Genomic DNA, 72,089 nt, shown 5'->3' with positions numbered 1-72,089 from the left:
GTTTCCAGATTTTCCTCAGTTTGGGTTGTCTTTATTAATACTATTTCTACTTTCATGTCTTGATCTATTTTATTCACTTTCTTCCATTGTTTGTTTCTGTTTTCACAGATTGCTTTAATGGATTTATTAATTTCCTCTTTAAGTGCATCTACATATTCGTAAAGGCTATTTTAAGGTTCTTGTCTTGTGCTTCACCTAGGTTGCAATACTCAGGGTCTACTGTGGTAAGGTTGTTGGGCTTTAGTGGAAACATTTGGGGGTCCTGGCAAATGCCACAGCCAGCAGAGTAACAACCCCTGTGAGTCAAGAAGGAAATTCAGTTTAGCACAGCTCAGTAGCCAGTCTTGATTCAAACTTCTGGATTCTGACACTGGACAGTTTATTTTAGGCATATTTAAATACAGTACAATTTGGAAAAGAACTTTCCTGGTATAACACAATCATGTGTTCACAGTGAAGCATAATTACATCAAAACTCTTCTCAACGTACACATCACTTCTCCCATGAAGATGGATTCTAAATATAGGCTACATGTGTTACCTTTGGGTAGGATCTGGTATGGTCTGATCATACAGCTGGCATAGAAGTCACCTATGCTATTAACCACCTGCACTCCTAGCCTCCTGGGTGGAAAATAGGTTATACAGCTCTTCCTTTGAAGAAACAACCCTACATGTTTAACATTCCTGGTTTTCCTAGTGCTGTCTATGAGCCCAAGGGTCTTTGTGCCACTGGCAGAGACATACTGTTCTGGCTATTCTTATGGTTTTCCACTGGTATCTAGACACCTGGGTTTGGGAAAATTATAATTCTAGGTGCTGCTATCTAGCCTTGTCTTTGTTGGGTAGGTGTTTCGTGTCTTGGTTTCTGTTGCCCTCTTTGGTTCTTAGGAGGGTGCTGTGACTGTGTGTTGCTTAGTAGGGAGTGCTTCTGGAATCCTGCCAGATGTGGCCCCTGGGGGTGGGGTCGATCCCACTACAGTGTTTCTAGGTGTTGGAAGCTGACACTTAGAAATGGATTGAATGGGCTGAAGGGGTCCACAGAGGGAAGAACTCAGGGTATTCTATCAGAATAGGCTTAGTCCCCTGGGAATGGGGGCAGAGATTGAGGAGGAGCCACAGCAGGTAGTCTGATAAAAAACTGGGAATGAGGCTAGGGATTGGATTTGGAAGAGAGGAGGGAGTGTAAAACCTAAAGCTCTCCTTCTTGCTTCTCTGGCATGCCTCCTTTTCTGGCAAGCTTGGCTGATGGTTTCCCAGCAAATACCTGCTGGCCGTGGGAACTGAGATAAAAGGATGAGTGAGGAAAAAGCTTGGAGGGGAAGATCTCTGTGACTCTTTGGAGAAGAGGGCACAAAGGAATGGGGTCCACAGCAGGTGGTCTGGTACAGAACTGTTATTGTGTAACAGTTTCCTATGAGATTGAAATGTTTTACTGCAGGGAAACTCCTTAAACAGAAAACTAAACAACTCAAAATAGCTCAGGAAGTCCCTGAAACTCACCATATTTACTAGGCCCCCCCCTCTGCCAGAGTAAGCAGAGCCAAACTGCAAAGACTGTCATATAAGCCAAACTGCCAAAAAAGATTCTCAGAGAAAAAAAAAAATCTGCAAAGAAGACTCTGACCAGACTGTCTTTCTGGAAGAAACAGAAGCCATCTGATTGTGTGGGAAAGATTTAGACCAGAGTCACTTGGAAAGTAAACTGTCCAACCTGTTGAACTGCCTGCAGGCTATGCACCCATACTGAGGTGGTCTTTGGTTATGCAGCGGTCTTTGAGTCATTTATGCTTCTGTAAGTAATCCCTCTCCCATATTCCTGTAAGTGACCTCAATAAAACTCATGGTGCACCAGCTTGGACTTTGGTGGTTTCTATACTTTGATCTGTCGTGGATTCTGTATCTGGGGTGAGTAGATGTGTGTGTGTTATATCTTCCCAGGAAATTTTTCAGGTAATAGTTGGGGATGAGATTTGGAAGGAATGTTTCCATTCAGAGGAAACAGATACATAGCAGGAGATGAAAAAGGAGGGTTCTCTTTTTCCAGCTGGAATGGAAGACATTCCAGTCTGATTGGCCTCTTAAACTACAGCCTGGTGAGGGAAAACAGAGCTAAAACAGAGCTTCCTGGGAACAGGGTGTAGGTGGACCCTCAGAAAAATCAGTGATGGTTTGAATGAGAATCCCACCCCCCACCCCACCAGTGCCATTGGCTCAAATGCTTAGTTCCCAACTGATGAACTGTTTGGGAAGGATTATAGGTATGGTCTTGTTGCAGGAAGTTTATAGCTGGGACTGAGCTTGAGGTTTCAAAAGCCTAGCTCAGGCTGGCACTCTCTGTCTCTCTGTGTGTGTGTGTGTGTGTGTGTGTGTGTGTGTGTGTGTGTTGCTCTCTCTCTCTCTCTCTCTCCCTCTCTGTCCCTTTCTCTCAGTCTCTCTCTGTGTCTTTGTCTGTCTCTCTCTCTCCCTTCTTCTTTCTTTCCTCCTTCCCTTTCTCTGCCTGCTGATTAGGATGTTAAGCTCTTAGCTACTTCTCTAGCACCACACTTACCTGCCTGCGGCCACCATGCTCCTACCATAATGATAATGGGCTAACCTTCTGAAACTATAAGGAAGTTCCCAATTAAATGACTTCCTTTATAATAGTTGCCTTGGTCATGGTATCTCTTTTCAGCAATAGAAGGATGACTAAAATGGGGGAAGGAAAGGTTTTTCTGGAAAGGAGGCAAGAAGAGACTTGGGTACTATATAGACTACAGTCCTCAGTCCAACTGGCAAGATACTGAACTGAGTCTTATAGGGTAAAAAGCCTAAGCTCAGTTCTGTGGCTTGAAATCCCACCAATCCCTGAGCTCAAAAACACACTAATCCCCTCACCCCAAACTCAGGACTTGAAATCCCACTAATCTCCACCATGAAAAACTCCACCACCACCACCCAAAAAAAACCTTATATAAAAACTGCCTCTCACCCAGTTCTTTGCTGCTTCTCTCCTGAGCAGAACCAGCATGTAAGGTTTGTTTTACAGTGTGACTCTGTGGTATTCCTTGGATCCCAATTGCCAGGACACCTTTCCCCTCAGAGCTGTAACACTTACAAGAAGTTTGACTGTTGTGTCAACCCCACAGAAGACTCTAGTTGGGAGATGACACTGTCCGGTATCCACACTGTTCTGTCATTTGATAGCAGCTGCTATTACCATCACTTCCACTGGGAGTGTAACTTCTGAACCACCCAAGAACTGCATCACTTGCTTAAATACAGGGGCCTTGGTTGCAACATCCAATGGGCTGACCCATCATCATGCTCCCCACCAGAAGAGGGGGAAGTGGTAGATCCAAATCCTTTGTCTTTCCATTGAGAGGTAAGGTCTTCATTCACTGAGGCTCACACAACTGAACAGGTGCTCAAAAGTATCTGTGTGTGTTAACTAAAAATAAGAAATAGCTACTTCAGCACTAAATTCTTTAGCAACTATTTAATTCAGACCAGATAAATGGACAGAAATAAAGAGATATATATGTATTTCTGTAAACACAATAAACACAATAGAAGTGATTTAATTTCAATGTGCCACTGGATTGAACCTCTTTAGGCCTCAGTTTTCTACAAAATGGGGACACTGAAAGGACCTATGTCATAAGAATATTTTAAGAGCTAACTGAGTTAATATTTCAGCATGTTTAACACATTATTTAAGAAACGGTAATTGCATTCCAAGTGCTAACTATTGACAAGCTATCAGAGCAATGAAAAAAGATCATTGAAACAGCGGACAGCATTTGATCGTAAGTTGTTTCTCTACCCTCCAAGGCTTGTTGGGTATCCAAGGGAGGGAGCTGCTGGCATCCTGCCTGGCACACTTCCAGGAGGCAGTAAATGAGGTGCAGAATTGGACTCCTTAGGTAATGAGGTCTAGACCAACTTTAAATCAGAACAGGAACAGCCAGTGACTATTACCCACTTCTTCCCATTGCTATGAAGAAACACCATGGCCAAGGCCACCCTTTAAGACAAAGCATTCAATTGGAGTCTTGCTTACAGTTTCAGAGGCTTAGTCCATTATTATCATCATCATGGCAAGGGGCATGGCAGCAGGCAGGCAGGCATGGTGCCAGAAAGGCAGCTGAGAGTTTTATTTTACATCCTGATCCTCAAGCAGTAGGGAGAGAGAGAGAAAAGGAGGGAGAGAGAGCCTGAGCCTGAAGTAGAAAACATCAAAACCCAAACACAGCAACATACCTCCTCCAACAAGGACACACCTCTTAATCCTTCCAAACAGTTCACCAACTGGTGACAAAGCATATGAGCTTATAGGGGCCATTCTCACTAAAACCACCACAGCAGGTGTGGGCAAGAGGATCAAGAGTCCCTTTCTCCCACAAGAAAAACCACAGAATCAACTCTCCAGAGCTCATAGGGGCTCAGAGAGACTGAACCAACAATCAGGGAGCCAGCAGGCATCTAACCTAGGTCTTCTGCATATATGTTATGGTTGTCTATCTTGATGTTCTTGTGGGACTCTTAACAGAGAGAGGAAGGGCTGTCTCTGACTCTATTGCCTGCTTTTGGGACCCTTTTCCTGGGTTGCCTTGCCCAGCATTAATATGAAGGGATGTGCCTAATCTTACTGCAACTTGACATGCCATGTTTGGTTGATAGCCCTGGGAGGCCTGCCCTTTTCTGAACAGAAACAATTGAGGAAAGGATCTGAGGGTAGAGGACTAGAAGGAGAAGAGGGAGGGGAAACTGTGATCAGGGATGTAATATATACAAGAAGAATAATTTAAAAAAGAGCCCCTGTCTCAAAAAGGGGGGAAAAAAAAAAGAAGGAAGAGAGGAAAATTAAAAGGAGTTTGATGAGAGAAAAAAAAAAAAAAAGTGATGAGAGCCAGCAGGCAAGAGAGTTCAGCAGAGAAAAGTGCTTACTACACCTAAGTTCTATTCCCAGAACCCGAATAAAGGTGGAAGAAGGCTTCACCTTTATAATTCCATAGTTATCCTATGACCGCTATACAAATGCTATGGCGCATGCGCGTGCACACACACACACACACACACACACACACACACACACACACACACACATGCACACACACATAGACACACAAATAAATTTTTAATTAGTGATGAGGTGGGGGAGAACGGACTGCCCTCCATTTCCAGAGAAGAATGAGTCACATCTCAGAACTTACCAGAGCTGAAGCACAGGACACAGATGGGAGGGTGGGGCCCGCCCTTGCCTATGATCTCCTGGTCTGAGGAGCCGACAGGGTACCAGCTGCAGCTCATTTTACTCCCTGCTAGCAACGAGAGGATTATCATATGATATTCATGTCGGTTTTTATAAATAATTCATCTTTTTCTTCACTAAAGTAAAATAGCCTAAAGCTAGAATGTTTAAGAGAAATGTCAGTGCCTTATTCATAAAATAATAACGTGCCCGTTTGCAGTTTGTGAAAGTCCTATATTGAAAATTTGCCTGGTTCCAGGGCTATTTTTACCTTGGAAGAGGCTTCAAATCTCCTTCTCCCCTTACCACCTGATAAGGCTGTCTTGCATTCTCTCCAAAACAGGGCTTTCCCAAACCAGTTACCTTTGCACATGGAAGTCTTGAAGGTGATGGCAAAGAGGCATATTTATGGAAGCTAAGCCCAAAATACAAAAATGGCTTTTTTTTTAGCTCCATGCAAATAAATTATAAATAAAAGATAACAGCGTCTCTGGTCCACCACAGCCAAGGGAAATGAGGCCACGGGGTGTTGATGTTCCCTTGAGTCTGTTTCCCAAGCCTTTCCTGGATCGTACTCCTGCACAGGAAGAACAACTCTGGGGACCGGAAGTTACCATGATATTCATGGGTTTTCTTTTCCCAGCCAGTAACAGGCACTGGCTTTTAAATAGGAAACATCTTCATAGGCTTCCCCATGATGATTTGTAAAATACCGAGATGTGTTTGTCAAAATATATCAAGATATATATTGGTGATTTTTCCCAGGACAAGGAGCTTTCCGTAGAAAATCAGAAAGCCTCAGGCAAACCAGGACCTTCTTGTCACCCTACAAAGCAGAGGGAACGAGGGCTCCTGGGACAAGGATAGGAAAGAGAATGGTAACATCACTGTTCTATACAATGGAAACATTTCAGAAAATTGGGTTTGGGCCAGGTATGTTAGCACCATCCGTAATATCAGCACTGGGGAAAGAGAGTAGAAGCAGGAAGCTTCTGTTTGAAGCTAGCCTCAGCCAGTCTGGGCATACAAGCATGACCGTGTCTCAAAACAAAGAACAGAGCTAAGCTCAGTGAGAGAGTGCTTGTCTAATGTACCTAGTGGCCTGGCTTCTATCCACACCACCTTGAAAAAGAAACACCAGGTTATACTGCTCAATCCTACCAGCAAATACATGACGATTTTGCATTATTATTTGTCCACCGTGTACATTCAGAAGCTCCTGCCTGCAGAAGCCAGAAGAGGGCATGGCTCTCTTGACACTGGAATCATAGACAATTGTGGGCCACCATATGGGTGCTGGGAATCAAACCCAGGACCTGTGAATGAGCAGCCTGTGTTCTTAAGCGCTGAGCCATCTCTCCGTCCTCAGGACTGTTTAAAACCAACAGTTCTCTCAGAGCCGTCAAACAGCTTGTTAGACCCATACAAAATCAGTATTGTTGTATTTTAAATTGCTTTATTATTTAATATTTTATTCCTAAAATATGTCTTCTAAAGGATTATAGTAAAAATTAAAAAAAAACTGAGCTGATTGATGGCACATGCCTGTAATCACAGCATGTGGGAGACTGAGGCAGGAGGATCATGCAGTTAAGCCAGCTCAGGCTGCAAAACCATGTTTCAAAACAAAGCCAAACAAAAGGGAACTAAAATTTGTGCACTGCCCTTTGTCACTCAGCCTTACAACCCTAGAAGGTCATCATCAAGTCACATTTTTGTTCCATTTTTAAGGACTAGCATACAAGGGCCCAACCAGGTAGGGTTGGGCAGGAGTTTGCTATGGAGCCCTCTGCCCCCATTCCCCTGCCTGTTTTCTACTGGCCCACGTTACATCTGGTTAGTATTGTCAAACTATGGAAACAGCCAGCTGTGGCCAAAGAAAAATATTTCTTTCAGTTTCTCAAGTGTCTCCTAGGAGAGCTGCAGACAGCTGGTGATGACATAAGTTGGCTGACAAGAGTCCTCTTGGCCAATGGAGCCACAGCAATGGCTGCCACCCACAGGGCCACTCTTTAGGGGACTTCAGCAGGGCACAAAGTCCTGAGGTTCACAACACAGGGTGAGCCTGACCTCTGAGCGGGGGGCACACCATCTGTCCGCAGCTCCTTTCACAGCTCTGCACTTTTCTCATACACATCAAAGTTGTTTCCAAGTGAGAGGCGAGGACCAGCTGGGCAGAATTAGGCTGCAGCCTGCTTTCTCCCAGAAAGGCTGAGGGTGAGGAGCAGGTCAGTTCATCCTCCAGATGGCTTGGTGTTTAATTAACATTGACAGCCGCCGGGACCCCAACCCACCCAAGTAAATGCACCAGCTGTTGCCTGTGCCCCGGCTTCCAAGTGGGAGTCACCCCAGGTACAGAAACATCTCCATCCCTGTTTCAGCTGTGGCTCCCACACAGCATCACCAGCCTTGCAGCCAAGACCCAGACTACACTACACGACTGCACGGATTCATGCTTTGGTCCTGGAAAGGATGGAGGGAACGTGTAAAACATAAGACTATGAGATAGCAGGTAAGTAGCTTTTCCCCGTTGCCCACTGTATGGCTCTCGTGGCTGGACCCCACTGCTGGTGCCTTCTGTCCCGCAGGTGGTTTTGCCACTCACTACCCAAAAAGCACTGCTTGGCATTCCTGCAATTTTTTTCTTACTCCCTTCTGTCCTTGGGAGCATGCACCCTGCTAAAGACTAGTACCCCACTCAAACCTTCACTCTACATCTGTCCACCTCCTCCCCTTATCTGCTTTATTCCATAAATGACCTCACCTTTCTCTCCACTGTCAGATGAATTTGATTGTTTTAAGAAAAAAAAAATCCCCATCCCAACTTTGCATGTCTTCTACCTTGCTGTCAACAGTTCTGTCAACTCCTTCTCTGAACCTCTAGGGAGCATCTGAAGATACTGTGGCTTGTTGCCAGGAGCCTTCCTGCCCTGTTACCCACCCTCCCACTCTCCGACCCCACCCCCTACCCCCGATAGCTAGAACACCTGTCTCTGGACTTTCCACCTTCTCCTATGACCTCTGTCTGGGCTCTGAAATAACTTTATCTCAGTCCCCAGGAGTTCCTGCCTAGACTCTCTTACTCTGCCCTGCTCCCTACATCTAGCACAGCAAAGTAGTGTGATGATACAAAAGGTATTGTTGTAGCACCAGAGGGTACTGTGCTGGTACAGTGTGGTATCATCACGTAACAATTCAACATTCTGGTGGACCAATGAAGAACTGAAACAGCGTAATGCAACATGGTGGTGTTACCATTCAATAGTGTGATGGTACAGTGGAGCGTTGATATGTCACAATTATTATTTCACAATGCAACATAGTGATCTCACAATACAACACTGTGACGTCACAATACCACACTGTGACGTCACACTTCAGCATTGTGATGACAAACAGAAGTACTATTCAGAATTTTGTGTCAGAGGTCATAGTAATGGCACAATGGTGATGACACAACTAAATTTTGTGATGTCATAATGAGTATTGTGGTAGGACAGAGAGCATTTTTGACAGCACAATAAGGCATGGTGATGGTATATTACCTCATTTTGATGTCATAGTTCAGAACTGAGAAGACACAGTGGAGCATTATGACTTCACAGTGCCAACACAGTGATGTAATATTGTACTAAATACCTCATTATGATGTCACGATGAAACACTGTGACATCATAATTCAGCATTGTGATTACATAATGGTATATTATGAAGTCTTGAGGGAAGATTGTGTTGTCACAGCTCAGCATTGTGATGTCAATGGAGCATTGTGATGGCACAATGCAGTTTATGACACCTGGGAACCATGTGGTATCACAATTTATCACTGTGTTGTCACAATTGAACACTGTGATTGCATACTTTAACATTTTGAGGGTACCGTGAATCATTCAAATGTCACAATGAAGCATTATAATGAAACAAGAAAGCTTTGTGATATCATAATTCAACACTGGTGAAATAATGGAAAAGTGTAATATCATAATTCAGCATTGTGACATCACTTCTACAATATGACTACATAGAACTCGTGTGCTGAAAAATCAATCCCTAATGCCACAGAGTTGGGAGGTAGCATCTTTCAGAAGTGTTAGGTTACAAGGAAATGTCCTTATGAATGGATCTGCTGTTAGGAGCAGGCTCATAATCTCCCATCTTCTGCCATGAGAGGACCCAGGATTCAAACAATGTAGAGCTAGTCTCACCATATACCAGCACTTGATAGCTGCAAGAACTGTGAGGGGGAAGTGGGGATTGTAGCCAGTCTGCAATATTCTGTTATAGCAGCACAAAAAGTACTAAAACAATCTCTATCACGTCATCATAGCCAGAGTGATATTTTAAAATGCAAAATCAAACATAGTACCCCCTTGCTGAAAAGCCTATGAATTCAGAAGTCCTTGCCTACAGCTTCCAAATTTCTTAGTATGATCCCAGCTTTCTGTTCCCTCTACCCATGCACCCCAAACCCTAACATTAATGATAAGACTCTATTCTAAAGCACTGCATATGTGGAGGCATAGAACATTGAGAAACCAACCTGGATGCTTCACCACTTCTGCCCAGTTGAAGTTTTGCTGTTGTTGACATTTCGTGGTTGTTGTTGGAGTTTTGTTGTTTTGTTGTTGGTTTGGTTTGGTTGGTTTTCATTAATCATTTTTAATTAACAATATTCTTATTAAGTCTTCAAAAATTTCATACAATATATTTTGATTGTATTCTTTCCTCACCCCACACCCTCCCAGAAACTCCCCATCTCCCTACCCACCTAAATTCATATTCTCTCTCTCAAAAAATAAAGAAAAACTAAAATTAAAACAGACAAACTAAAAGCAAAAGAATAAAATCGGTTAGACAAATACCAAAACAAAACAAACAAACACACATACACAAAACCACCCATGGAGGTTGCCCAACTACTCTTGGGCATGTGGTCTACCCCCTGTGTGGTTGATATACCCAGTCATACCCAATGGAGAAGAGTGACTTTCCCTTCACAGAAGGAATCAACTGCAAATAGCTTCTTGGTTAAGGGCGGGACTTTGTGTTCACTTGCTCTTCTTAGTGCTGGGATTTTGTCTTATTTGAACCTGTTTAAGTTTTGTGCATACTCTCACAGTCTCCACTGCTGTGAAGAGATGCCATGACCATGGCAACCCTCATAAAAGAAAATGTTTATAATTGGGGCTTGCTCATATTCAGAGGTTTAGTCCATTGTTATCATGTCAGGAATCATGTTGCTGGACAGGTAGCTGAGAGCTCTACATCTGGATTGGCAGGCAGCAGGAAGAGAAAGAGACACTGGGCCTGGCTTGAGCAGTTAAAACCTCAACACCCACACACTTCTTCCAACAAGGCCACATCTCCGAATAGTGCCACTCCCTGGTGACCAAACCTTCAACTCTATGGCCTATGGGTGCCATTCCTATTCAAACCACCACAACATGTATTTCAGTCCTTTTGTGTCTGGAAGACAGTTTCCTTGGAATCACCCACCACCTCTGGCTCATACAATCTTTCTGTCTCCTATTCTGCATAGATTCTTGCGCCTTTCGGGCAGGATCTTGATAAAGACATCCCACTTAGGGCTAAATGCTTCAGAGGCTGTCACTCTCTGTACCTTGTCTGATTATAGATCTCTGTGTTAATTATCATCTAGTGTAAGCAGAAGCTTCTCTGATGAGAGTTGAGTGATGCTCTGCTATAGGGGTATAGCTGTATGTCATTAGGGGTCATTTTTTTTTAACTATGACTAATTTCATAGTGCTGAAAGGTGCTATGCTCACTACTGGGGAAGCAAAGTAATTATCAGCCTTACCCAGCTGGCAGCCCTATCGGCTACAGTAACAACCAGCCTTGTAAGATATACCCACTGGTACAATAATGAGTATATCAAACCCTGATGCCCAACCCAGACCAGTTAACCCAAATCTGCCTTGATGGAGTAATGCATCAGCACACTTAAATGCTGTGGGATTAACCACTCACTTTCTGATTGGCTCTCCCACAAAATGGAAGCCATGCCTTGTGCTGTTAATAAGGATGAAAAGCCATTATTAGGTAGATCATGGACCCTAGGGAAGAACCTACTACTCCTATGTCCTAAATGGACGTAGCATTAAACCAGCTCCTAATGACATCACAGATAAGCACATCTTCCAGTCCTCATCGGAGAAGCTACTTTTTGCAGTAAATGGTGATTAACACGGAGACCCACAACTGAGTCACAACATGTAGCGAATAAGAAGCTGTGGAATTCCAGCCCTGAAGTGGACATCTGTGTCAGACATAGTCACCCAAGGCTCAGAGGTCATCACAGAAGAAGAGTCAGAACATGAGAAGCAGAAGTAGACGATTACAGCGCCACAGTATTTCCTGAGCACAACAGGGCAATTGCCGTGTGGAGTCACAGCGGTTGTGTGCAAGCACACACGAGACTTGTGCGTGATCAAGTCAGACAAAATCCCAGCGTGGAAGGTGAAGGCGGACAAGGACGCCCCACGTGGAGCTGAAGAGCTATTGGCAATTAACGGCTGCTAGAAGCAGGTGAGTCAGCTTTCTTCAAGGTTGTTGCCCCCGGGAGGCTGTCCACACTGCGGTAGATCTTCCTACACTAACGTACATACTGACAGCACTAAGCGGACTCAGTGGGTTTAAGGAAAAAAAAACTCAAGGGAGAGCTCAGCGGTTAAGAGCACTGGCTACATTTCCAGAGGACCCAGGTTCAATTTCCAACACCCACCATGGCAGCTCACCACTTCTTTGAAACTCCAGTTTCAGGGTTTCTCACACCCTCACACAGACAAACATGCAGACAAAACATTAATGATCATAAGCTAAATTTTATATATATATGCATATATATGTACATATATGATTACTTTTAAAAAACATGGAAGTAGTTAGGGTAGGAGAGAAATTGGAGGAGAGGGAACGGGGGAATGAACTCGATCAAAATACATTATATACGCAAATTAAATTCTCAAACAATAAAAAAATCTTTAAAATGCCTTATTTCAGGCAAATGGGATAGTCTAATATTATCATCATGTTTCTTGAGAATTAGCATCTTCCTGATAAGACTGGCAAGCAAGAACTCTGCCTCGGGCATCCTTGCAGCTCTGATGCTGTGCGTTTGCACATCTATGCAGTGCGTACTCAGTAGGGATTTGCTGACTGTGAGGCTACAGAAGGGCTGGGGTCATGGTTCACCACCCCTCCCCCCAGCTCTGTGATCCTGGGCAATCTTCATTTATGCATTTGTTTATTTATTTATCATCAAAATAATTCAAGACAACCTTCCAAATGTCGGTAAGCCTCTGTTTCCTCCTTTATAAAATGGAAGTAAATCAGTAGAGAAGAGCCACGGCGGAGATCAAACACAGGTACAGCAGATAAGATAATGCTTGGCATCTAACAAGCTTTCAGTAAAATTTAGCTGTTGCTTCTATCCATTATACAGTTAGCACAGAACATTCAGTAAAGGTTGGGCCCCTTCCCTCCTCTCTCTTCCATAAATAAATTAATTTAGGTCTCTTAAATGTCATTATACCAGAAAAAAAAGGCGTCTCTTGGGCAGGAGTGGACCGACTAGGTTACACATTAGAATCCCCTGGGGGGCTTTTGCAAACCCCGGTGCCCAACCCTAGACCAATTAATTCAACTCGTGCTTGATGGAGCTGTGCATCAACACACTTAAATAACTCCCCTGCTGACTCTAATGGGCAACCAGGTTGAAAACGTCTGCCTCTGGGCACTGGGTTTGTTGCTCTTTACCTCTTAATTGTGGTCTTTCCAAGCAGTTATCCCAAATCTAGCTGTTGTCAACATTAAAAGTGTTTAAGTCTCTTCATCTCCCTCTGTTTATTTTCCAGGCAAGAACTGGAGAACTCTCAGTGCACATGAGAGAGAGAGCAAGAGTGCCTCTCCGCTTAACTATTCCTGCTCTAAACCTGCAGCTCCAGCAGCCCTAACCCCAAGCTCATTGATCCAGGCCATTCGGGAGTTTCAAGGTTTAAATGTAGAGAAATGTAAGAGGTCACTTCAGTGTATCTTAGTGAAATAGATGATTCTGTGTTCTAGTCAGTCCTTCTCAATTTAGGGTGCATGAGCACCTGCTGTTCTCAGGGATCCTTAGTTCCACACAAGAATTTATTTGTATGTTCACTTTGCTAGTAATCTATTTTTTAATATTTAAGCCCAGGTATGGTGGCTCATGCCTATAAATCCCAGCACTCATGAGGCTGAGGCAGAAGGATTAAGGCCAGCCTGGGCTACGAAGTGAGTTCCATGCCCCATGGAGGGGAGGGCACTAATTGTGGAAATAGCCGATGTACTAAGCTTCAGGAACTAATTGCTGTGCAAGCACACAGACCTGAGTTTGAATCCACAGTATCTATGTCAAAAGCTGAGCATGGCTACATGTGCCTATAATCCCAGGAGCACTGCAAGGTAGGGCCACGTAGATCCTATAAGCTTACTGGCCAAGCAGCCTAGCAAAAATGTCAAGCCTCCAGTCCAATGAGAGCTTCTCAAGGGATTAAAGATAGAGAACTATAGAAGAAGACACCCAATGTCCTCCTGGCCTCCGCATGTGCACACAAGGGCTTATAACCACCTGTGTACATAACACATATGGACATGTACTACTTACATAATGTGTGTTCCTGGAATTCTGTAGACCAGGCTGGCCTTGAACTCAGAGATACGTGTGCCTCTGCCTCCTGAATGCTGGAATTAATGGAGTGCACCACCATTGTCTGACAAAGGGAAAGTTTTCTGTTGCGGATATGAGAGAGAGAACACCCAGAGGCACCTGGAAGACTTCAGAGAGAGCAAATAGAAAAAGAAGTAGACTAAACACGGCCAGGAGACTGGACCCAGCTATCTATGAGAAAAGGGGGAAAGAGCAGGGAAAAATAGAAAATGGAGAAAACATGGTGAGAGAAGCAGGAGCAAAGAGAGAGAGAGCCAAAGGGAAACAGCAAGAATAGCAGGGTTATAAGGAGAATTAGCAGGTAGGGGGAGGGATGCTGGTGAGCTGGAAGGAGTTTAGGCAGAGAAGGGCTAGTATGCTAATGTAGACTTTGGAATATACAACAGATATTTGTGATACTGAGGAAGCCTGGAGGCCAGTAAGAGCTTTGATATGTTAATAGACACCACAGGTAGCCGTATGTCCCTTCTGTCAGAAGTAAGAGAAATGACTCCTTTGGGGAGATGGGAACCAATTTCACAGATTACTGAGGAATGCTGGCTTTTCTCTAACTACCAGAAATCCTCTTATAATCCAGGTTGTGTTTATTTCTGGATATTTGGATAGCCTTTGGGATTTGGGAAACTGGCATTTCCATTGGACCTGACAGTGGATGTCGTACACTTTCTGGCTATCCTTCAGCCCCTGTAAGATTTGATTGCTCATATCTGTTTCTGGAAAAGTGAGATGGTGTGTGCGTGTGTACAGATTCTAAAGTGTTACAAATAGGACCAAGAGGGGAGGAAGTCTCTCCCCACCAAGGCACAAGGGAAGGAAAGCAAAACACGCTTGAAATGACCAGTGAGTGGTAGTTAGTGTCAAATTAGCTGCAGATGCTGTGTGCATCCAATCTACACAGAACTATTTTTAGCAGCTCATTAAGGATGAGTAGTAAGTACACATTTAGGGAATTTTCCTTTCCCTGTTCCAGAAAGCAGAGTAACTCCATTTCAAGTAGATTTTTAATAAGGCTATAATGTGAGCAATATATTTAAGGGAATGTGAGCACTCTACTGATTCACCAAGTGACACCTCATTAAAATCAATAATTAGGAATTGCTCAATGTCCAAACTTGGGTCATTAACAACTACAGCCTTGGCGTTATCAATACCATTTGTGCTTCATTCTTAGAGAACAGGTGGTGCCCTGGCTTCTTTTCCTGTCGCTATGATAAAAATACCCCTAAGAGAAGCAACTTAATAAGAAAAGGCTTCCTTGCCTCACAGTTTCAGGTTGCCATCCGTTGTTGCAGGGGACTCAAAATGGCGGGAACTTGAGGCAGCTGGTCACATCACATCCACAGTCAAGGGCAGAGAGCAATGAGTTCATGCATGCTCAGCCCCACTCTCGACTTTTCATTGAGTTCAGGGTCCAGCCCATGAAATGGTACCCACCGGTATTGGGGATGGGTCTTCCCATCTCAGTTAACCCGATTAAGAAAATTCCTCAGAGCCATGCCCTTAGGCCAACCCAATCCACACAATTCCTCACTGAGACTCCCTTCCCAGGCAAGCCTACAATGTGTCCAGTCGCCAAGTAGAAGTCACCATCATCAGTAGTATCCCCATCGGTATTTTCTAAAACAAAATACAGACATTGGCATAGAGCTGGACCCGAGGCTGCATCTTTTCATGATTAAGGCAGCGGTAGTGATAACTGTCAGCACAGCCTCATCATAAATCCCATCAAAGTAATGTTTATTAAGATGCTGTGCCCGTGTGCTTCCCCCCTTGCTTCCCAATGAAATTTGCTTTGGATTTTTATAGGCGCAAAAGAGCCATAAGCATAAACAGTTTATATCTAATTTTATCATATTCCTAATTATGAGATAATAAAAATAATTCTCCTTACTGCTCTCAGTTCTGGATGATCTGGCAGGTCTGTCCAACCCTCTGACACTGTAACACCACCTCATCTTCAGAGTTCACACTTGAAGACCGCATGGTTCAGTTTCACACACACCCACTTCACGATGTTTTCAGTTTACAGTTTCGGGGCCACATCTTACCTAGTGTTGACCACATGGGACCTGTTCCTGGTGGTCTCTGTCTAGACTGGTGTTTCCAGGTTCTTGGTGTCTTAGCCAAAGGGTTTACAAAGGTGAAACTCCATCGTTAACTAGCAAAGGATTTTATTCAGAAGCACAGAGGGAGTATAACGTGGGAACACTGCAAGGGAGCATCTGGCCCTGAAAAGATGTGCTCGGGAGCACCCTGGCTTCCTTCAGTGGGTCCAGGAGGTTGGTAGCTAGGGGTGGTTGTTTTGATTGATAGGCTTGGGTTATAGAAGCCTTTGCTCACTGTGCGTGTCCTCTCTCATGATACACCTGATTTTATTCTTTTTTTTATTTTTTAATTTTTATTTATGTGTGTGAATGCTTTGCCTACGGGTATGTCTGTGCACCAGATATATATGCCCGGTTCCCATAGAGGCCAGAAATGACCCCTGAAAGTGGGGTTACAGGTGGTTGTGAGCTGCTATGTTGGTGCTTGGAATCAAGCCCCAGTCCTCTGGAAGAGCAGCCAGTGCTCTTAACCGCTGAGCCATCTCTCCAGCCCCTTGCATCTGATTTTAATCGTATCCATGCCTCCTCATGCACAGCTGTAAGATGGCAGAGAGGTGACCCAGCAATATTTAGGTTGCCTTCTCGTGCACCTAAACCCAGCCCAGGCTGCATCAGCACATGCCTCTAGTGCCAGCTTTTGGTCCAGAATGTGTCTGCTCACAAAATGGCAGTTACTAAAAAGTTTCTGGGTGTTCCTGGGAGCTGTTGTTTTCTTTGCAGACGGAGTATAATTTCAATCCAGGCAGACATTTCTAGTTACCAAATGGCTTTGTGGGGAAAAATAGCATGTGTGTAGTTCAAATCAAGTGGGGTCCAGGGTTGCTAAGATATCACTGTACTTTCCTGCCTCAGGCCACAGGCTGAAGGTTGGACACATTTGATTGTGCTAACTGAGCACTAAGGGATGCTGCTAGGGACATGCAGTGTCTAGGCCCCTGCTCTTGCAGAGGTTAGAAACACGGATTTAGAGTGTGGAACACATGTTTGAGTACCAGGACCATCTTGTCAGTAGTGACAGAGGCTGATTTGTTACTCAGTGGCCATAGTATCTGGTCTAAGTCATTTTACCAGCACCAGGCCCTGCTCCCTCCGTGCCTTCCAGCTCTGTTTTCTTCCTCTGAGTCCTGGGTGCCCTGGGTGCCTCACTCCATGTGACAGTGACACAGGCAGAAGACAAAGCCACCAGCAAGCAAATGAGTATATGCAGAGGCCAGAGATAAATGCTGGGTGTCTTCCTCGTTTAATATTGCTGTCATAAGTACCATAATCAAAACTAACATGGGGAGGAAATGGCTTATACTGTCTTTCAACTCCCAGGTCACATTCCATCTCTGAGGAAAGTCAAGGCAGGAATCTGGAGGCAGAAACTAAAAGCAGAGGCCCTGTAGGAATGTTGCTTACTCCCCACGGCTTGCTCGGCTTGTTTTCTTATACGACCCAGGACCCCCTGCCCAGGAGTGGCATTATCACAGTGGACCAGGCCTTCCCACATCAATCATTAACCAAGAAAATGCCCACCCACACTTGCCTACAGGACAGTCTCACAGGAGGCATTTTCTCCACTGAGGTTTCCTCTTTCCAAATAATCTTGTTTATATCAAGTTGACAAAGAACCAAGTTGGCACAGTTCCTCAAGTGCTCTCCAACTAAAAAAAAAAAAAAAAAAAAAAAAAGTAGGAATTTGGGTCTGGGCCTCTCACCAAATCTGGAACTCATTGATTCTGCTAGGTTATTTGGCCAGCAAGCCCCAAGGGATTCTGGGGGCTCCTTCTTAGGATTTTGTAGTTGCAGAGCAAGCATTCTACCAACAGAGCCGTATCTCTGCCTTCAGACTACTTGCAAGTCTCAGGAGAAGCTGCTTGGCTACAAAGGAGAATGGATTTCTTGCTTTGTTTGTTTGTTTTATATTTGATATCAGCCCATAATCTGATTTCAACTGATTTTTTTTTTTTTCAATTCTCCTGACTTGGTAATAAGGACCAGAGATGAGAAACAGAAGCCTAGTTCACACTTCTGAATACATGCTGAAGCCCTGATTTAAATCCCATCACCGCTGACCACCAGGACGGCTGCCTGCTTATGAAGGTTCTGGAATGTCACCCCAATCTTTCTGGAAGCAACAATGGCTTCTCCCGATGGACAGTCCTACCCCCAACTGCTTTCTCTTCCTCTTCTGATCCTTCTCACCCGTGATAAGCAAGGCGCTCCTTCCTTTCCCACGTTTTCAACACAGAACATCCTTTGTTCTGCCTACATGGGCATATTTCCTGCTATCCCAACCTGCTGGTGGGAGCTATAAGAACTCACCCCAGAGCCAAGCACAGCCGCACATGCCTGTAATCACAGCACCTGGGGAGGCAGAGGCAGGCAGATCTCTGTGATTTTGAGCCCAGCCTGGTCTACAAAGCGAGTCCAGGATAGCCAAGGATACACAGAGAAACCCTGTCTTGAGTGTGGGGGTGGGGTGGGGTGTGGAGGGGAACCTTACCCCAGGACCTACTCATTTTTCCTGCAAGGCCTTTTGTTTCAGAGATGCCTCAGGCTGCAGTTTGAGTTTAAAGAAATCAAGGTCTTTCTTTTCTTAATATTTACTTATTCTTTATTCACATGTGTATGTGCCTGAGTGAATTTATGCGTATTCTGTGTGTGCTGGAGCCCATGAAGGCCAGAAGAGAGCACTGGGTCAGCTGGGACTGGAGTTGCAGGCAGTTATAAGCCAGCCATGATATAGATGCTGGGAACAGAACCCAGGTCCTCTTCAAGAACAATAAATACTCTTAACCACTGAGCCATTTCTCCAACCCCAGGGTCTCCTTGGCAGGGTCTCATGTAGCCCAGACTTGCCTTGAGTTACTATGTAATAAAGGTTGGCTTCCTACTTGTGACACCCGTGTTGCCGATTAAACACAGAGCTTCATGAATGTTAGACAAGTGCTCTCCCAACTGGGCTAGATCCCACTCCCTACCCCCAAGGTCTTTCTTGAACACAGGAACAGAGGGAGCTTCTCTGAGGGACTTGGGCAGATATGCAGAGGCAAAGAGCCCTTAACTGTCCCTGTTGCTCCCAGGCACCAGGCAGAGACAAGAAGCCCCTTTGGGAAGACATGATTATGTGTTGTACATGCACTGGATTCAGCTAGCCAAAATTAAACCGATTCAATTTTTATTTTTAACTTTAATAAGATGTGAATAATTACCTCACACACACACATCTGGCCTGATTGTTTACCCATGTGAAGCTAATCAAAGTAAGGTAGATGCCAGAAACGGGGTTGGGAAGGCTTGGTAGGGAGCGTTTACCTAATCCCTCTCCTGCAAGATCAGCCTCAGAAGAGGAGAGAAGGCCTGCTCTCTGACTTTGCAATGACAAGAGGGCTCTTGAACTCTGGGGGGAAGGCAGCTCCTCACCCTTAACTCCTGGAGCCTGGATCCCAAGAAACCCCAGGTCGTGATACTGGGGATCAAGGGTCAGGGTTAAGGTTGGAGTCACATGTTTCCAGGTTCATGATGTCTTTCTTATCCAAAGAAGTGAAAATAAGGACTCATATAGCTTTGCAAAATTAGTAAGCTAACTTTACTCAAAGCAAAGCAAGGGTATAGATTTAAAGAGGGTAAAAGTGTCAAGGTCAACAGCAGGGCCACACAAATGGGTGACAAGCTGGAGCCTCTTTTCCGGGATCTAAAAGAGTGAGGAGGTAGTTTTAAGCTGCATGAGCTATGTGGTTCTCTACATTGATTGATGGAGCAGGGCACACATCAGTTTTTCCTGCTGCACACGTCCTTTCCCATGATCATTTGATTTTTATCATAACACAGGCCCAGTGGTGAACAGGCTTAAGATGGCAAATAACGTTTACTTGAAGGACAGTGTTTGCATTGCTGCACATGCACCCACAACCAAGCGAGGCCGGCCCCTCTCTTACTCTCACCTGGACACACTGGGAACGTACTAGGAGAGGAAGTTTCTAATTCCGGGTGTTACTAGGAGCAGATAGAAGTGTATACTCTTGTTCAAAGAGGAGGGCACATGTAGCTGGAAAGAGGCGGGGTCCGAGCAGGTTCAGAGTTTGCTAGGTACGTATTGATAAAGAAGCTAGGCTGCCAGGTGCACAATTACTGAGGGGGGGGGGGTGGGTAAGTTATATAATCAAATCTAATAGGTCTCAAGCCACCAGTCTATCCCCTGTGTTTGCCTATCTCAGTACTCGGTGACGGATAGGTGAGGAGGGAGGGGCTTCCTATAGAGACAAGGCTTCACACAACCTGAAACTGGAAGGCCTTCTCCCAGGCAGAGAGTCCCTGCTGCCTGTCCAGGACCCCTGGACAGAGAACTCGGAAATCTGAGACACCATCCCCTACTTTCCTCCCAGCTGTCTCCAGAAATTCTGCCTCAAAGATTAGCCCTGCTGAGCTATGCTGGTATATTATTTGATTGTCGGGCTTGCAACAGCAAAATGCCCAAAGGGTGGTTCAAACTACAAAAAATGAAAATAAAAATTCTCATAAGTCTGATGGCCAGGAGTCCAAAGTAACAGTGGCCCCAGGGTTGGTTTCTCCCCGGCCTGTCACCATCTTCTCCCTACGGACCTCTGTCCTAGTTGGCTCTCAATTAACAGCTGGGCTGGAGGTGCTGCTCAGTTGGCAGAGTGCTGGTCCAGAATGCTTGAAGCCCTGCTTTTGACTCCCAGCATAATATAGAGCAAGTATCATGCCGCACACCTGTGATCCTAGCACTCAAGAAGTAGCAGTTGGAGAATCAGGAGTTCAGCATCATCCTTGACCACATAGTAAATTCAAGGCCAGCCTGGGCTACCTCAGAGACCCTGTGGAAAAAAAAGAAAAAACAAACAATGAAACAGCCATGCTAAGCATGGTGGTGGTACACATATAATCCCATCATTTGGGAGACAGGTGGGAGAATTGCTCTGATTCTAGAGCTGCCTGAGCCAAGCTATACCAATCATATTGGATTAGGCCCCACCCTAAAGTCCTCATTCTAACAATTACCTCTTCAAAAATCTTATTTTAGCACATACATTTTGGAGAGATACAATTTAACCTATAACAGATAATGGGATGTTTATTTATTTTTATTTTATTTTGGCTTTTTGAGACAGGGTTTCTCCAGGGTAGCCCTGGCCGTCCTGGAACTCGCTCTGTAGACCAGGCTGGCCTCACAGAGATCTACCTGTCTCTGCTTCCCAAGTGCCGGGATTAAAGGCATGTGACACCACCACCCAGCTAGTTGATTGTGTGTGTGTGTGTGTGTGTGTGTGTGCGTGTGTGTGTACCTGTGTGAGAGTCAACCTCTGGTATCATTCCTCAGGCGCCAACTAGCTTGTTTTTTAAGTCAGGGTCTGTCTCTGTGATGTAGGGTACAGTGGTGCGGATGGTGCTACTGAACTCAAACTCACTGTGTAGCTGTGGAAGACTTTGAGCTCCTCATCCTCTTTCCTCTGCTTCTCAGACACCAGCACTCACTTTAAAAACTATCACACTATTACTCCCAACTGAGGGAAACAGGACTGCTGGGGCTTCCCGGATGTCAGTCTAGCTCCATGGTCAGAGAGAGACCCAGTCTCAAAGTAATAAGGTGGAGAGTAATAGATCAGGACTCCTGACATCCCCTCTGGTGCATGCACTCATGCTCCCATAAACACCACACACGAGGGGGAGATACCGCCATTGGGCAATTTTATTTTTTGACGTACATTAAGAAAAGCTAGTGTGCTAGTACTTCCACTAAGTGTCAGTGGTGCTGGTGGGCTGGCATTTTCTTCCTCAAACTGCGTACTGAAATTCTAGAAAATGGATCATCAACAGTAATTACAGATTTTCTGGGGATGTGAGTTCACAGCTCTCATTTTCAGAAAATCGCATATTTTTGCTCTGTTTGAGGGAAAGCGTGTTTATAGTAGCATCTCAGTGATAAAACCCACCTCGGAAAGCTTTGATGTGACTGCGGGAATTTTTCTCACAGCTGACGACTGGAGTTTTAAAGGTTCACACAACTTGGGTAAATTTTCTGTTCTGTGCGGTACTGGGTGATTTCACAGTCCTCTTTAGCAACACAGAGCCTGAAAGAATACGGATGGACAAAGTCCCCCGCTGCTCTTGCTCTTTGATGTAGCAGAAAGAGATGCTGTGGATTCCCTATTGAAGCATTTCTGCTTCTCTGATCTCAGCACAGGCACGCACGCACACACACACCCACCATAATCCTAAACTAGAAGATGGTTTTGTATATGAGCTATTAAAGTGAATGTAAACTGAGCCTATGTTCCCAGCCTTTGAGAAGCTGAGACAGAAGTATCTCTGGTGTAAGGCGAGTCTCTCAGTCTAATGAGACCCTCCCTTGTCTCAAAAAATAAATGTTAACTGAATTTAAAAGTACATACAATGGATTGGGGAGGAGCTAATGAGGCACTGCCCCTCCCTGGGTAGCTATTGGTAGTTAATGCTTCTTGGGGAAGGGAGCCATTTTCTTCAGTGGTGAAGCCACTGGTATGTAGCTAACAGGCTCCTGTAGCTGACCTCTCACCCATGTTCATGTAAGCAGACCTAGTTAAATTCAGTAGGTCATCAGAATAAAAGCTGGGAAAACGGCTAGGAAAAAGAAAGAAATCAGTACAAGTGGGAAGGGGATAAGAAAGTGTAATGGAGGTGATAATGAAACTCACTATGATAGCTGGGTGTGGTGGCTCACACCTTTAATCCCAGCACTTGGGAGGCAGAGGCAGGTGGATCTTTGTGAATTTAAGGGCACCCTGCTCTACGTAGAGAGTTCCAAGACAGCCAGAGCTACATAGCAAAATCCTGTCTCAAAATGAAAGAAAGAAAGAAAGAAAGAAAGAAAGAAAGAAAGAAAGAAAGAAAGAAAGAAAGAAAGAAAGGAAGGAAGGAAGGAAGGAAGGAAGGAAGGAAGGAAGGAAGGAAGGAAGGAAAGAAAGAAAGAAAGAAAGAAAGAAAGAAAGAAAGAAAGAAAGAAAGAAAGAAAGAAAATGCCTCCCTTCCCAAAGAAGCATTAATTACCAATAGCTACCCAGGGAGGGGTGGGGCCTCATTAAAGCAGTTCATTAAAGCAGTTTAAATAGACATGAAGGTGAAGGCTGAACTGTGGAATTACAATTTCTGAAATTATTTTTAAAATTAGCTAATCATACTCTGCCATCGGTACCATCTGCATAAAATTCGCCACAGGTCAGTACAGGTAAATCTTTTTTAAATTTTTATTTGAGAGAGAGAGTCAGACAAAGGGGGCTGGTGTGTGGGTACCTGTGCGGCAAACATCTAGAGTGATCAATTATCTGTTGCTCCTTTTGTGGGTTCCAGAGAGCAAACTGTAATCACCAGGCTTGCACAACAAACACCTTTACTCACTGGCCCATCTCACCTGCCCCAGGTACAATACTTAAAGGCATACATTAAGTACCTACTATGTGCCTAGCTAGTGAAAACGGATCCTTCTAAGGCTGTTTGGCATGACCAAGGGCTGTAAACATAATATCACAATGAAGTCAGTTGAGAAAGTGCCACAGGAATTCCCACAGAGTCTGGAGTTAGAAACTTGGGCATTTAAAACTCTACTCTGCCAGGTGCGGCGTGTAGTGTACACTCTTAATCCCAGCACTTTCAAGACAGAGACTGGTTGGATCTCCATGATTTCAAGGCTAGCCTGCTCTACGTAGTGAGTTCCAAACCAGCCAGGTCTACAAGGTGAGACCCTAAATAAAGAGAAAAAAATAAAAAGAAAAACTTAGCTCCACCCTTACTTTTTTTTAACTTTACTGCTCTGATCTTCCTGTGACTGACATGGAGGTAAGAACAGTCCCACTTGAAAGGTAATAAGGGGACTGAATGAGATAGTGGAGAGGATAAGACACACCACCACAAACCCTCAACTGTGCACCATGTCTAAGCTTTCGTTTTTTCCTCAAGCAGAGAAAGCTCCATGTTTGTGCAGCAGCTGACGCTTAAGAGCAAGAGTTCTCTGGGCCTTTTCTTCGTGACCTGTCACTGCTGTTGACCAGCTCTCACTTACATATCCTGGAAGGATGTAGCTCAGTGGTTCTCAACCTGTGGGTCACGACCCCCCTGACAAACCTCTAGCTCTAAAAAAATATATATTTACATTGTGATCCATAACAGTTATGAAATTACAGTCGTGAAGTAGCGATGAAAATAATTTTATGGCTGGGAGTCACTGTGACATGAGGAACTGTACTAAAGGGTCATGGCGTTAGGAGGGTTGAGAACCGCTGGGCTAGAGGCTGCCTCACATCTGCATGGAAACCCTCAGAAACCCTCAGAAAACCTTCCCGGAAGACCGTCAGTGTCTCTGTGGCCTCACTCTTTCCTCAGCCCCTCTCCCATGGCTCCTGGCATGCAACCACACTGAAGGGTTCTCTCTAAGTTCAAGACTGCACACCACCAAACATGACAGGTATTTTTTTTTCCCACTTGCTTTTTGGACTTGCTCTCAGCACAGACACACACACATGCACACATCCCTAAGAAGTCGCCTCAGTGGTCTCTGTACACTCAGCCACACCCCAGCCTCATATCCGTCCTTACAGTGACGATGCTTCTGTGGTTTGGATGTGAAATGCCCCCCAGGGCTCACACTTGACAGCACTGTTTTCAGTGAGGTTATAGAACCTTTGGGAAGTGCGGCGGGCCTACCTGGAAAGATGTGTGGGTGGAGGTTGGGCCTTCGGGTTTATAGTCCGGGCCTAGTTTCTGTCCTGCCTCTGTTTCCTGCCCCACTGAGGTGTGAGCAGCTACATGGCCCCTTCTCTAGCCTTTTCCTACCGTGACGGGCTATCCCTTCCGAGCTGTGAGCCAAAATAAAACCTTGCTCCCTTCAGCTGCTTTGCCAAGCATTTTGTCACAGCAATAAGACGAGTAAGTGACATGTTGCCCAGTCTCCCCTCCTAGCCCAGAGCTCTTGAGTTAACCATGGTCCAGAACATGCCTGAACACACAGCTCCTGGATGAACTGTGGCAAAGGCCTTCAAAATATATATCAATATATCCAAAGAGTGCCTGTGATTTCCTCTACCCCTAAACGCACTGCTAACCTCTACCACCAATCTCCCAGCATTGTCCTCTCCCCACATTCCTAAGCCCTGAGGTAACCCCCTGGGAATTTATCTTTGACTGCTTCCTTTCTGTCTTCTTATATCCAGATTAGCGATGGGTCCTGGAAAATTTTTATTTTGGTTTTTTTGTTTTTGTTTTTGTTTGTTTGTTTGTTTGGTTGGTTGGTTTTAGTATTTCAATATAGGTTGTTGTTGTTGTTGTTGTTTAAATATAGCTCTAGCAATCCTGGAACTCACTATGGAGACCAGGCTGGCCCTGGCCCTAAACTCACAGAGATTCATCTGCTTCTGCCTCCCAAGTGCTGGGATTAAGGCATCACCACTGCCTGGCTGAGATTTTCCTCTCAAACACCCATCCCCGAGCTGTTTATTCATCTGTCCTGTTCCAAACACAGAATTATGCACACATTATGATGATGATGATGATGATGATACACATGGTGGTTTGAATGAAAATGGCTGCCATAGGCTCATAGGGAGTGGCACTATTAGGAACTATGGCCTTGTTGGAGTAGGTGTGGCCTCATTGGAGGAAGTGTATCACTAGGAGGTGTGTCACTGGGAGCAGGCTTTGAAGTCTCAGATGCTCAGGTCGGGCCAGTGTCTCACATTTTCTTCCTGCTGCCTGCCAATCTAGATGTAGAACTAGCAGCTACCTCTCCAGTACCATGTCTGCCTGCGTGCCACCATGCTTCCCACTATGATGATAATAAACTAAACCTCTGAACTGTAAGTAAGTCAGTCTCCATTCAATGTTTTCCTTTATAAGAGTTGTCGTGGTCATGGCGCATCGTCACAGCAATAAAAAACCTAAGGCAATACAGTAAAATGTTGTTGTTATTTTTCATGTTGTTTTAAGTTGAGACTCACTAGCTCCTCCCATGAATCCGAGACCTCCGTTTGTAGCTGGATCTTAGATGAGCATCAAAGTGTATACTGATGCGCCACACGCTGCTCTTCCACCGAACCAGAAGCATTTCAAGTTCGTACTCCCCTGCCTTTAGCCCCTCCGCACCCGTTCTCCCCTCTGCCTCTTCAGCCATGGCTGTCGTGTCCCTTCAGAGTATTATGTGAACTTCTAATTCTAAGATCTTATTCCAGGTGGCTGCCTCGCTGGAATCATTCAGAAGCTGTCAATGACTCACCCAGTCAATTTGGGGCCCAGCAATAGACTTGGAGTCAGTGGCGCCTGACAGCTGCTCAGTGGCTGGGGAGGAAAGGAAGCAGGAGTGTCCTGGTACATGATAGATGCTCCTGGTCCTATGGCAGTTGCTGGAGTGAAAAGCAATCCGTCATCAATGTTCCTGGCTGCAGTCTGGTCAAAGTTAAGGTCAGCTAAAGAAAGGACATCTCACAATGTGAATAAAGGCAGACAATGCATATGTCTTTATCTAGTATGTTCTATGTGTCCTCAACTGTGCTAGAAGAAGCACAATGAGTAACTCTGAGTTGTCTGATTCTGAAATTATAATAACCTTGCAGAGGGTAAAGAAAATGACCCAGAGTGCCACCTGTGTCGGTCTGGCTGGAATCATTTCCCGCCATGATTGGCAGGCCTGAGTGGCACAAATGCCCAAATGCACACTGGAGTGGTTCCCGACAACATCTCTCAGTGCTCCCCTTGTATGTGTGTTGTAGACATGTGTTCATGTGGGTGCATGTGTGTGAGGGTATGTGCGCATATGTGCCCATGTATGTGAGGAGGCCAGAGTTTGACATCAGGTGTCTTCACCAGGCACTCTCTGTCTCAGTCAGAGTTTCTATTGCTGTGGAGAGACACCAAGACCACAGCAACTCGTATAAAGGAAACTATTTAATTGGCGCTGGCTTATAGTTCCGAGGTTTAGTCCATTATCTTCATGGCAGGCACGATGGTGGCACACAGGCAAACATGGTGCCGGACAGGTAGCTGACAGGAGCCAGTAACTGATGAAACCATCTCCCAGGCAAATATGCTTTTCCTTATGCCACCAGACACAGACTATATCTTGAGTTATTCATACTTAACCCCACAAGTCAGGATTCGATTCTACTGCCACTGCACCACTCAGCCACACTTGTGTTGTTGGAAACAATGCCAGAATCATGTTGCGCCAAGATCTAGTTTGTGTCACAAACTATTCCTGGAGTCATTCCTTTCTCTCCTCGTTCCAAGCCTTCTGAGCAAGCAAATGAAGGCTTTCAGCCGTCAATAATTGAGTTACCTAACCAAACTGACCAGAAAAGTTTGGAAGAGAAAAAAACAGCAGCCAAAAATTTGAATTCAGCTAGAGGAATTGTGCATCAGGGAACAGTTTCTCCGTCTGGGAGAGCTGATGGCCGATGCTAAGAAAACTAACCTAAGCATTTTTTTCATGCATCGGGTACTCCGTGTTAGCTAAAAGAGGATTAGAATTCTGGGTGGGCACCGTCTTCAGAGACACTGAGTGCTGACACAACTCAGGACCACCTTGTGTTGGTGGATGCCTGACGAATACCAGAAACCTGGTCGTCTGCACACTGAGCCATCTTATCTTTGAACACCATGATGAAGCTCTCCTACCCAAGGGCAATGGTGTCATTCTTAAAGTCTGTCACTTAGAAAAACAAGTGTATTTTTTAGGATATTTAGCACAAGCAAGCAGACCTACCTGGAATAAGCAGAACGAAAAAGCTTTTGGAAATGCATGAAATGGTTTGGAAGATGGAGTGTAGGGCTGAGCTGTCATGCTGAAAAAGATTGATACCAGACTCTCCTTAGGTGTCTATGGAGCTGGGAGTGATTGACAGCTCATTAGTGCCCACTGTTGGGACAAACAGAAATCCCATATTTTTCCATCAAAACTCACCGTTTGACTGACCACCCTAATCACATCATGTGCCCACCCCTTGTCCAGAACAGGGAGGGACATTTTGAGTAACAGCTTTAAAATCCAGCTCATATGGGGGGGGGGGGGAGAGACAGGTTCCATTTGGCACCATTCCACAAAGAAATAGAGTGGAGCAGACAAACACATATCCACATTACCACCTCTCACCAAACTCCATGCCACAGAGAAAAGTATTCATTTGCATATCATGCCATGCATATCACAGGCTGATAAAAGGATCTCTTCCCTCCATGGCTATTTTCAGAGAGACAGTCAGTTAAACCCCCCAAGATTCACTTTCCTCAACTTTAAATGAAAAGGTTGAGCCTGAGGAGAGTTTTACAGCTAGAAGTGCCTCTGGCCAGATCAACCCTCTTGGTATAAATATAGATTACAAGCCCAAAGTAACTGGCTGAAAGGCTCAATTGCCACAGAGTTTGAGGGTCAATGTCTCTGTGTGGTAACTGGGGATGAGTACAGAGGCTGAAAGGAGTTCATGCTTTTTCTATTGTGGTACAGATTTTGGAGACTGAACAACATTGTGAACAGGAAGGCAGTCCTCACAAAATGCAGTACAAGAAAGAGCAAAGACAGAACTCCAAGATAGAATTTTTCTTCTAACGAAACTTGTAGTGGCCAAAGTCTTCTCTGCAAACCGGCAAGACTTGCCCATCTTTAATCTGGATGTGAAGAGATATCTCACAAGTGTATCAGTACGATAGTTCCAGCACTTGGGAAATGAGAAGCAAGAGGACCTGGGGTTGAGGCCAGCCTTGGCTACATAAGAACCAGACTCAGAGACAGAGTTAATTTAAAATAACAGGGCAGCTAGCTTTGCTAGTAACATGCAGCGTAACTCAATACCCCACTTCCTCCACCAGCTCTCTTCAGTATGGAAAACGGAGGCTTTCTCCATCTTAGGAAGTCCTCTGTGGGTGCATCTTCAACACAAAACTCAACCACTGCGCCAAAGCCCCCACAAACCCCTGAAGAAACTTTGAAGTCATCTCTGACTACACCACTAAGACCCATCAGGCCACACATTGAAACCCAGACACAGAGCATTAAGTGTAGCCACTGGGTGGTAAGAGTTTAGCTAACCAGATCTTCAATTTAATTATCCTATGCCCCAGTGCTCACTAGCCCCAGCGTGCCGCTGACCAGCAGCCCTGTCAGGAAGATTTGGCACCTCAGACTCCATAGTGTTATAATATTGAATAAGAATCTGCCATAACATATTTGGTATAAGGAAGTTTACTATGGGAAAGGAGGGAGGGGAGAGAGAAGGGAAGCACCCCAGAGAAAGACAGAAAGAGGGAGAGAAACTGTGAGAGAGAGTGGGGGGGGGGTGGCAGGTGGGTTGTATCCTACACACCTGTGAAGGTGGTTGCAAATGATCAAGGTGGTGACACAGGACATTGTCAGGACCCTAAAGGCCCCTGAGAGCAGACCAGTTGAATCGCCTGCAGAACAACATAACATTCCTTCCTTTTGTTTAATTAAAAAATGAGGAACGAGGAAGGGGTGGTGAGGCGGGGAAGAGGTCGTTGGACTGCTTCTCATGCAAGACAAGTATAGAAGTGCAGGTTCATTAGAAGCAATTCTTGGCCACAAGCAAGGGAGAGAGGGAAAGCAAGAAACAGAGCGAGAAGCAAGAGCACAAAAATGTCCCAACCATATAGTGCTCTGAGCCGTGGAGACTACAAGGCCTTTGGACGTCTCGTGGTGGAAAGTCACTACTCACTCAGGGACGACTATGAGGTGAGCTGCCCTGTACTGGGCGAATTGGTTGGCGGCTGCACAGTAACATTGCTGGAGGCCTCTGCTCCCCCCCCACCTCGCCATGCATCACATACAGGAGCAGTATAGTGGCGTACAGCCACCTTCTACCTCTCTCAAGCTGCCGATGGAGCCCGGGTGCTGAGCTTGTGAGGCATCCCTGGAACTGATGGGCGCATAGGCATAGGGCAGAGGCGTCGGCTCTGCCTCAGGCATCCTCGTTCTATTATGTGGGTGCTTAATAAACGTGTGCCTATTACCGTGATAGCCACCTACCTCTAGAGGGGGGGTACATGCTCTGGGGTCAGGATTGTGAGAATCATTTTTTTCTACCTCAGGCTGACATCTCTCTGGCCCGTGAAGAATGGACAGGGCAGCTAAGCATAGCAAAATCTTTTATTAAATGCAGAACAAAGGCTGAAAAAAAAAAAATGTCCCAACCACACCCTGGAAAGTTCAGGGCAGAAAGTAGGGTATTCCAGCCATGCCCTGCCGCAAGTAGGAACCAAGAGATGCTGGGACATCTGGAGCTGCTTGTCCCAGGTCTGAAACACATTATTCCAGCCTTTTGTTGATAATGAAGGGGTGAAGAAATCAATCATCTTTGGCTACTTACTGCTGACATTGGGACAGCGATGGGGCGGAGGTACCAAAAGGCTAGAATGTTGACCAAGTCCAGGAAGAACAGGCTGTCCTACTTGCTGTCCAGGACCTGTGAAACCATCTGCAGCTGGGAAGTGCAGGCCCAGCTCGAGCAGCCTGTGAGGTTTAGGCCAGAGCACCTCCGTTCTGGATGCAGCTCTTGAGGAAACACCTGGCAGGATGCTGGAACATACATGCATATTAGGGGCAAAATAAACACTGGAGACCTTTAAGCCCATAGTTCGGAGAGGGGAGTCTCAAAGGGGAAAGGGGGAGGAATCCCACTCTCTGAAATAGGCAATAAATGAGAAACCTGGGCTGTTGATTGGCAGTACTTATCTGGAGTCCATTGAATCTGAGAGGTGGATTCGGGTGGATTTCCTGTAGCTTACAAGTATCCTTGGGACAAGAAACTGGTTGCCTGTTTCCTAGCTGTCAAGCTACCATTAGCTTCACTGTCAACATAATCAGAGACCTGAGAAGAATACATTGTAAGCTAAATGAATCTATGCATAAATCAAGCTGACAGAGATGACTAGTCAGTCCATAGCCCACTACCTGGACACGTGTCCCAGTTGTTCCTGGGGTCTCCATATCAGCGCAGGCAGAGGCCATCTGGCCATCAGGCACAAAAGACAAAAGGCTTTTTCTGTGGAGGAAGAGCATGGGAGAGACTGACCTCACCTCGTTTTCAGCAAGGTGAAACAATAACTCTGGGGTGTCCAGTTAGTCCACAGGTCAGGCTGAGCCCTAATAGCAGGCAAGGCATTGGGGGGCAGTCTTTCCCAGTGGTCAGCACACCATAATCCAGGGTTGAACTCATCTGTTCAACCCAAATCTTCTTGAAGACCTTGGAAGTTACTGTCAGGATTTGGGAGTCTCTGGCTGTCACAATAAGCTCATGACTTAATGATTTATATTAAATGTTATATTCAGCAGGTCTCTGACAAGTTTGAGGGCCAGCCTGTCTGAATTAAGTAATCTTTGTCTTTAATTAATCTGCTCTAAACTATACCTTGCAAACATAAAACAGAATGTTATGATCTGTAATGTTTGAGGACCAACCATATCTCAAGTAGATATAAACAGACAAGCTTTGCTTATTTCTAGTTACTTTCTGTTTAACTTTGAAAACATATATAAGATGCTAAATAAAACATAATTCTGCAATTAATCACATTGGTTCAGGACACATTAAAGGATCTGACCATTTGTAAAATGAGTGGCTATTAACTTGAATTTTTAATCTTTAAAGAATAGGACTTTAGGCTTTATGCCTGTTAAGTTTGAGCTTTAAAAAAATCACAAACACAGTTCATAAAGAGAGAGCATAACAGTTTCCTGTATGATTTAGTTTATAAAAAGTCTTTATAAGTAAACCATATTATATGTTAGTAACATTAGCAAAAGCAACATGCTTTTGAGGCAGTGATTTTTAACATTTTGAGAGTGAAGATAGAGCATAATAATTGAGTTCTAACATTGTAAATAATTGGACGTCTCTAGAATTAATATATCCCAACTTAAAAGTATTTTTGGAATCATGTCACATAGTTTAAGATTATTTAAGCACAAGCTTTTAACTATTGACCCTGGACTTTAAAAACATGACTGGGTCTGCAAAAGGGTGAACAATAACTCATTTCTAGAGTCAGCAATACAGTAGAACAGTATAAAACAACTTTAAAATTACATTTGAATTTATTATGCCAAATCCATTGGCCAGAAAGCCTGGAGGTGAACCCAGAGTACAGGCAGCTGGTGGCAAGACAACATTCATTCATGCATCCAAGAACTAGCAAAGGCATAAGTAGTTAGACATATACTTCAAATTAGCTAGTTAATCTGGATAGATCTTTATGACTTTGAAAGTTTACCATCATATAAAGAATATTTTAGATCAGGGTTGAATCACATACATAGTGTGTTGCAAAAATATGACTTTGAATTTTTATAAAAATTCACATCAGTTTAAAATAAGATGTGTTGTCTTCTTAGTCTAGAAGGGGGTAAAAGGATAGAGATTTCATTAGGACAAAGAGGCTTTAGAGCTGTCACTTTATACCATGTGGCCATCTTAAGATGGCGGAGCCACATGGCAGGGGGTAAGCCATGTGGTCGGCACGGCTGCTATTTAAAAACATCTGTGTTTCTACAGATGTTCCAAACATACACGCACACATATGTATTCGTTAACACGAGACTGAGTTTAAATTTTAAACAGGCAGATCCAGGGTGGCGGTGGTAAGAGGAGCAGAAAGGAGCAGGGCATAAGAAGAAAATGCAGCTCTGCCGTTTGAGGGCAGTGGGGGTGGAGGCAGGGGAAGCTTACCTAAATGGAGGTGGAATGATGAGTGAGCTGGAGAGCCTGCTGGAGGGGGCAGCAGGTTAAAAACAGAGGCGAGTAGAGATCCCAGTGTACAAAGACAATGGGATTGCGTCCCGGGTTTCGGCACCAGTGTTATAACATTGATTAAGAATCCACTGTAAACATATTTGGTATAAGAAGGAAGTTTATTGGGGGAATTGGGGGAGGGAAAAGAGAAAGGGAACCCCAGAGAGAGACAGAGAAGCAGAGAGAGGGAGAGAACCCAGGGGAGTGAGAGAGAGAGCGGGCAGGGTGGCAGATGGGTTATATCCCTGCACATCTGGTGCAGGTGATGACATAGGAGAAGGTGGTGACGTAAGACATTGTCAGGACCCTAACAGCCCCTGAGGGCAGGCCAGTTGGATTGCCTGCACACCAACATAGCATACAGCATTGATGGGACAGGGTAGACTCCTGCCCTTCTGAACTCTAAGCAATGGCCAGACAGACAGTAGAAGTAGGAAGGGAGGTCTTCTGGTTTGGTTTCGTTTCACTTTTGGCTTTTAGTTTATTTTGGTTTGGTTTGTTTGGTTTGGTTTGGTTTGGTTTGGTTTGGTTTGGTTTGGTTTGGTTTGGTTTGGTTTGGTTTAGGTTTTTGCTTTGCTTTGTTTTTTTGTTTTGTTTTGTTTTGTTTTGTTTTGTCTGAGGTAGGGTCTTTCTACATAAACCAGGCTGGCCTCAAACTCACCAAGATCCTCCTGCCTCTGCTTCCACAGTGCTGGAAGTAAAGGCCTGTGCCACCAGACCGAGCTAGGAGGAAGAGTCTTTTGCTGTCAGACTCTAGTGATATAGTAATTAATCGTTATCCTTCATCCTTCTTCACACTTTGGTTTTTGTCCTTAGAAAAGGGGTCTTGTGTCGTCCAGGCTGGCCTTGAATTTACTGTGGGGCTGAGCTGGCCATAAACATCTCATCCTTCTGCTGTCATCTCCTCAGTGCTTCAGTGCTTCAGTGCAGGGATTACAGGACACACACACACACACACACCAAAAAGAAAAAAGAAAGGACAGGTAATGGTGGGTGAATATGATTGAAATTTATTATATACATGCATGAAATGTCATAATAAAACCTACTAATATGTATAATTAACATATGCTAATAACATAACTTTTTTACTAATTGGTAGAATATTATATATATATGTATATATAATTATATGTATATGTATACATGTATACATATATATACATGTATATGTATATATATACATATACACATCCTTCAAAGAATATTCTTTTTGCTAAGTAGGACTTAGAACATGTGATTCTCCCACTGGAGAGCTGCAAGAAAATCAGTCAAGCAGGCAATGGATTGGAAAGAACACTCCATGTTGCATGAATATTTATTGTTTATTAATGACCTCTTCTGATTGATTGGCTTCTGTTTTATTGCTTTTTCTCAATGAGACAATGTAAAGTGACTTCTTGATCATTTACACTTGTAAATGATAACCATTTACATGTCCAGTGCTGATGGCCTGTAAGCTTTCTGGGCCATGCACTGAGCTCACTCCCTCCTCCAGGATCTGGGTTACAAGGCCTTGACCTGTTCTCTACCATTAAGCTCCTTCCCTGATACCACTAGTCATGGAACAACCTTCTTGAGACGGACCTTTATCCCTTTCTCAGTCTGAGAGTCACATTCGCTCCTTGAATATCTGTGTCTGCTTGATCCCAGCCTCCACAGTCCCGCCTGAGGCAGGCTCATTCACAGCTCTGTAGGTAAAGTACTTACCATCCAGTGACAAAACCTCGACTCACTCCCCAGAAACCACATAAAAGTAAAAGGAGAGGTCAGACCATTACAGAGTTGTCAGTTGTCGCCTGACCTATACAGACATGACAGGACACACACGCACGCACACACACACACACAATTTTAAAATAAAAGTTAAAGTAAATTTAACTTTTAAAGTAAATTTATTTTAAAATAAAAGTTAAAGTTTACATGTTAGCCTTCTGTTGATCTTTGCTTAATACTCTTCCATTCTATTATTCCCCAGTAGAAGTACCCAGTCCTCTTTCTAGGTCAAAAAAATTTTTTTGAGAATTTCTTATATGAGTGATGAATTTATATTATTCTCTCTCCCTCTTCTTCTTCCGTCTCCTCCCATGTATTCCCATTCCCTCCCAATTTTATGGCCCCTTTTTCTTTAATTATTGTTGTTAGACGCAGACACATGCACACACACAGATGAAAAAATATATATAAATATATATATGTGTGTGTATATATGTATATATATATGTATGTATGTATGTATATATATATATATATATATATATATATATATATATATATATATCCTGCTGAGTCCATTTAGTGTTGCTCATATGTATGTTAGGGATGACCAGTTGATACTGGATAACTAATTGGGGGCCCTTCCCTGAGGTTTTCCCTTTCTCAGCAATCATTAATTGCCCGGAGCTCTTCATGAGTGGTGAGGCCTTATAAGACTCCTATCACCCATGCTGGTATGTCTCCTGGTATTGTCACTGTTTAGGTCTTCTTTGGGTAGCAATACCGCTGTGATTTCGTGGGTATTGCTCACTGACATATAGAGAGGACACACTCTCACAGTGGACATCCTGGCCCTGTGGCTCTCCACAGTGTTAGGTGTAAGGGTTGCGTTGTGGATATTTCGTTTGGGGTTGGGCACCACCCAGTCACTTGTTCTCTGCATTTTGAGCAGTTGTAGATTTCTGTAATGTTCTCTGTCTACTGTAAAAAGAAGCTTCTTCCATGAGAGGTGCAGTGGTTTGAATAATAATGGCCCTCATAGGCTCATATATATTGAGTGCTTGGACATTAGGGATTGGAACTTCTTGAGAGGGATTAGGAGGGGTGGCCTTGTTTGAGTAGGTGTGGCCTTGCTGAGTTGGTGTGTGATTGGGGATGGGCTTTAAGATTTCAAAAGCTCAAGCCAGGCTCAGTGTCTTGCTCTTCCTGCTGCCTACAGTTCCAGATGTAGAACTCTCACTTACCTTCCCAGCACCAGGCCTGCCTGCATTCCACCCTTCTCCCCACCACGATGACAACAGACTAAACCTCTGAAACCGTGAGCCAGGCCAGTTAAATGTTTTCTTTTTTATAACAGTTGCTGTTTTATAACAGACCATCGAGTCTCTTCACAGCAAGAGAACACTGACTGAGACAAGGGTGAGAGCTTCCCTGACCTGTGAGTGTGAGGGTGAGTATTTAGAATGAGGTGAGAAATTACACTGGTTTAGGAAAGCGGCAGTCAAAGTTTCTCCTCTAGGTTCCACGGTCTCCCCAGTCGTGAGTATTTGGCTAAATTTACAACACCAAGCATGAATTCCCTCGTATTGAGCAAGTCCAATTAGACAGCTGTCAGCTCCCACCAAGGTAAAAGATATTAAACCTCTGGGAATAACTTGCCGTGCTGGTCATCGTGGTTCTGGGAGTCACAGCTGGGTAGCTGCTTTTCTCTCTTGGCACTTTGCATGACACCTTCCAGCACTGAGAGCTGGTCCTTAGGGAAGAGACTTCCAGGTCAGATGCAGCTCCGTTCTTCCAAATCCTCTGTCCAAAGTGCGTGATGTCTTCAGCAATAGGGACTTACCTTCACATTCGGGGAAGTAACCAAGGGCGACGGTGATATATTTTTAAATCCATGTCAGAAACACATTGAAAGTCCTATTGTCTGTGCACACATTCCTGCCATGAATCGTCAGATGTGCGAAAGCAAGTCTTCCCAACAGCCTGTCACTGCAATCTAATCTCCCTGAAGCTCAGGCAGAAACAACTGATAAGGCTTCACAGCATCCAAGCCCAGAGAGATTCAAATCTGTTCCCGACCAAGCAACAGCAAGAGATTGGAAACCCAAACAGCAGCAGACTTACATCAAACCTGACTAATAAGACTTGGCTCGCAATGTGTGCTGATACCATCCACTCCGTTCTATTTCATTTGTAAAATCTGCTTGTACGTATTAAATTGATTTTACTAATGGACTCTGTTCAATTGTTTGAAAAACACTATTTGCCCCAGTCTTAGCAGTCGAAAGTTCCCGGTGAGCTGGAGCGATGGCTTAGAAGTGAAGAGTGCTTCCCAGTCTGCCAGAAGACCTGATTTCAGTTCCCAGAACCCATGCAGGGTGGCTCTTAACTGTCTGTAACTCCACCTCCAGACACAGGGGATCTGACGCCTTGTTCTAGTCTCCTGGGATACACACACACACACACACACACACACACACACACACACACACACACCACTGAGTGGGTAAAGGGGGAGTCCGGGAGAGGGGAACATTTATTGTATTGTGTAATTGTAATGTATTGTAGTGTATAAAAATGTTATTAACAAGGCTAAACAGAGAAACCCTGTCTTGAAAAACAAGCAAAAAGTTAATAACACTTTTTAAATAAAAATATAAGAAATATAAGAAATTGATGTCTGGAAAAACAAATTTCTCAATGACAGGTTGGAAGCTGAGGAAAGAAAGACCTGGGTGGATGGGATGGGACCCCTGCTCTTCTGCTGTGTTGCTGAATAGTGAAGGAAAAGCCAGTGAGCCTTAGCATGGCTCCTTCTCCATCTTAAAGGAAGTTCTGCCTGCTCCACCTGATCCATATGTCTGTTCCTCAGATCTTATGGCAAAAGCTGTGAGAGCATTTTGAAAATATTAAAATACCATTAAACTACAAAACAGGCATGATCGGAGAAGGAAGAAAGCAGGAAATAGGGCGTTCAGCTGGTCTCCATGTGTGAACTCCTCTAGGGCTCAGCTCCATTACCTGTGGAGCAGACAGAGCCAAGGTAGGCACAGAAAACAGCTGGAGTCATGCCTCCCTCCTCTTAGTCCCAAGCCCCAGTGACCAACCAAGAAGAAGAGGAAATAAAGGACTCTCAGCAAAGATAGATGGCATGGTGGTGATACATGCCTTTAATCCCAGCACTCAGGAGCCAGAGACAGGCGAATCTCTATGAGTTCCACACCAGCCTGGTCTACATTGCGAGTTCTAGGACAGCCAGGGCTACACACAAAAAGCCTATCTCAAAAAACAAAAAAAACAAACAAACAAACAAAAAAAAAAAAAAAAAAAAAACAAAACGCAAAGATAGAAATACCACACCCTTGAAATCAGTGACAGTAATATCTTTGTCCTGTGTTCCAGGCTGGTCTTGAACTCACACTGTATCCAAAAATGACCTTGAATTTAGATCCTCCTGCCTATGCTCCCAGGACCCCAGTCCCAACCCAGTACTGGGTTTACGCCATCACGCCTGACTGTTGCAGTGTGAGAGATAGAACCCAGGGCTTCAAGCATTGCCGGGCAAAACATTCTATGAACTGAGCTTCAACTCCAGCCCCAGGATCCCCTTATTCACCACAAGACCCTTACCACCCAGCTGACAACAGCCAACAGCTCAGTGTTCTACGCTCCCTAAGGGGCACCAGAGACTTCATTAGCACACCTGCATTTGCGTTTCCATGGGCTCTGCTGCTAAATCTCCTCACTGTACACCTCAGTGCTGAGCAGACAATGCCCTCTCACTAGACTCGGGGGGGGGGGGGGGGCTCTCAAAAGCCCAGTCACTTTGTCAGAGAGAATCTCCTCAGCCGATGCAGGACAGAGCTTGACAGGTTTTACAAGCTGTTTGGTCCACTTCCCGTGATGGAAGTTTTGGTTTCTCTTAAATCTCGGTTATGTTAGGTAAATATGTTTTTGTTTTAATCCCATGTGTGGGGTTTTAGTTGGGCTTTGATAATTGTGTCGTGCAGGAGGACATGGCCTTTGACATGTGCCTCGTGCGGCACAGAGAAGGGCATGATCTCAGGGCTCTGAGGATATAAACATGAGGACCCAAAAAGAGAAAGATGGCATGCGGGTGGTGGGTGGTGGGTGACAGTGGAAGAGACTAGAGACGACGGTGTGGCAGTTTGGAGCACAGACAGAGAGAAACACTTCAGGGATTAGCGGCTTGGAGGAGACTGAGGGCTGCGTTGTTGATGGAGATTGGCAAAGCTCTAAAAGAACCCATGGACCATAAACAGCCGGGAGAGGTAAAGCGGTCTGGTGCTCCCTCTCCCCACTAACCCTCTCTCTCCTACCTAGGGTTGGGGGCTCGGTGGAAGGAGTAGAGGCATAAACACCCGAAATAAAGTACAACTTCCCCCGTCAATCAGAGAACTTCAAACTGGGTTCAGCAATCCATAACCCATTATCTTAGTTCAATGCATTTTCTGAGCAGCGATTCCCATCATTACCCCTAGCAAAATTTCCCTTCACTTTGGCGATGTCAAGCTTAAATGCCCACAAGCAGCCACCCATAGTCTATAAATGAGGACAGAGGGCCGTGTGCATGCACATGGGGACACGTCACTGTGGGATGGTCAGCCCCCAACAGCCACATGCCAACCCACTAAAGCAGAGAAGCCGCTGTCCACCAGCCAGGGACTGGTCTAGGTTTCCAGGTCTTCCAGTGTTCCAGAAAAAAAATCTAATATTTTTTAATTAATTACATTTTTTATTTGTGTGCATGCCAGAGCTCACATGTGGAGATCAAGGGAAAACTTGAGAAAATTAATTTTCTGCTTCCACCATATGGTTTCCAGGAATTAAACTTAAATTGTCAGGTTTGGTAACAAGTGACTTTACCCTTTGAACCATCTCATTGGCCCAGGAATCTGATTTTTGTTGTTGTTGTTGTTGTTGTTTGAGACAGGGTTGCTATCTATGGCCCTGGCTTTCCTGGAACTCACTCTGTAGACCAGGCTAGACTCAGACTCACAGAGATCCACCTGCCTCTGCTTCCCAAGTACTGGGATTAAAGGTGTGTGCTTTCAGCAAAAATCTGAACTTTTAATGTAAAACCATATGATTTTCTAGTGGTTACTTAATTAAAGGATAAATAGATAGACAGATAGGAGTCAAATTCAGACTGTAAATATACAAAATTAATAGGCTCTGTTTTCACATGAAAAAATTGAAATTATGGGCCAGTAAAATTATGGGTAGATAAAGGCAATTGCTACTAAGCCTAACTACCTGAGTTTCATACCTGGTACCCACAGGGAAAGAAATAAGTGACTTCAGAAAGTTGTTCTCTGTCCTTCACAGGCATGCCATGTCACGTGTGCTTACACACACACACACACACACACACACACACACACACACACACACCTTTTAGTCAATGTGGGAAATGGTTCAGTTGGTAAAGTACAAGCAGGAGGACCTGAATTCAGACCACCACTACCCACATAACAGTCATGAGTAGGCTTGCCCCTAACATCAATGCTAGAGGGCACAGAGACAGGAGAACCACTAGACCACATTGACCAGGTAGCGAAAGCATCAATGAACTTCAGGCTCAGTGAAATAAGATAAAGGTCTGGAGAGATGGCTCCACAGTTAAAAACACGTGGTGCTCCTGCTAAGAACTGGGCTTTGCAGCACTCACATGATGGCTCACAGCTGTAACTCCAGCCCCAGGGGATCTGACACACTGCTCTGACCTGCCTAGGCACCAGACATGTATGTGGCGCATGTACATATATGAAAGCAAAACAGTCATACATGAAGGAAAGAAAGAAAGGAAGGAAGGAAGGAAGGAAGGAAGGAAGGAAGGAAGGAAGGAAGGAAGGAAGGAAGGAAAAATGACATAGGCAGGCTCAGTGGTATGCACCTTTAATTCTAACACATAAAAGGAAGAAGCAAATGGGCATCTGTGAGTTCAAGCCCAGCTTGATCTGTATTGAAGTTACTGGCCAGTCAAAACTGCATAAGGAGACTACATCTATACATAATAAGGTGAAGAGAGATGGAGGAAGACACCTAACATTAACCTCTGGCCTCCGTGTGCACATACACACACACACAGAGATGCACACACTCCTACAAGGACATATTTGCACACCATTACAAAAATCAAGATGAAGTGTTCTTTATTATACTATTCCATGAGCTTGTCACAGCCAAATCCAGCCAATGTATCGTCAATCTTTCCTACTACCTTCGTCTTGGTCCTCTAAAGAGCAGAGCCTGAGACACCGTCCCTGGGCTTTGGAAACAGGGAAAAGGAGAAAACCTCAAGGACGGAGGTTTAGGCTGACATTATTGCCTCTGACTCACAACCAGCCACAGAGAGACACAACAGGCCACCAGGCAGGTAGGTTCACTCTAGCTATGAGCACCAGATGGGCTGCGTGGAGGAAGTGGATCTCTGAGAGCAGACCGTGGGAGGGGGAAGGGGGGGTGAAGAAAGAGTGAGTTAGTCTGGCGGTTCCAGGGTGGTGACAGGATGAAGCGCTCAGGGAATGTGGACACAGGTATAACCTAAAAATCCTTGGGGTTGGGAGGTTTGTTTGGGGTTGTTGTTGTTGCTGCTGCTGTTGGGGTTTTTTGTGTGTTTGTTGCTTCTTTCAACTAACCAGGTCCTAGCCAAAGCAATCCTGTCTTTCCACTAGTCAACATTCACCCCACGATGTGAATTTTGTCTGAAGTCCAGATGCCATGTGCCATACTTTACCATGGCATTTATGTTCATTCAGATCGGGAAACAGTGTTAACAAGTACCTCCCAAGCATATGAATAGTTAACCCAGCTTCTTGACAGCAAAGGACAGGACCTGACCACTGCCAGGATCTGTGGCTGTTTGACCTGAGTGCTGGCTACAGTATAATCCAGGAAGAGGTGTGGAGCCTTCCGAAGAATGTGTGGTTCAGGGAGTATGGACAGACAGCCTGTGTGGCAAGTAGACATCACCAAAGAATGGCTGTTTCAAAAGCTATGAAGACAGCGGGCTTCCAGGTCTTCAGCAGGAGAGAGAGCAAACCCACATACCTCCAGAGTCAGAGACCAGCTAAGACAACACATTTGGGTTTGGTAAAAGGCCAACAACCACTGCGTAGCTGTGTGACTCCACGCACAGTCGGGATCTCCGGAGGTTCTGGGTTGCTATTTCAAATTCCCCAATGTTTAAATGTTGGCTGAAAAAAGAAAATATTGTGTGGGCCAACTAAAACACACAAGCAAGCCAGATACAGCAGCAACCAACCAGGCTGCGACCTTTACTTTCTATGTTTTGCTTTTAAGAGGTAGGGTGTGGAGGAGGGGGGTTGAGGGTTTTTTTGTTGTTGTTGTTGTTTTGTTTTTTGAGTTGTTGTGGTGATGATGATGATGACGATGATGATGTTTTGAGAACCTGTATGCTCAACTTCTGGAAATCCTTTTATTTTCCCATGACCCCTGAGGTATGGGGACTTCAAACAAAGAAAAGCAGGCACCATTAGGATATTCCAGCTTTCCCCAGCCCATTCCCCTCCTCCCGGGATCCAGCTGATAAAGAACTAAATCTTAAGATTTAAGGAGCTGGGATTCTCTCCTCCTTAAGCTGCTACTTAACCATGTCCCGCCTTCAACTTTGAGAGCTCGGAGGTGACCACTGTTTCCATAGGGCAGAGTGATAGGGAGATGGGAAGGATATGAACTGGGATTTTCTTTTTTAATCTTTCTGTAGTAAGATGTATCCTGCGCAAGAAACAAAGGTGAAAAGCAAATGTGCTAAGGGTTCCTGAAAAAGAGCAGATTAATGTCAACCTCCCAAGCCAGGCACTTGGGGTCCTTTCACTGGCTGAGTTTGGCTGCGACTTCCAACTGCTCAGGCTCCAGTGACTTGATCCAATCTCATTCTCAAGTGTTTACTTCAAAGTCACATGGACAGCTCCATGGAGAACATCTAATCTAATGACCCACATCTCCTTCCCGGCAGCCAGAGAATGGTCACAGCGTCGCCCTAGGCTGGATGAGTGCACGCAAGCCTGGAAGACAAGATGGGCTCCAGAGGAGGCAAAGACAGAAGTAAGTGAGCCACATGCCCTGAATGTCAAGAAGGGTGTCAGAAACGAGGCTGAGAATACTCCAGGGAGCCCCTCAGAATGAAGCCAGTGCTGGGGATTTTTTTTCTCACAGCTGTTCTCTCCCTTGCACTTTGCTCAGGCTTAGCTGAACTCCCTGCCCTGTGCCCTGAGCAATCCAAGCCTCAATTGTCCATCCTTTGTGCATCCCCAGCCAGGAGACTCAGGCCACAATTTTCAGCAATAATAGCCGACAGCAAAAGTGTCTCTTTTCACAGCCCCTCAAACAGAAAGCAGAGGGTTTTCAAGGCAGCCGCCCCCCTGTTCTCCAGCCCCGCCCCCGTCATTCAGTCCGCTTCAAGTTCCTCGGGCCACGGAGGGAGAGAGCAATCAACAAAAGATGTTAGCAAACCACCAGCAGTGCCTCCGGATGGGAGTGGGGACTCGTTAGGAAAGGCTGCGTGGGGGTGAAATGGCTTCTTCAGGAAACTCTGGACCTGTGAGGCCCTGCCACATACTGAGAAAGGAAAGAACAAACCCCACCTCCCTTGGCTACAGTCCATCCCATTTCCAAGACTCCAGGAGGCCCTTAGTCCTCTGTACTGTAGAATCTTTGCTCCTGAAAGTGTTTGCTTTCACAAAGTAAGAGAACATCCAGAAACAGCCACCTTCACTTCTGCAGCGGTGGCTCAGTGAGAGCTTACCCAGCATGCACAGGGCCTGGATCCCATCTCCAACACTGCAGAAAAGGGGGTAGGGTTAGAGAACGGAAAGAAAAGAAAGGACGTGAGGGAAGGAGCAGAAAGAAGTCCTTCCCGTCCTAATGACTATTTAAGCTGACTTCCAATCTGTCACTACCACAAACAGTGATGCAAAGACCCACACAGACCACCTCACAGATCACACAGTGAGCTCTCAGCACTGGAATTCCTGGGGGTGTAGCTACGGGTGTTTGCCCTTCTGATCAGTATTTATTATCTAGATTACTGAGCTGTTACCTACTGATATGCACTATGTTGGGCTGTTCTATGCAACTTTAAAAAAATTAGTTGCGACCAAGTACTTTATAAGGAAAAGAGGTGTGTATAGTTTAAGATGCTGGTAGCTGAAGGGTCTAAACAGCATGGTACTGGCCTCCTAGCTGTATCACAGCTCAGCGGATAAGCATCACTGTGGGACTATAGGCCGGAAGAGATCACGCGACACATGGGAAAGGCAGACGGTGGGGGGAGGGGCACACTAGTCTAATCACCCCCTTTTTTTTTTAAACCCTGTGTGTGGGGGTGGGGAGAGGGGGAGGCTGCCACGCACACATGTAGACATTAGAGGACAACTCTCTAGAGATGGAACTAGGGCCATTAGGCTTGTGTACAGATACCCAGCTGCTCATGATCCTGCCACAAGTTCAGCTCAGTCCCAGGGTACTTCATGTAGCTGGCCTGGTGGGGAGAGGGGGCTGAGGGGGTGCTGGGGGGCGGGGCACCACCTCACACGGCCTAAACAGCTGGTCTGTGCACACAGGGAGAGTGAACAGAAGTAGCCCCACAAAGCACAGGAATTAGTGATGAAGACTAGTGTCTCTATCAAGAGAGATTCTATAGCGTCGGACACAGACCTCCCGCAGTCTTCAGGGCTACAGCCCCCCAGAGCCCCACAGCAAAAGCCAGCTCACCTAACCCTGTCCCACTGGCTTCCTTCCCTTCTCTTCCCTTCTGCCTTTTGTCTGCTTCCCCCCACCCACCCATTTTCCTGGATTGTCTCCTAAAAAATTCATTTGCATTCAAAGGCTAGCCAGGGGTCTACAACCTAAGACAGTTGTCATTGTATTTTTATTAGGGTACAATGGCCTCCCAGAAGGAAGAAGAACAAACCAGAGCGAGAGACAGTAGGTAAGGCTGAACCATGCTGGCCACACCAGTGCTTTTCAAATGCCTCTCAGCATCTTTGGCGGTGGTGATGGTTCGGTTTGGTTTTGTGTGTTTGAGTACCTGTATGCAACATGTGTGTAGACATGTACACGGGGTGGAGTTTGGAAGGGAGAAGGCCAGAAGCTGTCATCAAGTGTCTTCGTCTTATTTTTTTCAATTCTGCGAAACTGTTTAATTCAGCCCAGCGGTGGTAGTTCACACTTTTAATCCCAGCACTTGGGAGGCAGAGGCAGGCGGATCTCTATGAGTTCAAGGCCAGCTTGGTCTACAAAGTGAGTTCCAGGATAGCCAGGGCTAACAGAGAAACTCTATCTTGAAAAAAAAAAACAAAAACAAAAAAACAAAATCAAAACAGCTAGAGAGATGGCTCAGACAGTTAAGAGCACTGGCTGCTCTTCCAGGGGTCCTGGGTTCAATTCCCAGAAACCACATGGTGGCTCACAACCATCTATAATGAGATCTGGTGCCCTCTTCTGGTGTGCAGGCAGAACATTGTATACATAATAAATAAGTCTTAAAAAAATAAACTGTTTAATTCTCCCTTGAATCCTGCCAGTTTTTTAAATGTTTTACTTGAAATAGAATTATATCACTTCCCCCATCTCTGGTTTTCTCTCTCCAGCCCTTCCCAGTTACCCTTCCTCCAATTCCTCCCGTACAGCAACCCAGTTCTCAAGTTGATAGCCTCTTTTCTTTGATGATTATTGTTTTACACACACATACACACACACACACACACACACACACACACACACAGTGTTAACCCTGAAACCACATACACTCCAACAAAAAAATGAATTCATTGGGCTGTATTTTTGTATTTGTACATATACATACATACATTTATTTTAATTTTTGTTGTTGGGGCCTGTTTGTTTTGAATTTTTGGTTTCTTTTTGGTTTTGTTGTTTTTGAGACAAGGTTTCTCTGTGTCACCCTGGCTGTCCTAGAACTCACTCTGTAGACCAGGCTGGCCTCAAACTCAGAGATCCACCTGCCTCTGCCTCCCTAGTGCTGGGATTAAAGGAATGTGTCACCACCACCCAGTATCCTTTTTTTTTTTTTTCTTTCTTTTGAACAGTTTCATTACTTTGCTCAGGCTACCCTGAAACTCACTCTGTAATCGTGAGCAAGCCCTTGCACTTGCAGGCTTTCTACCTTCGCTCCTAAACAGCTGGGATTATAAACCTGCGCTGCTAGGTCCTTGCCTCTACTTTTAACTGTACTGTTTTAAATTATGGTTTGATATACATAAAACAACCATCTCAAAGGTCTCAGAGTGGAGCTTCTGACCTGCCCCACACCCCAAGGCCCTGTGGTCCAGTGTGCCGACTGCCAGCGGCTTCATCTCTTTGCCTGAGGCCTCTCAAAGTCCCAGAAGGCCAGCAGGCACCCAGAAAATCAATACCTCCTCAGCTCTCAACGAGACCCTGAGAGTCAAGGCTGGCTCATATCTGCTATAGGGCCACATTTCAGATTTAAAGGTCTAGTGCAATTGGTATGTAAATATCCCTCAGCTGATCACTCCCTCCCTACCACACCCCACTTTCCCATAGAGTCAGCTTCCCACTGCCTGTGCTGTGCTGGGGAATTGGCTTCATATGCCTTTTGATTGTTTTGCTTGTTTGTTTGTTTGTTTGTTTGTTTGTTTGACTGCCTGCCCCTCTTATCTTACTTCCTCCTACTCTCTTATCTGTTTTCTGGGAAAATTCCTTCCAGTGAGCCTCTGCTGAGGGGAGAGACGGAGCTCAGTCTCAAGGCTAATGGACACTGGACTCGGACTTTCTGCACCAAGTCTATCAGGAAACAATAATAAACAGTACTGCCCACACTGACAGGAAGGTCAGCCTTCCGGTCCAAAGCAAATGTGCATAACAAGAAAGGGAAGCGCTCTCCAGCTCTGAGGCCACGCCAGGTGGGCAGATGTGATGGTGGGGCACATCTTTCTTGGGATATGAATTCTCTGACAGAAATGGAAAGGCCAGCTTTGCCCTGGAAGGGTTGCCCAGTTCCCAAGCCTATATCATTTGCTGGGGCTTCCAGAGTGTACCTTCCCCAGAAGGAAGAGCTTTGAAGAAATGGTAGGATTGTTTGTTTGTTTGTTTGTTTGTTTGTGTGGATTTTGGGGGTGTCTCTGTCATCTTGGCTGTCCTAAACTTGTTTTGTAGGCCAAGCTGGCCTCAAACTCACAGCAATCCGCCTGCCTCTGCCTTCCCGAGTACTGGGATTACAGGCATGAGGCACTCCAGCAGGCATTTTTTGGGAGGAGGGGCCTTTTTATTCCTTTCCCCCCTTTTCTGGAACTGGTGCCTGTTGCTGTTGTTTTGTGAGGTCTGGGGGTTCCAGCAGCGGAGTGCAGTTCTTCCAGAGGAGCACTTCTCAACCTTCCTCATGCTGTGACCCTTTAATACAGTTCCTCATGTTTCGGTGACCCCAACCATAAAATTATTTCATTGCCTCTTTATAGCTGTAACTTTGCTGTGTTATGAATCATAATGTAAATATCTGTGTTTTCTGATAGGCTTAGGCGACCCCTGTAAAAGGATCCTTCAACCCACAAAGGGGTCTCTACCCACAGGTTGAGAACCACTGCTCTAGAGCCTTGCCCAAAGAGCACTCCTCCTCTACCACTGAAGATTGTCCCCTTTAGCCCAGCATGCTGCTTCAGGAAGGACAGCCAGAGCAGTGAGGGAGAAAGACAACACTGCCTAACCAGCCTGGCGGCCTGTGAGATGACAAATGTTGCAGCCAGATCACCCTCGCTTCTGTGTTGTTGGTTTCCGTTGGTTGATTGGTTATTGAACAGGCTGGCCTTAAACTTGCTGTGGAGCTAAGGATAGCTTGGAGCTTCTGACCTTCGTGTCCACCTAGAATTACTGACATGTGCCACCACACTCGGCTAGTAGATGGCTTGTCTTCAGCGTTACTTCTACTAATATGTATTTCCCTAGTTGGAGTGTGTGTGCCTGTGAGAGAGAGAGAGAGAGACTATGTGTGTAAGTATGTATGCGTGTGTGTCTTTGTGCATGGGTGAATGGGTGAATATGTATATGAGTGAGTGAGTGTGTGTGTATGTGAGTGTATACAAGAGGATAACTTTCAGGAATTGGCTTTTCTACCACCATGTGAGTCAGGAATTGAACTCAGCTTGTCAGGCTTTGCAGCAAGCACCCTTACACAATGAGCTATCTTGGTAGCCCCCATCCACCACGTTTCTGAAAATCTACCCTTGCTAAGGCAGGCTCATTCACCACCGTGGGTAATAAGGAATGCATGCAGAAACCTCTTTACCCTTCTGGGAAGGCTGAAGTGGCCTCTAATTGAGTTGGGGAGCTACATAAAGAGCATCTCCTAGAGATTCTAATCTCTCCAGAAACCACTGCCTGAGCCCAGGACTGTGCTGCTGTCCAGAGAGCTGGCCGTGCTCTGTAGATTCTTATGAACAAAAGCCTGTTCTTTAATGAGGTTTCCTAATTTAGGGCAGGAGAAAACTTTTGCGCTATTTTTAGGCAACAAATGAGTCTCATTTAACTGCCCTACTTTTAAAAAAAATAACTTGGCTTTTTTTAAATTAAAGAATTCTTTTTAGCCAGGCATGGTAGCTCATGCCTGTAATCTCAGCACTCCAGAGGCAGAGGCAGGAGGATCACTCTGAGTTTGAAGCTGGCTTTGGCTAAACAGTGAGGGGGCCATAGGAGGAGGAGGGGAAGAAAGGAAGAAAATTATTTTTAAGTATCAGAGGCCTCCTGAGATCATTTAATAAAACATCAAACATAATCTTGGCTTTGGTGGCCAAAGTGTAGATTTAATGAACTGGATTAAATGATCTTAAAGGCTTTTTCCAGTTCTAACATCTGGATTTTGCTCTTGGTGCTGGTGACTTGGGTGGTTTGGGTTTGGTTTGCTTTGTTTTCTGTTTTTGCATGCTGAGGGCGAAACCTGGTACCTCGCACATGCTAGGCGGATGCTCTTCTACTGAGCTCCACCGCAGAAGCTATGGCTTGTTTACCCTCCCTTCCTCTGACTGGCACTCTTGGAGACACACATCAAATATTCCTTCTCCAAATACTTGGGATCAGAAGAACAGATTTGATGGGAGGTTTTTTTGGAAGTTTTTTTTTTTTTTTTAAGACTTGCCTATGCATAATGGGAAATCTTGGGAATAGAACCCAAATCTAAACACGAAATTCATTTACACCTCATATACACCTTGTGCACACATAGTCTGAAGGTGGTTTCATACCGTATTATTTTGTCTGCCTGCATTTTTCACAACCCATCACATAAGGTCAAGAGTGGGACTCTCCACATGTAAATGTCATTCGTGGCTCAGTTTTAGATGTTGGTGCATTTAAGATTCCAAATGATATGGGATGTACAATGTGTACTTGAAGGTTTTAAACATCTTCATTTTATCCTTGATCCTTGAGGTGTTTAAATACTGTTGGGGACTAGGACAACTCCTGCTTGCTTGGGATCCTCATTCAGCTTCCATGTGGATGATGCTACCTTCAGAAGAAGCAGGGGCATCTTCCAAGGGGAAGGGAACAATGTTCCAGATGTTAAGTCACCACTTGTCATCGCAGATCGTCCAGCTGAATTCACAATACAACTCAGAGCCTGAAGAGGAAGCTCTCGTGCGAGACAGGGGTGGCCTGGCACCGTGACGGCTTTAAAACCCGGGCTCGTAAAATAGGATGGGAAAATTCATCTGCGAGTTTTACAGCCTACAAAATTTGCAGTGTGTCTTTTATGGATGCTCTTTAATGTTCCCTGCAAGGAAGATGAGCATAGACCCAGGGGAAAGTGTGGGATATAAGGCTCCAGCTCCCTATGTAGAAACCAGACAAGCTGTGTCTCCCTCTTCAGGAAGGGGTTCTTCGGTAGGCAGGCACACTCGGACAGCTCAGCCCAGTTTCTCCGGACCTCAAGCTACACACCAAGGGATTCTAATTCCGTTTGACTTGAAGTCACTTATAAGCTGCAGGTGTTTGGGGGTGTTTTCCTTACATTTGTTTATTTTTAAGAAGCATGCATTGCTCATGTGTATATTGTTTGACATTGCCACGAAAACAGCACAGACTGTCCTACCAGCTTTTTTTTGTTTTCTGTTTGTTTTGGTTCTTTGTTTGTTTTTGTTTTGCTTTTCGAGACAGGATCTCACTATGTAGCCCTGACTGTCCCCAAGGCTGCCTCAATCTCCTCCTTGAGATATGCCTGTCTCTGCCTCCCCATGCTAGGATTAAAGGTGTACCTAACACACCTGGCCCGAGCTGCTTTTTGTGATGTTCACCCTTCTTGCTGATGGTTCAAAACCCAGAGCCTCTCTTCTAACCTTGACCTCAATTGCCTTCAGCCTAGACAAGCCCCCATCATGGCTATGAGAGACCACCATTTACCACGAAGAAAAGTGGGTGCTTTTTGGTGGGCAGACAGCACAGTTCTGGCCTCGAACTCAGAGATCTGCCTTAGCCTCCTGAGTGCTGGGATTAAAGGCATGTGCCACCACACCCAGCTCTTAGCTCTAGAAACTTTGTGCCAATACCCGTACCACTCTCCACCCCGTATACCTCCCCCGCCTCTCCTAGCCAAACCCTCACAAAGTCATTCCTTCCTGTGTGAGGGGACAAATGCCTCCTAATCCCATCTCCACCTTAATATTTGAGACCATGTCTCTTGCTGAACCTGGAACTCACCAATTGGCAGGACTGGCAGGCTCTGGGATTTCACTTATCTCCCCAGCCAGCACTAGAGTTACACCCGTGTACCGCTATGCCGGGTGGGTGCTGCAAATCCAAACTCAAGTCTTCCTTCTTGTGCAATAGGCACTTTGCTGACTGAGCCATCTCCCCAGCACTTGAAGTTCTCTTTGACTTTAATCAACCCACCATCATTCATCCTCTTGATCCTCTCTGGTTTCTCCTTTCTGAGATGTCAAAGGTTAGTTGGATCTGGAGTGAGCAACTTTAAGGGAATATCCTTCATACAGTGGTCCATGGAAAAGACGCCCCTGGAGCTGTGGAGCTGGAAGCTGTGCTTCCCAGTTCCACCATTCAGCTCCGACCTTCATTTCTGCCTGGAGTACAGCCATGCCGGTGTGGAGGAAAAGCCGTTTCAAACTCTTCAGCAGATCCCTCACTGATTTCGAGGTAAAACCCACACTCTGTGACAAGACCTGCAAGATATACAGGACCAATGTGGCCCAGCCCCTGATTCTCTCCTCAGTTTTAACTGAATACTTCCAGGACCAATATGGGAGACCTTATGCTCTACCTGCACACCACTGGGAGAGTCTCTGAAGCTCCCACAGCACAGCCCACCCCTGTCCCTCGCTCCACAGTTCATCTAGCCAATTCCTACTCATCCCTCAGGGCCTACCTCCAGCATCACTTCCTCCAGGCTGTCCTCTTGGCCCGCCTTGCCTACGTCCTCCCTCTCTGAACTTGAGTCTAGGCTAGCTGTTCCATGTCTGGGCTCAGATGGGGAGCCAGCCTGGTCTGGAGGTTTCACTCAGCCGGTGATTCAACCATTGCTGCACTCACGAAGGTACCTGTGTACCCTTCCTCTCGTTCTCCTTGCAGCTGATCTGAGCCGAAAGACTGAGAAGTAAATCGGTCCTCTAGTCTTTCTGAACAATTAAGTCACCCATCCCCCCAGGAAGAGATTTCCACCATCACCTACCCAGGCAGCTCCAGGTGCCATGTGGAATGTGACCAGACCCTCTCTGGCCTCTCTCCTCCTTCTCCTCTCCAGCAATCCCTACCTCCTATCCACTCCCAGGGAGCTGAGCTTCCCTGGCTGGAGCCTGAAGCAGGCAAGGCTGTTTCTGCTACTCCCTAGCTACCCAGTGGAGATACCATCTCTTCCTTTAGGAGCCGTTCCTGCCCAGTAAACGGAAACCTGGCTGAGAGCCAAAACCAATCATCCTGAAAGGTAGCTGGCCCTTGGGAAGGAAAAAGAGTCTCTGTCCAGCCTTGGCTTCTCTCTCCCAAGCTTCCTGACTCCTCCATGAACTTGCTGCAGTCTATTAAAAAAAAAAAAAAAAAAAAAAAAAAAAAGCTGACATTGTACAAGGTATAATCACTGCACTTTTAGAGACAGAGACAGAAAGATTGGGAGTTCAAGGCTGGCCTGGATCATATGAGATATTGTCTCCCCCTGCCCTAAAGCAAAGCTTCTTTCTCTAGTCAAACTGTAAAGGGCAAAGATGTCATGGGGTCTGAGATATCTCGTTTCCTCCACACATTCCCCTGTTTACAGAAGTGTCAGATGTTCAAGGTCTATATAGTGAGTGGGAGGCCAGCTACATGAGACTCTGTCTCCAGAAACAATAGCTAGATATGGTGGGACCAATGTAGTTCAGTGGTAAGACTCTTAAACAATGAAAACAAAACAAAACAAAAAAAAAAAAAAAACATGTTCAAGATGGTGGAGTTCATGCTACCATAATTTTCACTAATTTTCCTACTCTTTTTTTGTTTTGTTTTGTTTTGTCTTGTCTTGTTTTTCAAGACAGGATGGCCCTGGCTATCTTGGAACTAGCTCGATAGACCAGGCTGGCCTCGAACTCAGAGATCTGCCTTAGCCTCCTGAGTGCTGGGGTTAAAGGCATGTGCCACCACACCCAGCTCTTATTCTTTAATTGAAAGCTCGGCACAAGATGGAGAAGCAAGCTGCCAATGCCTGCCCGGTAGGATCAGAGTCCCCGGCAGCCCAACGCTTGCCTCCTGCCTCTACCTTCCCTAACGCCCGTGTCTCCCCAACTATTGGTTCAGAACCTTCAACAAAAACTCCTTCAGCACAGATTGCCTTCCAGTCCTCGGATGCCCTGGTGACCAGAAGCCCTATTGATAAGAAGTCCTGCTGACCAAGCTTCTTCTGCAGCAGTCTGAGGAAGTGACCACTCCCACGCCTGTGGACCTGTGGTCTTTATTATTTTATTGTTTGCTTGGTGGTGGTGGTGGTTTTGGGGGGTTTTTTAGTTGTTGTTGGGTTTTTTTTTTTGTTTGTTTTTTTTTTTTTTTTTAATCAGGGTCTTATGTGTCTAGTCTGGCTTCAAACTTGAAAGCTAGTCCATGATGACCTTCGACTCTGGATCCTCCTACGTCTACCAACCAAGTGCATATTGACAGGCGTGCACCACCATGCCCAGCACACCTTCTGGATGGTGTCCTGGTGGCAAAGGTGTCTGGTGATACGTTGAGACTGGAAGGATGGATGATGAAGAGCTGATGGCTTTTACACACACACATACACCAGGATACTCCCAGGCCACTTGTTTTCAGGGACTTTCTCATCTCTGGACCCCATCCATCTCCACATCAGCTCTCTGGCGCCATCTTGTGTGAGTTTCTGAAACCCCAAAGATAGGGCTATTTCTGTCTAATATTATTTGTAAATAACCAAAAGAAAATTATATTGTAGAATATAGTTTACTGTCTGAACTGAGTGTGTAATCTGGGCACTTGGGAGAGTGAGCCTTGAGGACTTAAGAACTGAGGCTACTTCCCTCAATTCTTCCCTCAAATCCCTAAAACCCCCCTCAAAAGTAAAAAATAAAGAGTAGCAGCCTAAACAGGAAGTCATCGAAGAGAACTTGTAAAAAGTGTGATGAGGATGCTAACGTGTAGGCCTCCACAATTGAGGGTTTCTGGTGAGGGTATGAGTAAGGCCAGACTCAGTTCTATTTAAGGGAAAAGTCACTTTGACTATGCTCCAGTGAGATTACAGACGACCCAAATTGGACTCAGGTTTGTTTGGTTTATTTTTAAATCTTTATGGGGGGGGGGAGGTCACAAGGATGGGAGATGGGCATTGAAATACTGAGAATTGGGTGTGATGAGGATGCATGATGTGAAAAAAAGAATCAATAAAAATATTATGTTGAGAAAAGAACTGAGGCTAGAGGTAGGCAGATGTCTCCGGCCACCCCCATCTCCTTCATTCCTGAATTTTAAATAAGAACACTCAGAAGTGGAAACCTTTCTACTTCTGTGGAATTGCAAAGAAATCTTCCACAAAGAAATAAAAAAAAAAAAAAAGACAGTACTTCCAGAACATTCCACAAAGAAAAGGGAAAAGACCACTGCAGAGTTTTAATCCCTTCCCCGATTTTTATTGTCTTTAAAAGCACTTTAAATTGTCCCTGTACCCCCAAGAGACCCCATACTGAAGGGATCTGGGAAAGACTGGAACGTGAGCTGGATTCTCAGCCCAGTTTTGCCATACACAGTTTCACACAGAGCCACAGGTTTTAAACAGAACAGACAAGCACAGGACCCTAGAGAAGGAAGACCAGCCTTTCACATCTGGGGCCAAGCAGAAGCAAAGAGATTAATGTATGCAGATAGATCCTTATATCCTAGAGAGACTGTCGAAAGAAAGAAAAAAAAAAAAGCAATGCTTCCCCAGGGAGAAAGAAAGTAGAGAGAAAGTTGTCAATTTCTTTTCTTTTTTTTTTTTTAAAGGATGTTCTTTTTTTAAGATTTTATCTATTTATTTTATGCATTTATATTAGTGCTCTATCTGCATGTAAGCCACCATGTGGTTGCTGGGAATTGAACTCCGGACCTCTGAAAGAACAGACAGTGCTCTTAACCACTGAGCCATCTCTCCAGCCCCAATTTCTTTTCTCTCAGTGTCGCGTTTTCCAAAAATGCGTACAGTCCTCTGCTATGACTGTAACTTCTCATAGCTTCAGCAGCTGTGCTCCTCACGCCGGCTAATAGCACTGGTCTCAGGGGGGAAGTGCACCAAATCCTGTATCCCTAGGTTGGAGGTGCCTGTCACCTTGGCACACCCTGGTTTGCCACAAATCTGCGTCCCCTACTAACTAGTGCCCATGCTCACAAAGAGCTGACGTCCCTGGGTCACCAGCACACGCCGGCACTATACACCAGGTTATTTCATGCAACTTGACAGGCCGCCAAAGACAGCCGCGATTCAGAGAGACTGGGGTATCACATTTGTTAGCTTAGGGAAATGCTGCAACAGAAATCTCACTGCTAACAAGTTAACAGCTTTCCCTTTCCGAAGCCTTGTCCAGGAAGGGACGAGGGCGCCCTCTAGTGGTCAGTTATATAGACAGCCACGTTCTCTCCACACTGCAACTCAGCTACCTTCTGCACCTGCGTGTCAACGCCTTCACCATCTGCCTCCAAGGACAGGTTTGGGTAGAGAAAGCGAGAACGCCCGCAGCTCTTACTCACCTCAGCCATTTCTTCTCAGAGACCAACAAGTAAAAGCAGTCCCTGGGCTGCAGCCACATGCAAGGAGCTAGGAAATAGCCCCTCGGTGTTGCCGGGAAAAAAAGAGGTCCAGAAAGAAATGCCCTTAAGCGGCACCAGTTCCTACCCCGAGGAACTTGCCTCAGGTTGCACAGCCAGCAAGAATACAAGTGAAAAGCAAGACTGTTGGAAAGTGGTGGAACCTTTCCAAGGTACAGGCATGTGGAGAAGCCAAGTCAGAAGCGCGTGTCATCAAAGGAGACACTGGGCCCCAAGCCTTTCTCTGTCTCTTTGCTTCCTGACTGCCATGCATGAGCAACTTCGCTCCATCATGTGCTCCTACCATGATATGCTGTGCTGCCTAAAGCCCAAAGCAACTAGCTCAGGCAACTGTGGACTGCAAACAGCAGCCAAGGTTAACCTTTGGACTTTTGAAGTTATTTATCTAGAGGATTTTTGTTACGGCATCAGAAAACTGACCAGCACACTGGGCCTGGCTTAGCCAGATCCTGCAGGCCTCAAGATCTCTTAGAAGGCTAGAATCAAGGTGTCAGCCAGGGTTGGGAACCTGAGCTGAAGGATCGGCTGGGTAAGCCTCTCCTTCCAAGCTCACCCAGGGGGTGTTCACTAGAGCCACTCTTGCCACGGTGTTACAAAGAAAATCTCAGGTTTGGCTGCTTAACTATGAACAAGGGCAGGGGACATAGAACCACTGGGTTTTGTTGCCTTTGTTTGTAGTGGGAATCAAAGCAGGACCTTGTCCCTGTTAGGCAGGTGCTCTCCTGTTGAGCTGCAGCCCCTCCTTCATGTAGCCCAAGCCAGCCCAGTCATGCCTCAGCCTCCCTTATGCTGGGATTACAAGCAGACATTGTCGTACATGCCTGTAAACCCACTTGGTAAGTAGAGGCAAGAAGATCAGGAATTCAAGGCCAGCCTCGGCTATATAGTAAGTCGAAGGCTAGCCTAGTCCACATAAGACTGTGTCTCACAAAAACAAAAACGAAACTCTGTGTGTGTGTTTGTGTGTGTGTGTGTGTGTGTGTGTGTGTGTTTAATATACAAGTCTACCATGGGTTATATAGTTGTTTGAGGATAGTTTGTATAGTTATGTTTTATATGAAGAAACACTAAAATCCAATTATATAAATGAACATTTATAAGAGGCTTTGTTCTTAGATTGCATATGCTTACACTCAAGTATCATAGTTTTGAAGCTTTTCTTTTTTGAAGCACCAAAATTCACTATTTTATCAGGAAAGACTTGGGTAGTATCCTGAACTTTTTTTTTTTCAAGACAGAGTTTCTCTGTGTAGCCTTGGCTGTCCTAGACTCACTTTGTAGACCAGGCTGGCCTCAAACTCACAGAGTTCTGCCTGCTTCTGACTCCTTGAGCTCTAGGATTATAGGTGTGCACCACTGAACCAGGCTACCTGAACATTTTTTTAAAGCTTTCAAAAGTAGAGCCTCTGGAGTCTGGCTAGGTCACCCGCCCACCGCCTCCTTTCAGATTTCCCAGTCTGGACCCATAAATCTTTTTAAGATTTATTTATTTATTCTTAAATGTATGTGGTGTGTGAGTATCTGCAAACATGTATACCACATTCATGTCTGCTCCCTGCAGAGGCCAGGAGAAAACGTCCTATCTCCTGGAACTGGAGTCACAGGTGGTTGAGAGCCATCGCATATAAATGCTGGAAGTGAGCCTTGAAGATGGTGACGCAGAACTTGCAGGAATAGCCAATCAATGACTAGTCCACCTTGAGGCCCATGCCATGAAAGGAACCCATCCGCCTGGATGGTCAGGAACCAGAGGCTGGACACACCAGAGACCCAGGGTAGAGCCAGACAGGACTGAGAAAAAAAAAGTCAATGAAATGATTACTAATGATATTCTGCCATACTCATAGATTGATGCCTCTCGTAGCTGTCGTCCCAATCAACTGATGGGAGCCAATGCAGAAACTCACAGCCAAACACTAGGCAGAGCCATGGGAACCCCCGCAGAAAAGGGGAGGATGATTGTAGGAGCCAGAGAGGTCAAGACACCATGAGAACACAGCCCATAGAACCAACTAAACAGAGCTCATGGGGATCACAGAGAATGAAGCAACAACTGTTCTGGCCTCAGCTAGGTCCTCTGCATATATGTTTTGGTTGTATAGCTGGGTGTTCTCGTGGGACTCCTAATGAGGGGTAAGGGACAAATTATTTTACCTGCTCTTGGGACCCTTTTCCTTCTACTGGGTTTGCCTCCTCCAGCCTTGATGTGAGGGTTTGTGCCTAGTCCAATTGTAACTTGTCATGCTGTGTTTGGTTGATGTCCCTTGGAGGCCTTCTTGTTTTCATTTATTTGTTTGTTTGTTTGTTTGTTTGTTTGTTTGTTTTTAAGGGAATCAGAGGAAAAGTGGATCTGAAGGAAAGGGAAAGTCAGAAGGAGGACTGGGAAGAGTAGAAGAAGGAAAAATTCCTTGGAATGTAAAGATTGAGAGAAGAAAATAAATAGATAAATGAATAAGTAAACAAGTAAAGAACTAAGTGCTGAGAATGAAACTCCAATCCTCTGCAAGAGCAGCAAGCGCCCTTAACTTCTGGGTCATCTCTCCAGCCCCAATCACAGGGCATTGTGATAAATTAACCTGCAGTTCCATGATCCAACGCCAGAGGACTGAGCCTAAGCTGCTCCATGCTTACCTTGTTACTGTCTAAGATGATCAAGAGTCTAACCACAAAGTGCTACTGAAAAAAAAAAAAGTCCCATTTCAGGTCACCAAGTTTAGTTCTTTTGGAAATGAAGGTCTCCATTAAAGCAAAAGTCACTGTAGTGTATCCTATGAAATTAGACAATTTAGTAGCACCATACTTCAGTAGATCATATTTCTGCAAACTGCAAACCAGAAAACAGTTGAGAAGAAATTCCACAGGAATGTATGTGGGCCTTAATAGTGGACATAGACATGCATAGAGTTAGGGAAAAAAAAATCAAAAGCATATGAAAATAATTATGTTGTGTCTTTAAACACAATGAAATTATCTAATTAAGCCTAAATTCATTAAAGGTCAACAACACAATTTATGTAGACTCATAAAATGCATTGTATAAATAATGATTAAACCAGCATGCTTTTTCTTTTGCTCATCTCTAGCCTATTAGCCCTAGAAACACCAAAACACCGTGTGATTGGAGTACATTTAAACAGCTGTCATGTTTCCCTGAGATAATTTCATATAAAAATAACCAAAAGCCCACAAACATCAAATTCTCTGACAGTTCATCAAACCCATGGCAGCATTCTGTTTCAGGAAACCATCAATATAAGGAAGACACTGTTGGAAAGATCATAGGAGTGAAGGGCAATAGAGAAAAGGGGAAAACTGTTCCCTCCCTGTGGGAACATGGAGGGCGCTGCACATTCCAGGGTTGAAAAAAAATCAACGGGAATAGAACCACCTATATTGCATGATCCTACCAGAGAACACAGAGGGACTGTGTTAAGCCCAGGCGAGAGTCTCTATTCACCTGCTGGTAGCTGCACTAGAATTTGCCCAAATCATGCAAGCCCCAAGCCTTGCTGCTCTGGCTCATTTAAACATAAAAACCATTAAACATGAAAATATAAAAACCTGGGTTGACACGCTGCAGTTGGCAAAAACAGTCAGCAAGAAATAGAACCACAGAAGCCAAAACACGAGGTTAGTCCTGAATAAAAATGAGGACATGACTGTTGTTATGGTGGAGGAGAAGAGCTTTATTATAGATATGAGGGAGAGAACACCCAGCGGCATCTGGGATGGTCCAGACTGGACTGGGCCATGAGATGGGGGGAGCGGGGATAAGAAAGAGGGACAAGAGGGGACCAGGAGCCAAGAGAGGAGAAAAACCAAAAGAGTTCATAGCCAAAATGGCTGAGTTATATAAGAATCCGAAGCTGTAGGGAGGGAAGAAGCCCAGCCCCTGCGAGGGAGAGGCTTAGCATAGGGGGTGGGTGAGCTGTGTCCTGGACCTGACAAGTACCTTTAGAGACTTTCCCGGCCACATACTGACAACATCAGCTTATCCTTTGTTCCTGTTTTGGCAAGCATTGCTGCCTATGTGCTGGTTCCAAGGCCTGGATGTTGCTTCTGTCATGGTGTCAGTTGTGCTTAGGTCTAGGGACCTAGTAAGGTCCGGAAGCATGTTACATATGTAGAAGCCAAAAAAACAGAAACTGAAAGTACACAAGCTGGAGTACATAAAGCCACTGCTGTTCTTCCATAGGACCGGAGTTCAGTTCTCAGAATTGCCATCGACCATCTGTAACTCCAGCTCCCAGAGATCTCCTGCTTCTTACCTCCTCAGGCACCTGAACTCATGTACATAAAGAAGAAAAGAAAAGAAAGATGGACAGACAGACAGAAACTGTCTAATGGTGATCACCAGAGCTAGGGGATACAGGGTGAGGGATGAGAAAAGTTGACCAGTAGCTGCTGAGCTACAGTCAAGAGAGAAGAAGAAAGCCCTGTGTGCCTTTACGCAGCACAGGAATTGTCAGAAACACTACTGTAGAATGCGAAAGCTTCAAAAAGGACTTGAGAAGTTTTCTCCATAAACAGTTACTGTTGAGCTAAGGAAGGTTAGCCTGACTTAAATACTCTGCAGTATCTATGTGTATCAAGGTATTACATGCCATGCTATTAAAATGTATAATTTTTAGACCTTATTACCTGTTCAGAAATATAATTGGCTAGCCTTAGCATGCATGAGACCCTAAGTTTCATATCGCAAACAATTTTTTTAATTGTTTTAGAAGCAAAAACTCACTGTAGTCCAGGTCAACCTGTAAATACATTTTGCAGCACAGGCTGAATGGAACTCCCAGCAATCCTCATACCTCAGCCTCCTGAGTACTAGATTGTAGGCTTGAGCAACTATGTTAGACTTTGAAAAATAATTTCATTTTTGCTGTTTAACTAAGCAATCAGCTGGTCATGATGGAACACACTTTTAATTCCAGCCCTCAGGAGGCAGAGGCAGGAGGATCTCTGTGAGTTTGAAGCCAGCCTGGTCTACAGAGAGAGTTCTAGGACAGCTAGGGCTATGGAGAAGAGGGAGTGGACAAGAAAACAAGCAAAAAAGTTGTATTATAAACTCTGTAAATTTTCTACAACTAAAAGGAAGACACTGATGTCTGCACCTTATTATTTGAACATAGATTTTAGAGTGAATGATGACCACCCCTTTCATAGTAAAGGCAGGGCATTAGCTTATCTGACTCTCAACTGAACCTGACTACACATGCCTATAATCCCAACACTGGGGAAATAGAGGCAGAAAGATCACTTTAGAGTTATTCTTGGCTACACACTGAATTTGAGCCCAGTCTGGGCTACATTAGACCCTGTCTTAAAAAGCAAACAGGAAAAAAAAAAAAAAGATTCTGGCTTTTGAATACCTTGGCTCCTTAAGGAAACCTGAGTTCCAACTACAAGGCTCTGTCTGCTATTTAATTGCTGCCAGGTCGGGAAAGTTATAAATAGATACATCAAGGACGGATACACAATCCACAGCAGTTCTTATTAATATGAAAATCCCATTTGCAAAGGCTTTTTCTACCCAACTGAATTGGCCCAGTGAGGTAATCCTGTTAAGATCAAATCCCTGCCTCAAGAGGCCCCAGGAGGAATTGTTATTTGCATACATTTGCATATCAATCCCTAGTTGGTAAAAATTCCTCATTAAGGAGTGGCTTTCTCCCTAGCTGCTCACACAGAAGAACCCAAACATTTTGGCTCAATAGGTTGAATAAAATTGACCTAACCTCTCACTCCTTGATACTTTTTATCACCACTGCTACTTACTTTCCATGAAGTAGAACTTCACAGAAACTCCTGTGTTACAGAGAAATTTTCCACTGGGGACAAGGTGGTCAAAGTAAATATTCATTAACTGGAGAGTCTGAAGGAAGAAGTCAAGAAGGACTTACAGCCAGCCAGTCCGTGTAGGGTCCCTCTCTGGCTGGCTAGAGAAGCCCAGCCCAGGAGCAGGAGCCACCCTGAGAATGCAGTGTTCTTTCTCAGTCTGCTTCTGCCTCTCTGCATTACTGTTTTCTTTAGCTCACCTCCCTTTTTCCTGACACTCCTTTCTCATCCCCTATCAAAGAAATAGGAAGAATTCCTATGCTCCAGTTGGGGAACGGCCAAAGGATTTGTACCCATCTTCTTGGCTTGTATCTCCTTGGCTTTCGTTTCTGTTTTGGTTTGCGTTTTGAGACAATGGCTCACTGTGTAGCCCATTCTGACCTCGAACTCAGTGCTATCCTTCCATCTCAGCCACCACCTACTGCTGAGATTACAGGAGAGCGTGGCTGCACTCTACCGCTGCTGCTTTAAACCACTGCCCTGCTGCTGGACAGTCTGCTCCCCCTCTGACCGCTTGGGTGCCCGCTAAACCTTTATTCATGATTCTCTCAGGCCAAGATCTCGGGCACTTTACCAGAATACGGGCCCGACCGTGCTTATTTGTCATCTCTCTACTGAAGACGTTAGGCTCCCTTTGCTCAAGGAAGAGGACTCAGATTGCCCAGCTTGCACTCACTGAATGAAAATGAAGACCTGACCTTTTCTACGCATGACTGAGGAGAAGATTCTATTGTAGATGAGGGAGAACACAGCCAGGGGCATTTGGAAGGATCCAGACTGAACTGGGCCGTGAGAGTTGGGCCGGGAGCAAGAGAGGGAGAGAAGAAAGAAGGGAAAGGAGATCAAGAAGCCAAGAGAGTTCATGGTTTGCATACTGAGTTCCAAAGTGCCATAGTGAGTTGAGATCACTTGTTGCTCATTCTTTCTTTTTCTTTTTTTTTCTTTTTTTTTTTTTTTTTCTTTTTAAACAGAGTTTTTTTGTGTAGCCTTGGCTGCCCTGGAACTCATTCTGACTCACCGTGTAGACCAGGCTGGCCTCACTTGTTGCTCTTTCCACATCCATCCATAACCAGTCCCAAGGAATTTGATGCCCTCCTCCTGACCACCACAGGCGCCAGGGACACACAGGGTCCACAGACAAACATACAAGCAAAACACTCATACCCAAAAAATACAATGAATAATTCCTTTTTAATTTTTAAAAACGCGGGGGTAGGTTTATGTTTCAGAAGGAGATGGCTGGCTCTTCGTGGCTGACGAAGGCATAGTGTTCAGAACACGACGAAGCCCATCACGCTGTATCTGCAGTCGGGAGGTGGAGAGAAATGAAAGGCATACTCAAGTTTCTTTCTTCTTCGCTTTCAGCCCGGAACCCCAGCCCACGGAACAGTGCTGCATGATTTTACATCGGATTTCCCACCTTACTCAGACCAACCCAGGAACTCTCTCTCAGACTTGCCCAGAAGTTTGACTCCAAATGCCATCCAATCTACAATGTAAGCCATCAGCAGAGGGTGAATTTCAATTTTCATCTTAATGAGATTAAGAAACATCAAGTACATCGGTGAGTCAGTTTTAGATATGCATATAATTGCATAACTAAAGGTGTTTCCAGAGAGGATTAACGAGGAGAGAAGCCAAGTCCTGAATGTGCACATGACACCATTTCCTGGAGCTTGGATCCAGACTAAATACAAAGAAAAAAGAAAAAAAAACAGGCGGGGGCACCAAGCCCTCCCCTGCCCTGGTCGCCGCTGATCCGCTGAGCCTACTGAAACAGAACCGGAACCATGCCCCTCGAATCGTCAGCCAAAGCATTCCTCTGGCCTCAGTTAAGTGGCCGATTGTTTTGAGATCAGGCTCTCTGCCCGTATCAGCAATCCCCTATTTGAGTAATATGTTTCCCGAAAGCTCCAGAACAAACACTGAAGCCTTTCATGGTTTGCAGTTTTATCTAAGAGTTGTCTGAAATAAATGGTTGTGTCAACACAGGTGGTTGAAGTCTTCATGCCTGATAGCTGAAACACCTGCGTATAATCGACCGCACCCCCAACCTCAGCCAGACTCTGGGAGCCTTCATCTCCCTCGGACAATGCATTTTTCACAGCATTCCTCCCGTTTCCTGTGAAAGAGCTTGTTTTCTTCCGTTGTAAATCTGGAATTCAGAGCTGGGGAGGCGAGTCGGTCAGTAAAGTGCCTGCTACTCATGCATGAAGATCTGAGTTCAGATCTCCAGCATTCAAGTGGAAGCCAGGGACAGCACTGGGGGCGAGGAGCCAAGCAGCAGGCACATTCCAGGAGCTCACTAGTCAGCCAGCTTAGCCACATTGATGAGCTACAGGTTCAGGGAGAGTCTGTCTCAAACCTAACGCAAAATCTGGATCCTGGAGGAGCACACCTTTATCCAAGTGCTCAGGAGGCTGAGGCAGGCAATCCTCTGTGAATTCAAGCCCAGGGTATCCTGGAATACAAAGAGAGACCCTGTCTCAAAAAAAAAAATAAAATAAAATAAAACAAACAAGGTTTGGAGAGATGGCTCAAAGAGAAAGAGCACTGTCTGCTCTTCCGAAGGTCCTGAGTTCAATTCCCAGCAACCACATGGTGGCTCACAACCATCTATAATGAGATCTGGTGCCCTCTTCTGGCATGCAGGTCTACATACAGATAAAACATTGTAGATATAATAAATAAATAAAATCTTTTTAAAAAAATAAAATAAATAAACAAATAAAATTAAAAACAAGGTAGAGCGCAATTAAGAAAGACACCTGAAGTCAACCTCTGGCCTCCATATGCACGTACACATACCTACATACATTGACTGCATACATGGGGGGATAGCTAGGTAGGTAGACAGACAGATATATGGATGGATGGGTAGATAGATAATAAATAGATGACAAGTAGGTAGGTCGGTAGATGGTGATAGATAGATAGATAGATAGATGATAGATAGATAGATAGATAGATAGATAGATAGATAGATAGATAGACACTTGCAATGCAGTCATGTTCAGTGGTGCACACATATTATCCCAGCTCTGGGAGGCAGAGACAGGAAGATCACGTCAGTCCAGGAGTTCAAGATCAGCCTGGGCAACATATCTCTAAATAAAGAACAATGTGTCTCAATAAAGAAGTGTAATACATTCTCATCATTGGGAAGTTTGAGAAAAGAAATATTTTAGAGGACATGATAATATTCATGAGGTAGCTAGGGAAGGGGAATGTATTATTCTTTAGGCGCTGCTGTAAGAAATGATTAAAAAAAATAAAAGATGATCTCAACCAAATGAAATCAAAGTGTGGAAGAGTTAGTCCCCTGGAGCCTCTAGGCGAGAATCAGTGCCATGCTTCTCTTTCTGTTGCTGGTGGCTCCCAAATACACTAGTCCTCTTTTGTCTTGGCTATAAACATAGTCATTCCCACTATCGTCACGTGCCCTCCCCATGTGTCACTGTGCGCCATCTCCCCAACTGACAAGGACTCAAGTTCACTATAAACCCTGAAGCACAAATTTCATCTCAATTTAGCCATAATACTGCAATTCCAACTACTTGAGAAGCTGAGGGAAGAGGATTACAATCTCTTGTAAAGAAATTAGAAATCTCATGTAAACGGAGTTTAATAAGGCGTTTTGTGACATTTCCTAGGGAAATGTGAACATCTCTTTACATAGACTGGGCACCCAAGCAGAGGGATAAAATGATTCCACTCAAGTCTAACTTGGTGAACTGAAGTTGCTTTGGTTTGTTTGTTTGTCTTTGGGGTCAGTTGTTGTTTTTGTTTGGGAGTTTTTTGTTTGTGTTTTTTGTTTTGTTTTGTTTTGATTGAGACAGGGTTTCTCTGTGTAGCCTTGGCTGTTACTGGAAGTCACTCTGAAGCCCAGGCTGGCCTCAAGCTCTGCCTCCCAGTGCTGAGATTAAAGGTGTGCACCACAGCTGCCAGCTCCGCTGGGGTTTCTGGCAGAGGCGTGGCTGGCTTGAAGGCAGTTGCACCATGAAAGGGCCCACCACAGCACTGACGAAGTCATGACAGCTGCATCCGTGGAGCTCTCGGCTCCCTCTGCAGGCAGCAGCCCCAGAGTCTCTGATCACACAACATTCGTTCGCTGCTTACAAAATGCAAAGGAGGAGCCTTGTGAACATGTCACCTTCAAGTCTGTATAAGCATCCTGAGTCTTAGCGCTCTTCCCTATTCCCTCATGGCAAAACCTCATCCCCTATTCCAAGATTAGGAAAAGGAGGAGGAAGGAGAAAAATGAAGAGCCAGATGTCCTCAGGGGTTAAACAGCTGGCTAGCACATGATAGGCCCTGCATTTCATATCTAGCATCACAGATTAAAAAAAAAAAATCTTCTTCTTCTTCTTCTTCTTCTTCTTCTTCTTCTTCTTCTTCTTCTTCTTCTTCTTCTTCTTCTTCATCTTCATGCTGGGTAGTGATGGCACATGCCTTTAATCCTGAGACAGAGCAGGTAGACACCACTTTGTGTTCCTAAATTGGTTCCTGGGGTTTTGTTTTATGCTGTGAGACCTTGAGCATCCTTAAAGAACATAGAAGCATATGAAGAGTTTAAGTTAGCTTGGGTGACTCCATTTTGAAATGAGAAGCCATCTTGACCGGGAGCTGAACTCAGGTACCAGGAAATATCACAGAATGTGCACTTGACAGAAAACAAAGTTAACTCTCCTAGCAAAAGCCTCCAGGAAATATCACAGAATAAATACTTGGCAGAAAATAGAGTCAATCTCCCTGGCAACAATCAATGAGAAATGGTTGGGAAAATTCTCCCTTATGTTCCTGAAGTAGTTTAGAAGAATGGCAATTGTGATTATGTGCCTCAGGTAGAGGGTCACCTTGCCCCTATGACTTTTACCCATTCCTGTATTGCCATGGCATGAATCCCCCTGCTTGCTGTCATGGAAACCCCCTGCTTTCTGTTTTTCCCTTTAAAAACCCTGTTCACCCAGGGCTCTGAGTCCCACTTCTCTACTGCTTCCTCAGTGAGACTTGGGTCCTGAGTTCGATCACTCTCATAATAAAGCTCTCTTGCTTTTGTATTGAGTCATCTCCTGGTGGTCTCTGAGGGTCTCGTGATTCTGGCATAATACATACACTCCAAGTTCAGGTCCATCTGTGAACACACACAGATGATGCCTTTCTCCTATCTGGAGAACACTGAAAGTGTTGGACAGATTGCTGGAAACTGGGTGAGTCTATTTTGAGTTTTTTCCTAGAAGTAGAGAGAGAGAAGGCAGCAACAGGTGATATTCACAGCATTTGGAGAAACTAAAATATGTATGTTCCCCATGGGACAAAGTGAACCCAAAAAAAGTTCCAGCTTTTAAGCCATGCAGAATTTTCCCATTCTCTGTTCCTGATACTGCAGATCAATAAGAATCTATGGAAAGCAAGTTAAAATTACAAATCTATACAAATCTTTGACCCAGTAATTCTACATCTTGAAACCATTCTATAGATATCTCACTCCCAAACAAGCAAAGATTTTAAAGATTTTTGTTTTTCCTTTTCAAGATGTATGTATTATTTACACAGCATTCTGCATGCATATGTGCTTGAGCACAAGATCTCACTATAGATAGTTGTGAGCCACCATGTGGTTGCTGGTAATTGAACTCAGGACCTTTGAAAGAACAGCCAGTGGTCTTAAACTCTGAGCCACCTCTCCAGCCCCCGTGTTTGTTTGTTTTCTGAGACAGGGTTTCTCTGTGTAGCCTTGGTACAGGTGTGCGCCATCACATCAGGCTCTTTAAAGGCCCCTTAAAAGGCTGGAAAGATGGCTCAGAGGTTAAGAGCACTGGCTGCTCTTCCAGAGGTCCTGAGTTCAATTCCCAGCACCCCCATGGTGGCTCACAACCATCTATAATGTGATCTGGTACCCTCTTCTGGCAAGCAGGTGTGCATGAAGGTAGAATACTCATATATATAAAAATAAGTAAATCTTTAAAAAAAAAGACACTTAAAAATTATTTCTAGGTAGTTGGGTGTGGTGAGCTCCTTTAATCCCAGCATTCAGGAGGCAGAGGCAGGCAGATCTCTGAATTCAAGGCTAGCCTGGTCTACAGAGTGAGTTCCAGGACACCAGGACTATACCAAGGAAACCTGTCTAAATATATATTCTTTCATATATGTATGTATATAATATTATTTATACATGCATATGTAACATTTACATGTGTGTGCATGAGTATGAACGTTGTATGCATGCAGATGGCCAGGAGGCCAGAAGAAGGTGTCATATCCCTTAGGTGGTTGCAAGCTATCCAATACAGGTTGGGTATTTAGAGCTTCAGGAAGAGGAGGTATGCACTCTCAGCCACTGAACCAGCCATCTCTCCAGCTTCTTAACAAAGTTTTAAAGAGAAATGAAAAAAAACAAAAACAAAAAAAAAACCTGACTTTTAAAGAAAGGGCTGTTTAAGGACCTTTGGGTTCCAATGAACAACTCTATAGACCTGTAGTGAGACAGATTCTTCAGTAAGTTGACAGGGCTGGGGAAGGGGGAGCCTCTGAGATTTCTGAGGCAGGGGGAGAATGCAAGGACACTGTCTCATTCATAACCACTTAAGCAGTTCCCATTGCCCTTTTTCACTGTGCTCCTGAGGCTCATTCAAAGTAAACATTCATGCCCTAGTGACATCTGGTAGCATGGGTAACCGTGGGCAACCAGCTTCACTCACTGTTGTCCTAGCAACAGTGATGTTCTTCAGTTGGGTTTCCACTGTGAAGTAATCATCACTCTTTGAGGTGGACTCCTCCAAAATTTCAAGTTTGGTTTTTTTTTTTTTTTTTTTTTTTTTTTTCACATCAATGACATTTATGAATAAGCCTCAATTAGATGCAATTACAACTGAACTGTTAAGTGAGGCAATGAATCGAGTCGGATTTGCATATCCTTCCATCAACCCTGGCATACACATGAATTGTGTGCCTGGTGCCATTCAGACAGGGAGTGCCATTTGCTGTAAAAAAAAAAAAAAAAAAAAAAACACCTGCCATGCTCCAATTAAAAATAGGCAACTTCTCCTCCACATCCTTACCTTCCTTTCAAAGACAAATAGGAGTTGACTCCACAGCTTCTGGTTCCTGCTGAGTGGAAAATAAAAAGTAGCCCAGTACAGTTAGCCCCACATTCACCTGGAGAAACCTCAAGTTTACGTGGCCCTGAGTCAGTCTGCTGGAAAACGATGAAGCCAGGATTCTGAGCCACCTCTCACCACTTCTACTCCAGCCACTAATCTAAGGGCAAGTGATGAAATATTTCTTTACATTGTTTGAAAGATGGCACTGAGTTTCATGATGCCCACATAGCTGGTGAAAAGAGTAAGTGTCCCTGTGTATACCAGTCAAAGGGTCAGTAAGGAAGTGACTCAGTCTTAGAAGCCCAGGACTGGCTAGGCTTGAATGACAAGCTCCCACCGAACTCTTGGGGATTAAATGGCTGTATCTGGCCCACCCACACTCAAATACATTATGATCGTCTCTGCCTTCATATAATCCCATTGCATGAGCTCTCTTAGAGGTCAATCCACTCTTGTCCTGCCATTGAAATATAATCTGGAAGGAAGCAATGGAGAGAAGCTTTAACTGTTCCTCTAACCTGGGCACCCTCCACTTCCAAGTAGGTGACAGTGTGCTCCTGTGAGCCCTCTGGCTTGTGGTGGGGATGGGTAGGGAGGATGGCTAGAGAAGATGGCCAGCTCTGTGATTAGATCACTGTTTCTATATGTCCAAGTCCCAGCAACCAGCTTTTGACCTTCGTAAAAAAGGGTGACACATAATTTAGAGTCATAGTCACAATAAAAGCAGCTTGTAATTCAACACCCATCCTAATGGTGAGCTTTCGAAGCGTCCTGAGGCCTCCTGTAGATTCCTGGTGCTGTCAATTACTGGTGATGGCTCCTGTTGTTGCAGGTTTAAGGCTTTCATCAAAAGAAACAGTGGAGTGGAGTGGCAGCTGCAGCTGTGGCGCAAACCTTTGATCCCAGAACTTGGAGGGCAGAGGAAGAAGGATTTCTATGAGTTCAAGGCCAGCCTCGTCTAAAGATCGATTTCCAGGACAGTCAGAACTACATGGAGGAGCCCTGTCTCGAAAAACCAAAATTAAAAAATAAAACAAAAAGAAGAAGAGAAATTGCAAGTTGTGTTTGTTTGTTTGTTTGAGGCAGAGTTTCTCTGTGTAGCCTTGGCTCTCCTGGACCTGCCTTGTAGACCCCAGAAATCCACTGGCCTCTACCTCCCTTAGTGCTAAGATTACAATCAAGTGCCACCTCACTTGGCTTCGAAGCTGTTTTGAAGCAGCTTTTATTTCTGGGGATGAGGATATTAAGGCAATCTGAGAGTTATATGGTCAAAAAAATTGTTTGATTAGTGATTTGGAGGGTGAGGCTGAGACAGGGTTTCTCTGTGTAGCCTGGGTTGTCCTGCACTCCCTCTGTAGACTAGGCTAGCCTTGAAATCAGAGATCCACCTTCCTCTCCCTCCCAAATGCTAGAAGGCGTGCACCACCACCCCTGGCTGTTTTATGAACTTTTAAAAAACATATTGTGGGGCTTGTGGATCAGGGGCTTGTGGACCATGCCTGCCGGGGAATTGGCATGGAACTTGCCAGATGGAGCATGTTCAAACCCCAGAAATCTCAGACTTGGTATTTAAAATCTCATCCTGAGAACAGAAAGTGTGGGACAAAGAAAGCTCTCTCCCTGCCTCTGAGCCCGCCTCAGGAGCACGTGACACAACCCCAAGGTGGTCACAGGTGGTCACTCTCGTGAGTTTGTCACATGTTATCTTTTCCCATGTAAACAGAGCATCGCCAGCATCCTGGCCCTACCCGGTGACACATATCTATATCCAAAACCCCTCTCCACTGCCCAAAGTTTACAGGGTCTTTTTTTCACATAAAATAAAGCCTATTTCACCGGAGATCATCTAAGACTGGCTGTTTTATTCTGGGCTGTAACACCAAGAATTCATCACTGGACCCGGGACTTGACTGCCGGCAAGCTGTTGCCTCAGGACCATCGCGGCCACCGCAGAAGCTTGCCGGGTCATCCATGGGCATCTGCTGTCCATCAGAGAGCCATCGAAGGTGGACGCTGCAGTCTATCACCGTTTCCGATAGCTGCAGTGCCCATCTGCGGAAGCAAGCTGTTCGAGAAGCAGCCATTCTGTTCGCCCAAATTAGGTCGGCTTCCGCTGCCGTCTGGTGCAGGCAGTCCAACTGAAAGGGCCATACACTTCTCTTTCGGGACACCGAGTTTCATCCTTCTCTGCCCAGAGACCACGACGCTCAGACCTGGTGGCAGACAAGTGCACAGTTCTAGCTTTGTGCCCCGTCTGAACAAAGAACCACAAAACTGTTTGTTTGTTTGTTTGTTTGCTTGCTTGCTTGCTTGCTTGCTTATTTAAAAAAAGGCAGGGCAGGACAGTGGTGACACACTTCTTTAAATCTTAAGCACTCTGGAGGCAAAGGCAGGAGAATCTCTGAGTTCAAGGCCAGCCTGGTCTACAGAGTGAGTTCCAGGGAGGGCAACCAGGGCTACACAGAGAAATCCTTCTTGAAAAAAAAAAAAATCAAACAAACAAAAGACTTACAAGCAATAGAAAATATTCACGTTTTACCTGTTTTATTTTTTCCTCTCGGTCCTCTAGCCCTTCATGAAAAATTAAAATATTTCCTGAAGAAGTTAAATTCAGTTGAATGGAGAGATAGATCAGTGCTTAAGCACTTGCTATTTTCTTTTCTTTTTCTTTCTTTCTTTCTCTCTCTCTTTTTTTTTTTTTTTTTGTTGTTGTTGTTGTTTGGTTGGTTGGTTGGTTTCTCTGTGTGTAGCCCTGGCTGTCCTGGAACTCTGTAGAGCAAGCTGGTCTCAAACACACGGAGACCTACCTGCTCCTGCCTCTCAAGTGTTGGGATTAAAGACGTGTGCTATTCCCAGCTCACTTGCTGCTTTTCCAGAATTCAGTTTTTGGTACCCAAGTCCCAACTCCCAAATCAGGCAGCTCACCAGCCACTGGTGTGACTCTGGTTCCATGCCATAAGATACCCTCCCCCCTTCTGGCCTCCTCGGGGACCAGTGAGAGCATAATTTTTGTGGGTTGTTTTTGGCTTTGGTTTTGCTTTGGCTTGGTTTTTTGAGCCTTGAGTGATGTGGGACAATCACTGTGTGGACCAGGCTGGCATGGAATTCAGGGATCTACCTGCTCTGCCTTCTGAATGCTGGAACTAAAGGCCTGCACTGCCTTACCGTGCTCTAAAATAAATCTTTTATTTTAAAGGGTGGAGAGGAGAACGGGCAAAGCCACAGTACTCAATTATTTGAACTGTGAAGTTCAATCACAGTGAGCTCCAACATCAAAATTATTTAAATGATTGAAAGCCAATTGACTTACAAATGCTTTGTTATGAACCATGAGTCATTCACTGCCTCAAATATATTATAGCATTTCCCCCACCCCCACCCCCTTGGTTGCCTTGGATACTTGGTCCATATGTCTCTCAGGCTGCTTTCAAATTCCTGTCTTGGCTTCCCAAGTGCTAGGATTACAGGTGTAAGCAACCATACCTGGCTCATGGCCTCAGTATTTTTTTTAATTAGAACTTTGATGGTCTTGCAAGATTTGCACACTAATGCAAGAATTAGATTCAGGTAGTAAAATAGTTAAGAAGAGTTGGACACCCTCCCCTTAAAAAAAAAAAAAAAGTAAGAGTTGGTCATGATAGTGACGCTTGTAACCCCAGCATTTGGAAGGTGGAAACAGGACAGCCAGGAGATGATCATCCTCGGCTATATATGGAGGTAAAGGCCCAGACAGACAGACAGACACACTGGTAGACCAGGCAGGTTTGGCAGCACAGTCCTGTAATCCCAGACACTCAGGAAGCTGAGGCAGGAAGCCTATTTCAGACCAAGTTCAAGGGGCCTTGTCAGTCAACTGAGTGAGAACCTGACTCAAAACGAAAAATAAAGGATTAGGGGCTGAAAAGCTGGCTCTGTGGCTAAGAGCTCTTGCTGCTCTTGTGGAGGACCCTGTTTCAGTTCCTAACATCCACGTGGCGCTCACAACTTTCCGTAAAGATCTTAGGTCTTCCAGAAGACCTAAGACCTTCTTCCTGTCTCTACAAATGCCAGGCACACACACAGATATACTGCAGGCAAAACACTCATGCACTTAAGATAAAGTAAGTAGATCTAAGAAAGATGTTTGTAAGGGTGGCTGGGAGGGGCTGGAGAGATGGCTATGTGGTTCAGAGCCTGCCAACAGACCCACGCTCAGCTCCCGGCACCCATATTAGGCAGCTCACAGCTGCCTGCAACTCCAGCTCTTTCACTTCACCGTCACTGCACTCGAATGCACAACCCATTCACAAAACCACACACCTACACACAGCTAAA

The 72,089-nt window shown here is 45.0% G+C and overlaps 1 long non-coding RNA gene across 2 annotated transcripts; it reads left to right on the top strand.

Annotated features, from left to right (window-relative positions):
• The first annotated feature begins 42,562 nt into the window (after positions 1 to 42,562).
• On the top strand, positions 42,563 to 57,301 carry LOC129688619 (uncharacterized). Of its 2 annotated transcripts, none has more exons than XR_008721973.1 (3): positions 42,563 to 42,627; positions 44,460 to 44,512; positions 57,167 to 57,301. It is a non-coding gene; the product is annotated as an uncharacterized LOC129688619 (long non-coding RNA). The 2 variants fall into 2 exon arrangements; XR_008721974.1 differs by lacking the exon at positions 57,167 to 57,301 and adding an exon at positions 48,982 to 49,284.
• Positions 57,302 to 72,089: the final 14,788 nt, after the last annotated feature.

Source organism: Psammomys obesus, unplaced genomic scaffold (genome assembly GCF_907164565.1).
Source record: "Psammomys obesus unplaced genomic scaffold, mPsaObe1.curated_primary_1811, whole genome shotgun sequence".
Lineage (NCBI taxonomy): Eukaryota > Metazoa > Chordata > Mammalia > Rodentia > Muridae > Psammomys > Psammomys obesus.
The sequence above is the reverse complement of the archived record's forward strand: the minus strand, read 5'-3'. Positions and strand labels throughout refer to the sequence as shown.